A 72,089-nucleotide genomic window follows, 5' to 3' on the forward strand; every position below is an offset into this window, starting at 1 on the left:
CAGCAGCCTGGCCACTCCCACCCCATTCACTGAAACACAGCTCTCTATCTCTGTCTCTGTCTAAAAAAAATGGGAATTAGTACATTACAGGGACCTGAAACTGTAGAGCGAAATCTTACTTTCTTTCCACTCTGCTCATATCTACCTACTAGGGTTACGATTGTGGATAAGATCGTGGGATATATTTTCTGTTTAGTGACTTCCCTTCCCTTCTAGAACTGGGGAAGTAGAGGGCGCAATAAATTAGGCATTGCGTTTAACCAGAAGGTCTCTTTTCCTTGTCATCAGGTGCAAAAACAGGACATGATCTTATGACCTAAGTGCAAGACTCAGCCACCGCAACGACAGTTTCTCTTATTTCTTGCAGTTGTGACACCATTAAAAGTTTCCCATTAAAATTTAAATTTAAAATTTTTTTAAATTTAATAATGACACCATTAAATTTTCCTCATTAAAAGTCGCTTCCTCTGGGCTTCCCTGGTGGCGCATTGGTTGAGAGTCCGCCTGCCGATGCAGGGGACACGGGTTCGTGCCCCGGTCCGGGAAGATCCCACATGCCGCGCTGGGCCCATGAGCCATGGCCACTGCGCCTGCGCGTCCGGAGCCTGTGCTCCGCAACGGGAGGGGCCACAACAGTGAGAGGCCCGCGTACTGCAAAAAAAAAAAAAAGTCTCTTCCTCCTTAGTTTCAGGAACATTACACTTCTGCTTTACATGGCGCTCTTTGTCCTTCCTCCCTTTCAGTTTCTTTAAGGGAAGGATACAGTACCCACACATTAAATACCAGTGTCTCTCATTTCCATCCTTGACCCATTCCTCATGCTGCAAATTCAGTGGTGTGGGTGTTTCTATAACATCAATTACTGTGCATATTTCAAGTTCTCTCAACAGGTAGGGAGGAATATCTTAACTATCTACCTTAACTACCTACCCATTGTCTCTACTTTGATGTCCCACAGCCATCTCACACTCAACAACTCTAGCTAAACTCTACTCCTATTCTAATTCTCTTATGTCTATACGTATGCACTAGCATCTATCCAATTGTTCAAAATGGAGACATTCCCCATTCCCCCAAAGGGAACGGGAAATAATCCCCTTCCCTTTCTCTCCTCAAAATCTGTAGTCACCAAGCAGCACCTGTCCTTTTATTTTTTTCCCCATCCTTGGAATTCATCTCCTCCTTTCTCACTTCACTAAACACCATCTCACTATTTTTTTCAGGATAGTATCTTTGTCACTAAGATGATCTCCTTTCTTCTCCTACTCTACAAATCATTCTTCTTCCTGTCACAATTCAGTCTTTCTAAAACAAGAGCCTAATAGTGTCTTTTTCATACTTAAAATTATATCATACTTCAGTCCAGTCTCCAAGATCAAACCCAATCTCTTCCGCACAGTGTAGGACCTTTTACATATGCTTCCTGCCCAACCTTTCCAGAATTAATTAGTTTGGCTGATGATAGCTCCTATAACAAATTTTAATGGCTTTTATTAATACAACTTTCTTTTTCTTTCCCATAACTATCAAGGTGAGAGTTTCTAGTCTCTGGGCAGCTTTCGTTCACACAGTGTTTCAGGGCCACGAAAGCCTCTGTTTTGTAGTTCTGTCATCCCTTAGGGTCTCAGCATCTTCTGCAACAAGCCAATGGGAAGGAAACAGTATGGTGAAGGCTCACCTAGAGCTTAAGATTCTTAGTTTGGAAGTAATACCTTGGTTTCTTCTCACACTCTGTTGGCTGAAATTCAGTCATATGGCCAAATAGTAGCTGGCCACTTGTCAGCAGCAGTTCTATACCAAGGAAGAAGGAACACAAATTTTGGCGAACAGTTCATTTTCTCTGCATCAACATCAAAAGTCTCCTTCCGTTCCCTATCTTGCTCCCTGTTGCATGGCAGCCATACTTAACCCTCGTACTCCTGAAATACACTATGGCATCCCTTGGCATATGTTGCTGCCTTCTGCTCATGGCTATCTTCTATTCATCTTTAAAAATGCAGCTGAGAAATCTTTTTGTGTAGAAAGCCATTACAGAACTCTTATTTCTGGATTAATATCCTCCCTATGTGTTCTATATTTTTTTGTTGCAATAGGTGCTTGGAAAATCTTGATAGACTCAGTTATGTACATTTTAAGTTCAAAAATGTTCATCTCTCTTCTCAGTGGGACCTAAAAAATATGAGTGTTGAAAATGAAACCTGACTCATTTGGAGCGATTCTTATTACAAATTTATGAAAATATTTTTGGTAAAGTAAAAGGATTTATGATTTTATAAATAGCTGTTATCATACAACTGGTAATATACAATTTGTTAAACAGGAGCTTTTTGTGTGTTTTTAATCTTAAGTGAAAAACTGTAGAAGATGGTATAAAAATCTTTTGCTTAATAACACTCACTTCCTTATTTTTCTGAAGAGACACCAGACATCATCTCTCAGCTTCCTTTGCAGTTAGGTGTGGCCATACATTTGAGTTCTGACCAAGGAAATGTGGACAGAAATGATGTGTCTCAATTTCAGATCTGGCCCATAAAAACCTCTCATATGCAACCAACTTCTTTCCCCTGCAGACTTAGTGTCAAAGCCCAGAAAAATCTCGAAAGCCATATGTTAAAGATGTCAGTGTTTCCATGAGCCTGGGTCCTTGAGTGATGCTGTAAAGCAGAGCCCCCAGCCTACCAAAAGGGAACACTTCCATTTGGCTGTTATGTCGTGAATAAAAAAAACAAACAACTTTTATTATGTTATGTCATTGAAGTTTTGAGGTTGATAATGCCACCAGCATTATCCCAAATTATACAGCCCAGTGTTGATGACTAAAGAATTCATGTTTGGTGATCTCTGCAAAATTAAAAATCTTTGCTACCATTAATATTTCAAAATAGATAAATTTGCCTGACCAATGGTGAGCCTGAGGCACTCAGATGTCAGGACCTTCTGCTGCTTCCCTATTGTACCAATTTCACCGTGGGGCTGCGGGACTCTCTTGGAGCTATCGGCTACAGCAGTTGGCCTAAACAAGAAAACAAAAAGCAAAAAAGAGGATTTTGGAAAGAATATATTAAGATTCTCGGTGGTACAATGTTAAGATTATTTTAAAAATAACTTTAAACAGCTTAAACAAAAAGAATCATGATAGAGCTATAACCATGGTGTAAAATTATAAAGACATAAACCCCACTATGCAGAAAAGGACAGCAGTACAGAATCCTGTTTATTTTTAGTATGCAATCAGATGAAAAACAAAAATAAATACTCTTGGTGAGTCCATAACCACAGCCAGCTTACACATAACAAGTCATCTGGAACTATGTAAGTCAGGGTCAGTGCTGTGGCTCAAAGGGGTCATTATGCTCTTGAGATCGTTCCACAATTCCTATATGTATGTGTGTGTGCATGTGTGTGTATGTAAGTGTATATACATGTATGTGTGTAGGTATGTACATTTGTATGTGTGTATATACAGAAATATATATATACACATACATATATAAAATTAGGCAGGAATGCTTTTCTCAAAGTCCTCAAGAAGATTTTTCCTCAGCCAAATCTGAGAAATATGCCCACGTGTGCACCAATCACAGGCAAAGGAGACAGGCCGGTGTCAATACAATTGTCTACCAATGAAAATTCATACTTCGGGTTAGGACACTTGTTCCATGAACACATTGCTCCCCAATACGTAACCAAAATAGGATTCCCTTACCAAGTGGTTCTCAAAGTGAAGTCCATGGACCAACATTATCAGCACCACACATGAACTTATCAGAAAAGCACATTCTCAGGCTCCATCCCAAACCTACTGATTCAGAAAAACTGAAGATAGGGCTTCACAAATTGAGTTTTAACAAGAATTTCTGGTGCTTCTGATGCACATTAAAATTTGAGACCCACTACTCTACCATATAAAAGCAGATACTGAGTCTGGGGTAGGCAACTAATTGTTTATGCTATGCCTAGACATTTTCTAATTAAAGATATTTTCTAATTAAAAGTACTTTTCTTTAGAGATCATAACAAAATGAAAGCAAATACAGTTAAAACAAAACGAACAAAAAACCAAACATATAAAAAGCACAAGAAGAACAAGAAAATGTTAATGTACAGAGGGGAATAAAATCTTAACATGTTTGAGAAAATGGAAAGAGGCAGATGTGGTAACTATTTTATAACAGGAAGTTACAACGTGTGTATAGACAGATGTAAGAATAAAGAGATCCAACTTACTACCACAGAATCCCAGAGAGACTGAGGACTTAGTGACTTCAAGTAAAAGGGAGAATAAAGTTGAAAATTAAAGATCAAAATGAGAAATGCTTGAAAGTCTATATTCACAGGTCTATTCACCAACCCTCATTCACTCTCGCCACGGAGAGAATGTGGCAATGGTATATACCACCCTAAGCAAGGTGTAAGAGCTTTTTTCTGTTTAAAACATAACAGAAACTTCTAGAGATTCAAAAACAATATTCATGGAGGAGGAGAGGTTGAAAAAAAAACATTGAAAATGGAAGGTACTGGATCTCTACCGTTTTCCTATTCCTTCTGCAGCAGATATCAGCAGTCAGAAAGCTAAACGGCAAGGTACATATCACTTCTTTTCTCCATATCCAGCTTTGTTTGGAAGATCATGTGTTACTTTGGTAAATAAAAATTTTACTAGAAAAACAACAATGAATCCTTCAGGTCAACAAATATTTTCTTACTGCGCCAGTTTGCCAGTAGCGGCGCTGGAAATAGTGAACATTCTAAACACATCTGGTTGATTGGACTCTCCAAAGGAGTTAACATCATTTAGTGGAAAGAGAGAGACAGAGAGAGAGCGAGAGAAAAACAGAAAAGACACCATAAAGAAAAAACAAGTTTGACTCGCCCTCATTTGTACTCTGTACCGCTTCCTGCTTCCTGGCGAGGCCACCCCGGGGGCGGCCACTCCCCTGTTAATGACCAAGTTCCAGCTGGTTTCGACCTCCCAGTTCCTCGCGGCCCTGAACCTCAGAACCAACGTTTTTGGAGCCTCCCAGGGGTCAGAAAGGGAGCTGACAATCTCTCCACGCTGCACTGGGGCGGCGGTCCCGCCTCGGGGTCTCAAGCCTCTCGCAGCTACGCGGAAGCGCCAGTCCGGGGACGAGGGCGGGAAGCCCGTTTGGAACTCAGGATCTAGGTAAACGAAACCAGAAGCCACGGGTTTCGTCACCACGGTCTCTCGGAGGTCTCTTTCCTGGTAACTTCAGGGAAGGTTGTGTAAGGAGCACTCTTGACTGCCAAGGGTCGGAAGCCGAGCATCGGCTCCGCGCCCGGGTTCCCCGAGCTCGTCTCACCGCAGGCAGCGCCGGAGCTGCGGCGGCCACAGGTTGGTGGGCGGCGTGCTCGGTCTCCTCCCGCGGGTGTCGGGCGCGGGGCTGGCGCGGGTTCCCAGGCCGGGCGGGGGGCACTGGGGGCTGCTTGGGAGCGAGGGGCGCGAGGGCCGGCGGGTTGCATTTGCGCTGAGGTTGGGGGCGGGGGGCTCGGGCCCCAGCGGCCTCGGGAAGCGACCGCAGAAGCCGACCAGGGACTCAGCAGGGAGCCCGGCTGACCTAGTCCTATCCCGGCCCGTCCCAGGACCTTTCCAAGGCCAAGGTGTTTTCTGCCTGAAACCGCCTCGTAGGTTCGAATGCGCTTAGTCCATCTCTTAATAGCGCGGAAGTGCGCTGGATCATGGCCAGAACCTGGGCTCAGCGGTATCTGCGAGCATTTAGGGGTATTCAGAGGGACGATTAATAGATCCTGCTAGCTGTCGTTGAACAGTCAGTATTAATGAGGAGTGTGGCTGCAGCCAAAACTATACTAGGCACCCTGGGACACCAGACGAATTGGGAAGACAGGCGGTTTATCACATAGAGGCTAAAGCCAGTAGCTCAGGAGCCCACCTGCCTGACTTGAACCTGCCTCTACTACTTAATATCTGTGGACTCCCAGGCAGTTTCTTCCTACATGTTCCTTCCTTGGCTCATCTCTGAAACTGGGTAACGATCAAAAGTTACAAGAGTTAGAGTGTGACGTATAACTTTGGCACTGCAGAGTGTACTCAGTAAACATTAGATTTATTACTTTAAATATTTGAGCAAGTCCCTGATCCTCCAAGCTCACTGTCTGGTTCCCATGTGGTTTTATTTAGACAGCTATTCCAGCAAATCCTGGAATGGCCACTTCCCAGTTCCGGGAACAGGCAGTCCGTGTTTCTCCTAGTTGAGCAGTTTGAGATGCACGGTTAGTGCAAGTGTCACTTGCTTAGTGTGAAGTATCAGGAGATTCAGGGTCCCCTTGTTCTTCCTGGAGCTTTCTTCACAATGGCACTTTCTCTTAATACCACCCTGGCAAGTATGACAATTGTAGGGCTTTGAACACTGAACAAACACAAGGAAATGAAAAATAAATGAAAAGGGAAGTGAGTGGGTTTCTGCAGTTGGATAGAAGTGTCACATGAAACAGCTGAGTCACAGATTAGCCAGCCTTCACATCTGTAAGGTAACTGTCCTTTCTGACTGAAGGGAGTGAAATAATACTGTACACAACTATTGAATCAGCAAGCACCAATTAAGCGTCTTGTCCTGACAGGCCATGCTCTGGCCTTTGAGAGCTTAGATAGGAAACCTGTAAGAACTGTTCCCTGTTCACCTCTCCATCCTCTGGTCCAGTGATCTCTCTCCTTCTATGCTCTGTGACCCACAGATCTTTATTCCCTTGAATGAGCCAAGCTCCCTCCCTCCAGCCTCAGGACTGCTACCTATGCAGTTCCCCCTGCCTCTAATGCCTCACCCCATCCAAGTACACACCTCCATAGCCTAGTTGATTGTAAACTGCCTTTGGCTCTCAGATGTGACTTTCTGACAACCCCACTACACTATCTAAATTAGTGCCTCCATAACTCTTTCTATAGAACCATTATTTTTATTCATAGCGCTAGTATTTGTAATAATATATTGTTAATTGTCTGCCATTTTGTTCTAGTGATTGTTATAGTGCCTTACATGCTCTGTGCCTTCAAGCAATATTCCTTGGAAAGAGGCACAAACTTTATAGTGAGTGACTATTTACAGACATATTTATTTGTGTATATGTGCATTTATATATGTGTACGTGAGTGTGTATACTCTACTGCATTTTCTTTAATAGTGCTAAATTTTAAAAAACCAAAGCATTGTAGTTAAGCAGTGCTAACTATTGTGCTTTACATTTTTCAAATTTTTCAAATACTAAGTACTTACAAAAAACTCTTGCCTGGCCTAGTAAAAAAAACAAATAGGCAGCAGTAAATCCGAAATTCCTGCTCTCTGCCTTACATAAGAAAAACACCGTAAAGATAGTCTCTTAACAAACTTCACTGAAAATTGGCAATTTGGGATAATGTCTTTTTTTTTTTTTTCCAGTGAATCAAGGACATGACTGCAAAGGAAATGAATCGTGAATCATTCATATGAGCTAGTTACTGAGCTGTGTGACATTAAGTAACCATTAACCTCTCTGGCCTTAGTTTCCTCATTTTTAAGGAGGAAAGGAAACAACACAAATTTGTGAGGGAGCTCTCAGTTGTCAGGAAAGGCTCTTCAGGAGTAATAAAGCAACCAAACTAGGATAGCTGACATAAAGATTAGTTTATGTGTCTTTGGTCTCTTTGGTTTAGTTGCTAGTTTTGTACAACACTTGACCACCTCTCTCTCTGTTGGTCCCAGCTGATGAAATGTCTACGTTGTTCTTCAAGGTTTACTATGAACTGCTATCCCAATGTGGTTCTGAGCATATTTGTTTTGATTTCTTGAATCTAAAATACAGAAGTGGTATTTTATAGGCAGAGTCTCTCTTATCAGGTTCCTTGCACTGATGATGGCCTCAGCCACCCCACTTCGGTCCCCTGTCTTGGACATACGTGTACTGATATATTCAAATCCTCACCAACATCTTGGCCACCTGTTTGTGTGAACCCATCTGTTTTTGCTCTGCTTGTGTTTTACCAAAACCACAGTTCAACAGATGAAGTGCTTTTGACCTTAGGTGTTAACCTTTCTAAATGCATAAAATTTACCTACAAACATAAGCTGAACAACATGGAAATTGCTTGATTTGTGACTTACCTCAGCAAGGGTTGGGTTCTCCGCTAGCTCTGTCTAATTCCTCCTCTCCCCCTAGTCTAGTATCTCATTTTCATTTATTCATAGGAAGTTAGGGATATAGAATTCTGGGATTGTGTTTAGAACAGTAAAGTTTTGTTAAAATAATTAAGGACACATATCTCCATTTTGGGACTCTGAGAAAAATGTCAACTGGCTTGGTTTTTGGCAGTTAAGTAAAATTGGATAAGTAACCCAAATCTAGTTTATGCCTAGTTCATAGGCTTAGTAGTTTCAGGATCTTTCAGAATTAGGGATGTTTCCCCTTTGGGTTGCAGGTTATACTTTAATATTTTTGACGAAATAAGATAGAAATTTCAGAACCCCAAGAGATGGGTCAAAGGGTTTCCTGTAATATGAATTGTGGAGCCACAACTGGATATCACGTGCACTATTTCCCCTTCTCCCGGGTGGTAGAGGTTTATGATTATCTAGTATCCCATAGCACCAATAGAATATGTCTTAATGGTGTCTGATAGAATAAATTTAACAGATACATGCTTATATGTATAGTATATGATGCCTTAATTTCCTCAGAAGCTCTCATTTAACAAGTTAGGATAAGTGTGTAGTAATCAGATTATAATTTGGAATTCTGTATTGGTCCTGAAGTAATTATGATTCCAGTGGTACAATGTATAATATGACTTCATTAGAGTTCTTTTTCTTTTAGTACAGGATAAATATGATTTTCTTGCAAGTCTTGCTGTGATTTGTTTCTTACTAGGAGTAGTGGAAGACATTATTTAAAAGTTATAATATTAAATTAATTAACTAATAAATTAATTCATCCAGGACACACAGCCCGATCATTCCCAAAACTGAGTGATGTTATGTCTTGTAATAGAACCATTAAGTTTGAGAAAACCAGAACATCCTTAAAACAGCAAAGGAGAGCAGACAGGGATGAACATGGGGGATGTCTTTAGTCCACAAGTGCGTTATTCTGCCTGTGGCACACATACAGGTTCAACTGTCACTTCACATTTTGCACCAGAGCTTATGATGTAACATTTTTCATGCTTGAGATATTAGGAACTTGTGAAAATTCTAAAAACTACAGGAAAATGAAGACCCAGATTATACTGCAGTAGTTTTGCCAACAGGTACTCATCCTCACAAAACTATAGTTTAAGACTCAAGATATTGTGACCAAGTAGGAAGGAAAGAGTAAATATGAACAAATGAGCTCTGTTTGAGTCTGTTTCACTTCCTTTTCTTTGATTTCTGTGCAAGGAGAGAATTATCTCTGGCTTCATGAAAAGTAAATACTCATAGTCATAGTTGGTACTCATTCTGCAAGGACTTGGGTACTTATTGCTCCATTGCTTAAGAGCCTCCACCTGTTCCTAATGTGATGCATAGCACTCGTGTATGAATTCCCTCTCTTTCTAGCACATTATTTATTTCTGACTGGCACTGAATTTCCCAGGCTCAAACAACTAAATGCTAAGAAGAAATATATTTTAAATTAAAACTAATTTTTTTTTCCTCTCAGATGTATAGACTTGCCCTCCAGAAACTATGGAATTTTTTTGCCAATTCAGTGATTTGTTCACTGAATTGTGAACAATTTTGTTCACAATTGTGAACAAGTAATTTGTTCACACAAAAATAAATTGTTTAATTCTAAAAATTAGACCTCAGGTATTATTTAGGATTTTTCCTTGAACTGAGCGCCCTTCTGACATTTTAGGCAAGGCAGGAATGACTGAAACAGTAGTCCCTTAAAATTGCTAAGTTGATTGAAGGGCCATATAACATTTTTTAAAAAAACTAATCATATTATGAAGTGGTCCTATGAGAAACAGTAGTTAAGTAAAATCTTGAGCTGTTTAGTCCAGTTTGTTAACTAAGGGATACTACGCATTTCTACTCCAGAAATGGAGTAGTTTTTAAATGTTTTATGTATGTTAGGGTATTGAAGATAATGGGTATGAATTTTAATATACAGTCTTTGATCACAGAACTGCATGTTGACAAAAGTAATCATGGTCTATTTTATATAAGAATTTAGTCTCCTTTCTTAGTTGTCCTTCATATGATAGAACATAAAACACAATAATGGCCTTTGAAAACTTTTGGTATGCTTTTGTTACATGTGTTTATTAGCTTATTGTTCACCTTCTTGAATAACTGCAGAAAAACATAAATCTTAATCTTTTTGTTCTTTTGTCCTGAGGAGGTCCATAGCACTTGGTTTCTGACCAGTTAATGCTAACAGGGTAGTATTGTTCTAAGAAAATCCAGGAAGTCAAATCTGTAACAAAAAACGTATTTTTAAATTTATTCCAGGGCCAAGAAAACCCATTACTGAACTCCTTGAGTATATATAATTAAGAGGTGACTGTAATTGGAATATTCTTTAAAGTTTTACTATATTATTAAATTTTATGCTTATAACAGGCAATGATAAATCGATAACTTAGAAAAGGAGAAGAGAGATATAGTTTCTTCTTGGGAACATTGGATTTTAGTTAAGGATATGGAAAGATCAGTTGACTTTTATTTACCATTTAGGATAACACAGTAGAAGGAGCTAGTAAAGGGGCAGCAAAAACTGGAGAAGGCCTGGGAAGGGTAGAGCCAATTCATATTAGTGTGTGGGTCCCACATAAAACAACTGAGTAGCAAATTTTTGCCTAATGTGTTAATTGTAATTAACAGGCAGATAGGGGTTGGGATTTAAAGTGGAGAGATAGGAAAAGTAGTGACTGGATAATTGTGGGAAAGACTAGGATGGGATCAAGGCAGTAGAAGGCAGAAGTATTGAGTATAATGTTTTTTATCATTATTTTTCTGTAGAAATAAGCAAGACAAAGTTTCAGTTGGATTATCATGGTGTTACAGCTACTATAACCCCTGAGTATATGTTTTTAGGCTAAAATCATGTATTGATACACAAACAGGGGGTCAGGCCTTCTCAAATTTGTTGCTGAAGATGGGCAGAACATGTCCTCAGGACCTGGAATTTCCAGAGATATTTACAGCAGTGTGACCTGATAGCTAACCTTTTTCCTTCTCCTGCTGGACCACACCTGCAGCCCAGCCCTACAGCTGGATGCTGGATTGCATGCTCCCTGTAGATTGTGTATGTTGGAAGGCTCCAGTTTTTAACTGGAGGGCCTTGGGTTCACAGTGTTTCTGTCTTTCTGCCTCATTGAACCCTCTCTTCTCAAGATTTTTAGAAATTGTCCACCATCCTGGACTGACCTACAACTTGTAAAATCCTACTCAGAAACATAGCAGCAGGGAATACAGTCAAGACTGAAGGGTTTAAATGACCAGATTCTGGAAGACTAGATGAATAGAGGAATATCTCATGTGTATATAGTTTCAGAGCATCTTGTTTCAACTGTCATATTTGAATTATATATTTATATCAGGTCTTCTTTTTCAGAACTGTTTAAATCATGGAAAAACAAAGTAAGTAATTTAAGTGTTTACTTTTCACCTATAATGTTAAATCTCTTGTTAATGTGTTATTTGTCATAATGTTCTATTCAGTTTCTGAAAGGATATAATTTGCTTTGTGTTGTTTATGTTCCAGAATCCTAAGTCTGGGCCAGTGTTTTGGCTATAGAGAAGATGTACACAAATATCCATAACCACTAATTTTTCCTTTAAAAATAAAAAAGCCTTAGATAAACCTAAGAAATTTTAGGCTTACTGGGAAATATGTTGTATAATTTATATTACATTTCATCTGAATCAAGTTTCCCTTTTCTTTGTGCATTTTATATACAGAAAGACTGTTCCCATCATATTGTTTAACAAACAATGAATTTAATATGCCAGGACATTGTAAGAAAATGCTCAGATACATCCCCAATATATATCTCATAAAATACACATGTGAATAGGTTTAAATAAATACAACTTTATTTTATGGCTTTTTTTTTTCAAGAAAATTCTAAATAAGATGAGTATTAACCAAACATGTAAAAAAAGACTTTGTCTTTTAAAAAATTCAAGTTTCTGAAGAGAAAAAAAATCCTATGGGAAAAATAGGGAAAACAAAATCCTGTTTTCTGAAGGATCTCTATTCTCTATGTTTGTTTAGATAGCTAAAGAGATGTTTATCTCTACCACAATGCCAGCCTTGCTACATATACTAGATACTCTTTAGGACCAGAAACCTTGACTTTCCTTCACGAAGTTTCATGATTTTTCTTAATGCTTGCTATACTAATTTAATTGTATTAACAATACTTACTTTTTAAACGTAAATTTATATAGTATTAAGCTATTTTCTTTGCTACAAAAATAGGATGCTTCAAATCACTTAAAAAAAATCATTGGGTCATGGTGACAATTACCTTTTAACTCTTCAGCTTCCTATATACAAATGCATGTGTTTGTATGTATATGTGTGCATAAATTGAAATAGAATGTATGTATGTATATAAATATAGAGAGAAATAACAATAACTTGTTGACACTATGGAAGTCCTGTGATTTTTGTAAGTTATTCTAAGTTGCATTTCACAAATGCAGAAATCCATCCATAATTCATATGCTCTCTGATCTACTTGAGCACTCGCCCATGCATTTATTTTCTCTTTGTATAAATTCCCGTGGAATTCCTGAAACCAGGATCATTGCTCTAGTACCAAAACCCCAGGGATTATGAGCTCCTAATTTCTTGAATATGTCAACTCCTTGATATGTGTGTATATTTACTCTTGTTTAAACAGTGGTACCTGTTAAGAGGTGCCAAAATGTGACATATCATTTAAGGATGGGTCTTTAAGTCTTTCAAGACCCATGATACATACAGGAAATGTGTCAGATTGAAAGTTTGGTCAACTTTTTCTTCTGCACCGTTGCCATGTCCCCATTATTCAAAAATAAACTATTTTGAATTTACCGTTAATAAGCCATAGGGAAGAGACGAGAATATGGTGTAAGTGTAGTGTCCACTAGACCATAAATTCCATGAAGGGAGAGCCTAACTGAGGGTGACACAGGAGATGCTAGTACTAAATATTTATTTTCTGGCCAGGGTGCTTGCTAAAGGAATGATTAGGTAAACACAAATATGAAGAACTAGGAAACTGAACCATTTGTACATACATATTAAAGATTATTCAAACTACATTGATTAGCAGATAACAAGAGTTAATATGTTTATTTATTGTAACTAAGTCAGTTATGATTTTTGTAGTTCAAAATCAGTCAAATACTGGGAATTTCCTATAGTTCAAACGTAATGGGGTAGTTTCAGAGTAAGCATAAAAAGGATATTTAAATACTGAATTGCATGTATTATTTTAAATATTTAAAACATAATTCTTATAGCAACAATTATAGATATCTTTAAAATCACCTATTATCCTTCTATTACCAAACCCACATCCAACTAGTTTCATTTATCTCCTTCTTCACAGTCTATGTAGTTGGTTTTTTTTTTCAACATCTTTATTGGAGTATAATTGCTTTACAGTGGTGTGTTAGTTTCTGCTTTATAACAAATTGAATCAGTTATACATATACATATGTCCCCATATCTCTTCCCTCTTACGTCTCCCTCCCTCCCCCCCTCCCTATCCCTGAGAAAACCATAATTCAAAAAGAGTCTATGTAGTTTTGAAACAATCTATTTTTCCTAGTAACAACAAAATCAGTGTATGGGAGAGAACACTCATCAGGCATATTTGAAAACTAGAAATTCAGCCCCAGTAATTAGCTGCCTATTTTATCAGAAGGGAATTTGTTTGAAACAAGATTCTACTGCAGACTAACTCTGATAACAGGCATAGCTTTTGTTAAGTGAAGAATTCACTTTGTTTCAATACAACACAGGAGCATATAAATGAAATTATCTAAGAACAATGCATTTTTTTTCTGATATGTATTTTTTTAAGAAGATATATGTTTACCTCTCCTTGAATTGCAGATGTGCAAATGAATGATCCTTACCCAGGAACACAGTTGCCAGGCGGGTATCCCCCTGAACATCCTCCGGCAGCTTTCCCAGGTAAAACACAGGCTTAAAGAATAAAACAACAAAATTTATGAGTTATTGATATTCCCCAAAGGGTGTGTGTGTGTGTGTGTGTGTCTGTCTGTCTGTCTCTGTATTTTAGTAGTGTCTTTTACTAAAAGTTCAATAATGAAATTTGTAGCCTAGTTCTGGATTTTTTTCTTTGACTATACGTTATCATAAATATCATTAAAATATTTTTTATTTATAGTAAAAGAATAGTAAAAGTGTTGTGTTAATAAAAACAGTAATGAATTGACATTTAGCAAATAAGATATAAGGTTGCACATAAACCCCAAAATACACATATTAAGTAACAGATTTTATCGATTCTCCATTCGTTCTGAAAATTATGGTCATGCAGTCACATTTAGGAGATTTATCTCTGGGTGCTTTTGAGTCATTTATTATCTAGGGTTAATTATGTTAAGTGATTGTCATGCAAAAGAGATGACTGCTTAAGCCTGGAAGCTTCAAGCAATAGAAACATAGCTACCTGGGATAATTCTCATTTTTATTTTGTAACATACAAAAATGTGCAACCTTTGCTTTTATATACATGCCTTGCCTTTCTAAGAAAAGTAACTGAGTCATATCGCTACATACCAAGTAATATATTATTTCTTTTGAACCACTGCATAGAAGACTTCAGAGATTTTCATTTAGACAAATGCAGTTATCAACATTACCAGAACTTGGGCTTCCCTGGTGGCTCAGTGGTTAAGAATCCTCCTGCCAATGCAGGGGACATGGGTTCAGGCCCTGGTCCAGGAAGATCCCACATGCCGCGGAGCAACTAAGCCCGTCACACCCACTGAGCCTGCACTCTAGAGCCCGCGAGCCACAACTGCTGAGCCCGTGTGCCACAACTACTGAAGCCCATGCGCCTAGAGCCCGTGCTTCATAACAAGAGAAGCCACCACAGTGGGAAACCCGCACACCGCAACGGAGAGTAGCCCCCGCTCTCCGCAACTAGAGAAAAGCCCGCGCGCAGCAGCAAAGACCCAACACGGCCAGAAATAAAATAAAATAAAATAAAAAACGTTACCAGAACTTTACCAAATGGCAGAGTTCATGGTACACCTACATTTGCAAGTAGGCCGGCTACCCACATCTTGAGAGACCATCCTGAGGACTTAGGATCAGAAGGAGTCTTGTTTGGCCAGAAGGGTGTATGCATTTTTTATTCTACTCTGAGCAAACAAATCTGTTTAGGAGCTGAATGGCTTGTTTAGTTGTCTAGCCAGAAACCTCAGTGGAGCCTGGATCTCATCCAGATGTTTGCATTTAAACGAATGCGAGGTAGAAAGACTCCCAAGGCTCTAAGATGATAGTTCTCAAAGGTGCCTATACTTAAGTATTACTTGTAAACTACTGAAAACACTAGTACCAGGGCACTATCCCAGGAAAACTGAAACAGAAGCTCTGGTTGTGGGACCCCAGGATTGGTAATTTTTTAATTTCACAGGTGATTCTAATGTGCAGCCAGGGCTGAGAACTGCTGCTCTCAATTTTTAAATGGTTGGTGTTTGAAGAATTATTAGCAAGTCTATAGTATGCACCCAAGGCACTTGGAGGATATTTTAATCCACCCATGGCTAAATAATAGTAGGCGATACATAATTAAGTTATAATGAGACTTGAGAGTCTGTGAGAAAAATAGCTCAAATTTATTTCTCAAGTCGAAGGCCAGTATAGCACAGGTCTTTTATGACAGTGATGCTAACAATAGTAATAGATTAAAACTGAGAGTTTATTGTGCCTAATGTGAATTAACTCATTTAATTCTCAGACAATATTATGGGGTAAATACTATTAATTATCACCATTATGCAAGTGGGAAAACTGGCATAGAGAGGCTGGATCAGGCTTCAAGTTCTGGCTTCTGTACTTAATAGTTGTGTTGTGGTTTTAAGCAAGTTGCTGTACCTCCAAGCCTCAGTTCTTATCTATAAAATGGGCATAATATTTTGTAATTCAGGCGTTTTGGAGATTAAATGAGAGTATGTGTAAAGCAACTAGCACAATGCCTTACAATTAATAAATGACAAATATTTACTAACTATTATATTAATAATATATTAAATCAATTGGGCTTTAGGTAAATTAAATTTCAGGTAATTCTGTATGCTTAATCCATTGATTTGGGAAATAATTATCCTCTCTAAGAATCTCGTGAAGGTTTAATAATGCTAATAATGTAACCAATTAATTCACATCTCCTCCCCCTCACTGGCTTGCCTGTGGTTTCATCTTTGCACTGTAGTCAGTGATGTTTAAAAATAGTTATCTGTTAATATTACAGACAGTACCCAATGGGTACATCATTGGCTTCCTTTTGCTTTCAGGATAAAGAGCAAAATGCTTAGTTTGGTCCACCAAACCCAAGGGGCTCCCCTGCCTTCTCCTTATCTGTCTCTTAAGACTGTCTGTCCTGTTCAGGTAGACTGGCCTTTTTGCAGATTTTTAAATGCACTGTGTTTGTTACTATCCCAGGGCTTCTTTCTGAAATATTCATTCCCTGCTGCCCACCTACTCAACTCCTTTGTATTCCTCAGATCTCAGCTGAGGGTGGTCCTCAGGGAGGCTGTCCCAACTCCCTCCCTCTGTCTCTCCCCATCTAAATGCCTTCCTTTGGCACATAAAACCCTGGTCCCTCCCTTCAAAGCGCTTGTCTCTGATTTTAGTTAATCACTTACTGACACTGGTGTTGTAGATCCCTAGAGTAAGGGTGAGTGTAAAATTCTCTCTCCCATTAGGCAATGAGGGCAGGGGTTGCATTTGCATTTCCCATTTTAAATCCCAGTGCTTGGTACTCCTAAAAACTTTGCAAGATATCACACAGATCATGGAACTCAGTCTTCTGTTTAAAATCCCTAAAGCCTGTCAATCACACTTGGAATAAAATCCACACTCCTTATTAAGGGGCTCTCAAGATGAATTGATCCTATTTCTTTACTGACAGCTGTTTCTGTTCTTCCTCTCCCTTATAACGTCCCTCTCTTTCTCAAACATGTCAGATTTATTCCTAAAGTCAGAGATTTTGTATTTGGTATTCCTGCCTCCTGGAATATTTCTTACCATATCTTCACACACACTTTTTCCCTTCTCAACTTTTAGGTGTCAACCATAAATTTTATCTATCTAAAGTAATTGGTTGATACCTTGCCCTTTTCCCCATGTATTTTCTTCATCAGGTCAATCTGAAATCTTTTTTTAAAATTTATTTTCTGTCTCCTAGAAGTTGCCTCTAAGCTCCCTGAGAGCAGGTTGCCTTGTTGATAGCTGTATCCTCTGATTCTAGACCCAATCACATTATAGATCATCTGTAAATATTTATTCATTTAAGAGGGAATAAGTTATAAAACTATACTTAAAAGACATTGCTATGAGGTTTAGTCTGTCTTCTGAGTCTTACTTTTTATTGGTGTATGTATTTTGTCGTCAGTATTCCACTTAAAAGTATTTACAATTTTCCTGCTCTAAGTGTTAAATTTTGCATAGCCTTAATTGTTAAAATATTGTGGGACACAGTTCTTTGCAACTACATCCTCCATTCCTATGGAACAGCTACTCTGCAGACTATTCATTTAAGTTATAAAGTTATGAAGCTTCATATTTGTAATCACACATTCATGTGGAATAGAGTATATACTCATTTCTTCCTCTACTGTGCGTAATAAGTACTTGAGACAATTTTGCCTACTATAAGGTTTTACCTTCCTTGGTTCTCAAACTGTATTTTCCAGAGAGCTTAGGGTGCTAAACTGTGAAATTTACATTTGTAACCTAATATCATAACTTTTTTTTTTTTTCACATGGAGGGTTTTAGGAATGGGATACACCATGGGTTAAACCTTCAGGCAAATTGTTAACCCAGAGGAGTATCTGGGCAGTACTGGAAGGAATGACATACCCTTACCACTATACTAGGGTTTCTCAACAAAGATACTACAGTATTTCGGGATGGATAATTCTTTTTCTTTTTTCAAGGCACCATTCTGGTCCTTGTAGGATATTTAACAGCATCCCTGGCTTCTACCCACCAGATGCCAGTATCCCCTTCCCTTCAATTATGACAGCCAGAAGGGTCTCCAGACCTTGCCAAATATGCCATGAGGGGACAAAACCACTATCAGTTCTATAGAGATAAGAAATGTCACATGTTGGAATTCTAGAATTATCATTTTTTACAGGGTGGTTTGGTCCTAGAAATGCTGACTCAAAGCCTTTATTCTGGGCTTTCTACTCAATGCCATCCCTCTTTTCCTGGAAGCCATTCCAGAATTTTTATGTACCTGATTCTAGATCGTTGTTGACTTTCTTTCACTTTATTAGATTTCAAGCATATTTTCACCTGAGTTTTGAATGATAAGGGTAAGGCTGTGGGGCAACTCTAAACACAGCCTAAAACCCTCAGAATAGGAGTGGACCTGAAACCACAGGTATTTCATTGAAAAGTCACTGAGAGAGAAAAACACAAACCTTAAGCTTCATAGAAACAGGATTTCTAAGTAGAAATTGTAGTTTGTAGATAGCTGGGTGATCCTAAAAGAGTTGAAGTTTGCATTTTTCTCTGCAGTTACAAATAATTTCACATGTTCATATTTCAGGACCTCCAGGATATACTGGCTATCCTGGCACCCAGGCTGGCTATCCAGTCCCGCCAGCTGGCTATTCAGGTGCTGGCCCAGTCGGCTTTCCTGTCCCATACCAACCAGTGACTAGTCAGCCAGGCGCACCTGCAGGGGTACCATGGATGCCAGCACCATCACCTCCATTAAACTGTCCACCCGGATTGGAATATTTGACTCAGGTAATTCAATGCATAAAAGACTCATTAAAAACAAAACTGTGCTTCCAGTTTACTTAATGAGATTAACAACTGGCTAATTCACAAAAGTCTGAAATGGTAAAACAACATGTTTTGCTTACAGATTACTCTAATTCTTCTAGGTCAGGTTTACTTTTAAAGCAAAATGAAAATGTCTTAGGAAATTGTATTTTCTATGATCTTGAATATAATCTGCAATAATAGCTAATAGCAAACCTTTATTAAGCTTCCAGGCTTTGTTCCTAAGTATAATTCATGTACTTACTCATTTAAATTCTTTTTTAAAAATTCTGTGATATACAAGTGCTCTAATTATCACCATTTTACAGAAGAAGAAACTGAGGTCCAGAGAAGTTACATAATTTGCTTAACATCAAAATGCAGAGGAATTGGGAATGGCTTTTTACTTCTGGAACCTTAGTTCTGGATCCTGCCCTTTAATCCCAATACTGAATAATTTCCTAGGAGTTGGAAAGAACCATCAAACTCGATTTAGTGTTGATTTTCCGTAAGTGGTACCAAGAAAGGAGTTATTGATTTGTGTATAATATGACCTACCTTTCATTATACTTAAGAAAATTACATTTTTATGTTCCTTTTGTTCTTTGGAAGACCCAATTTTATTAATGCTACCAATAAGAAAAAAAAATTCCTGGATTTTAATGTACTACATGATAGCTTATCTCAGCAATGCGAGATTTAGTATTTGTCTGCCATTAGAAATCTGGTAGGTTAGTTTTCAGTAAATGAATTGTCTCTCTTGCACTGTCTGCACTAATTTAATTTACTACAATGCACTTGGGCAGCCTATAATATAAGAATTTTGCACTGTTGGTGGGAATGTAAATTGATACAGCCACTATGGAGAACAGTATGGAGGTTCCTTAAAAAACTACAAATAGAACTACCATATAACCCAGCAATCCCACTACTGGGCATATACCCTGAGAAAACCATAATTCGAAAAGAGTCATGTACCACAATGTTCATTGCAGCACTATTTACAATAGCCAGTATTTGAAAGCAACCTAAGTGTCCATCAACAGATGAATGGATAAAGAAGATGTGGCACATACATACAATGGAATATTACTCAGCCATGAAAAGAAACAAAATTGAGTTATTTGTAGTGAGGTGGATGGACCTATAGTCTGTCATACAGAGTGAAGTAAGTCAGAAAGAGAAAAACAAATACCGTATGCTAACACATATATATGGAATCTAAAAAAAAAAATATATAGTTCTGACGAACCTAGGGGCAGGACAGGATAAAGACGCAGACGTAGAGAATGGACTTGAGGACACGGGGAGTGGGAAGGTTAAGCTGGGACGAAGTGAGAGAGTGGCATTGACATATACACACTACCAAATGTAAAATAGCTAGCTAGTGGGAAGCAGCTGCATAGCACAGGGAAATCGTCTCGGTGCTTTGTGTCTACCTAGAGGGGTGGGATAGGGAGGATGGGAGGGAGACGCAAGAGGGAGCAGATATGGGGATATATGTATACATATGGCTGCTTCACTTTGTTATATAGCAGAAACTAACACACCATTGTAAAGCAATTATACTCCAATAAAGATGTTTAAAAAAAAAAAGAATTTTGGTAGCTCCTAAGTTCTCTAAGAAATACCCTAAGCAGATTTTTTTTTTAAATTAGGCCCTTACAAAATATTTGGGGACGTTGTCACCTACTACAAATGATGATATCAAAAGGAAGAAAAAATGTTTAGATTTGTAGAAAAAAGCTCTTTAAATGGATGAAAAGGTCTTAATATTTCTTAGGCCCTTCTGGAAAGAACATATTAACTTTAAATCTAGAAGTAATATAAACAATTATTAAATATTGATAAATGTTGATAATTGATTACATACATTCTTCTAAAATATAAGAACACTAATGTTAATTTGTTTGGCTTAATAACATATGGTTACAGCTTAATTTTTTTTATTATAATAGATAGATCAACTATTGATTCATCAGCAAATTGAACTTCTGGAAGGTATGTATTCATTGTATTTATCATATTTCTAGGAAGAGAGGACATTTATACAGATAAAGGCATATCACCAACCACAGATATAACACCTTCAGTGATGCTGGATATTAAAACTGGTTATTTACAAATGTCTCTCTTCGTGATAATGAATTGATAAGGATTATCAGCAGCTCATTTCTTGAGTTAGGAGCCAAGTGGTAAAATACTATTATGCTGGACATCTCTCCTCATGATACAGACCCTAACTTAGAAGGAAACCAGTCAAAACTTACTGTTGTTCCCCCTTCTCTCTAGAAATCATTTCAGTGATTCTATCACTTTGCCTAACCTCTGTCCCTTCAACTGTTTTTTCCCCAGTTTGTGATGTCCTTGCAGTTGTCACAGAGCCACATGCAATAGTTCAGTTCCCTTAGTAAATATATTTCCAGAGCAAGTGAACTCTGAATTTGGATGGATGGGAATGTTTTGGAAAATTGCATTACTGCCCACAGTTTCTCTTGGGAGTCCAGAGGAACCCTATAAAACCCTTTTTTCCACAGGCTGTGGATATCACCTTGGGCACAGGGACACTGCACTGGAGGGTGTTGACCAGCCGGCCAAGAGGCCTGACTTCCTAGAATGCCACTGGTGCTCCTTTGAACAGGGCCTGACTCCTACAGCTGTTTCCTTAGGTCCAGTGCTCGTCAGGTGCAAAGTAAACTTAAGAAGCCACTAGATGTTTCAGGACTGCTGCCGGGGGAAAGGGAATCTGGGTAGATTCATGCACTACAGTATCCTCCTTATAGGTATAAAGAGGTCAGTGAAAACGCTAATAGATTTTAGAATATATCTATTAACTCTTTCTTCACATCTTTGCAAAGTTCTTTTCCATTGATAGAAATTATGTGAACTGTGCTACTGTAGAAATACGGTTGATATTTGGTTAGAATATATAATTGTTGCTTATTACACTTAAATTACTTGTAATGTACACTTAGATATTTAGAATGTTCTCATTTTCATTAGTTTGTTTATATTACATTTTCTCTGGAAAGGAACTCTTCATATGATAATTTATATTCTTAACTTTTTTAGTGATTCATTTTAGGGAATTTATTCTTGATATTATAAAAAACAAAAAAACAGACACTATACATTATATAGCACTCCATTTATAGTTTTAAGATTTATAAGTTTTATGTATATATTTGGAAATATATATGTATTAATCATGAAATATAAATTTCAAATTTAGTAGTTATAAATTCTTCAGTTTTTTAAAGAAGGATGTCTAATTTTCTTTTCTTTTTGTCTCCAACTGAAAGTTTATATTTTAACATTATGAGCAGTATAAAGAAATAAAGATTACTCAGTTCATTTTTAGCACCTGAGACTATGACAGGCACTTATACATTTCCCAATTCAAAACTTAATAGACAATAAAGACATAACCATAGAATTCTCTTATTTTATTTGTTTTCATTTTTTAAGTAACTAGAAGGAAGCTTAGATTGTGTAAGCCCACTGATCTCATTACACAGATAAACAAGCTGAAGAATTTTCAGATTAAGCTACTTAATGAAACAGTTAGGTAATAGATCCCATTTCATGAATCAGTTTAATTTTTTCACATGAAATATTTGACTGGCCGATATTGAGGTAAAGGGTGGTTCTATTAAAGGCAGGGTCAGGGCCTGTCTGAATCAGAGCAGAGATACTTAAGGGAGGTCATGGTGATAAAATTTGTGAAGAACATCTCTATCTGACTAAAAGTCCATCCACACCAATATTAGAGAGTGATTTTTGTCTCTATGTTTCTTTTAATTGCTCATTATGTTGGTGGCTTCTAATACCCTATGACCCACGTTAATCAGGGCTATGGACAAGTGGCACCATGAATTGCTCCCTCCTGGCTTTAAGCAAGGAGAGGTTTCCAAAGTGTGGTTCAATGTGGGAAGCCCTTTGGTAAGATACCACGTGGGTGTCAGATGTCAGCCCATCTGTTTCCCCTGTGAAGAGATTAGCCCCTGCTAAGGTACAGAGTTCACTTAGGATGCCAGTGGCCTGGAATCCTCCGACTTGCAGCCTTGGTTGCCAAGGGCCTTTCCCCTTGTCTAACACCCATTTGCCACTTCTGAACAACCACTGCTGAGCTAAACAAGGGTGCCCTGGGCTGAGGGTGACGTTCTACCTCACCTTGCATTTTCACTCTCTCCCTCTTCACGTGTGCATTGAGAGAAAGCCCTCTCACACCTTCCTCACACAGTGCAGAAAGAGAAGCCATGACTGTGGTTTATAAAACTAAATCTCAAGCCAATTTACTTAATATAATACTATACGGTGCATAAACATAGCAATCTTCCTATATTCCCCTCCATAGCTGAATACATGAACAAGTAGACATTTTCTGCATTCACTTAAAAGGACTGTCGCCATCGGCAGCACTGCACCATCCCTCACAGCAAAGTCTCCCTTTCTGACATGGGTCTATGGAATTAGGAAGATACGAGTTGTTTTCTCTTTCATGTCTCATACAGGAATTCCTAATTTCTTTGTACTTTAATACCCTCTCATCCATTCCCTTTGCCTTTTTTTCTCTGTTTAGATCATCTCTAAACATCTTTCCTTTTCTTCCTCCTGTATTATATGAAGTATCATCTTAAAATGGTATAACTAGATATTGTAGTATCTTAGGATAGACTGATTATTCTTTTAACACAATAGTCATAGTGAATCCCTCTTTTATGTTTTTAGTCTTAACAGGTTTTGAAACTTGTAACAAGTATGAAATTAAGAACAGCCTTGGACAGAGAATTTACTTTGCAGCAGAGGATACTGATTGCTGTACCCGAAATTGCTGTGGGCCTTCTAGGCCTTTTACAATGAGGATTCTTGATAATATGGGCCGAGAAGTCATAACTCTGGACAGACCACTAAGGTGTACCAGCTGTTGTTTTCCCTGCTGCCTGCAGGAGGTCAGTGAGCAATTACCAGGGTAGTTTTTACAAATACTTTGCAAAGTAGTTCTGCAAGAATTTTCACCTTATTGGTGAATTTATATAATCAAATGAGATTTAAAGGAAAAGTGGTCCACCAGCTATTGGTTTATGCTTGAGGGTAAATGGTAGGAAGGAAGGCAGGTGGAGAAGAGTGAGCAGTTAGCCCCATGTCCCTGAGCAGTGTGCCCCCCAGGGGTGAGATCAGGGATCTCAGAGACCAGACTTCTTGATCTTCAGGGAGAGCTGAGAACGTAGGTCACCTTGGTCAAGTCCCTCACCTGAAATGACCATGAGGGCCTGGCCAAAGCCAGAGGAGGGCCCAATAGAGAATATCCTCGAATGCCATCCCAGAGGCAAGTGGACAGAAGAGTGAGGGAAAGAACACATATGTTCAGTTCATCTCATTATTTTAGCCAACCTACAAGGAGCAAACCTAGGAGAGGCCCCCTCTGAGAAATCTCAACTCCTGTATTTTTCAGTTCTCCATTTGAAAAAAACAAGTAATATATTTGAGTCCCTGTAATAGGGGTATGCGAATTGTGAACACCTTCAGCTCCATAAGGACCAGGTGTCTCTTTCATAGTACTTGACAGCCCTCTGATAAAGAACATGGATCTCAGGGGAGACGCCAGGGCACTGAGTGTTTATAGGAAGTTGGCCTTTGCCTGTATCTCCACTGGCCTGAGACCAGAGCTGCCTGGGTCACTCAGTCATCCTTACTGGTAGCTGTGAGAGCAGGGCACACAAAGATACAAGCACATAGAGATTTGATGTCTAATACTGCTCTTATTTTGAAAGGATAACTGAAGTTGTTCATACTGAATTATTTTGTTTTCCATGTCAGTTAGTTTAGATGTAATAATATTCATTGGAATAGCTGAGGGAAAACTGAGTGTGATGGAATATGCTCTATAATTTATAGAGCACCTTAGCATACATTATACAATTGGTCTTAATAAAGAGATCTAGAAAGTCCTCAGTTACAGATAAACATGTTGAGATGCTGTCAAGGTCACCCAGCTAATGTTCAGAGCCAAGATTCCAGGCCCCATTTTCTTTCCATGCTAGCACTATTGCCACTTATATTTGAAAACTGCCCCAGTGATCAGGGCTCTGTCCATACACTTAAGCCACTGTTTTTAAAGGAATTTGAGGAAATAGCTATTAATAATTTAGACATTTTTTATAAGTATGGAAATTTTAAAATATACAAGACCAGTAGAGCAGTGCTTCAGAATGGAGACAGTGCATGCAGCCTCCCCGAGTCTGTGTCTCATCTCTTCCACTTTGCAGCTGGGGAATCTGATACAAGTTAATTAACCTCTCTGTTCCTCAGTTACTTCCTGTATAAACAGGGATAATAGTACCAACGTGGTAAGGATGTGGAGTGAGTTAAGTGGTGCTTAGAACAGTGTCTGACACTTAGAAAGTATTCAGTAAATGAGAGTTCTTATTAGACATTGTTATGATTACAGTTTATATATTCTTTTGCTTTTGTAGATAGAAATCCAGGCTCCTCCTGGTGTACCAGTAGGTTATGTTACTCAGACCTGGCACCCATGCCTGCCAAAGTTTACACTTCAAAATGAGAGGAGAGAGGATGTGCTAAGACTTACTGGTCCATGTATTGTCTGCAGCTGTTGTGCAGATGTTGATTTTGAGGTAAGAGGTGTGATAACGTTTATGGGTTTTGCTTTCCTAGTATAAGAATAACATAAGCTGGGAGGATGTTACAAATATAGTAAATGAATATGTCCTGATATCTCAAGAGGGTCTCAGTGTCCTTCATATTTATCTTTGGTCAGAGAGATGGTTATTGCTCTGATTAAGCATCAGTGTTGATTGTGTTAAATGGAAAAAAGAGAAACAGAGATTTGTAGTCAAATAAATATAAACAAAGCATCTAACATTGGTGGTTTTTGTGTAGAGGTACTGTACGTTATCCATTTTAAGTGGAACATTAACCTTGTCATCAAAGTCTGATTGCCAAAGCATATGGTTCTTCCTTAGCATGAAACACAGGCTGCCAGTGCTCTAGGCCCTCTTCAAAATCTCCAACATCTTTGAGTTCCTACAAAAAGCCCAGTTATGCAAAGAGAATTTTAACAAATATATGATGTACTACCCAATCATGCTTCTCTATGATCTCTCCTTTATCTTTGTATTAAATTCATTCATTAGAAATCACAATATATCTGTGTATTTACTACCTGGAGGAATTGCATCACAGCAGTTTTTCAACAAATGGGGCCCAGACTTATGGCCCAAATTATTTAGTTGCAAATGCTTAAAAGTTGAGAGATTATAAAACTTAATCTTGATACCACGATTCTCTTGTATAAGCATAAAATCTGGTAAACTGGACAATTTCCACAGAAGGGACAAAAATCTAAAACTGAGCAGGACTGCCCCCTTATGATAAATAAGTGGGAACTCTGCCACTGCCCCTGACTTGACAAGGTTTTCCACTATCCAGCTTCATTCTTTTATATTATCTGCCTGTCTTTGCTAGTCATATGATTTTTAATTCCTCTGTTATATAAAGATGGATCACTCCTCTCATTGACTTCAGTGTCTAATGAGGCAGACAGGCAATTCTAAGAAAAGTACATATGATGTAATTAGAGACTTTATAAAGACTCTTACAAAGAATGCATAGTGTGTGGGGGGGATATAAACTATGTATGTTTAAAGATTTTATAGGTTTGTGTATAATAACAGTTCTCTATGTAGGGGTTATCATTCCCATAAAAGATTCAGAAGACTGAAAGGTAATTGTTGTTTCAGGGAATATTAATGGAAGTTTTGCTGACATATATTTTATCTATGTAAAATAAGTAAAAATACTGGTGAAGTAAGTCACACTGGAGTGTGAAGCTCTTATATTTAATGATAAGAAAGTTGGAAATCATTCAGCAACCCTTCTCAGTGGATACCTTAAAGCATCTATTATAGGCAATGAATTAACTTCTCTCCTGTGCATCTAGAATGGTGCTAACTAGATAACATCTTTGAGGGAATTGAGAAAATAGTACCTTGAATCACTTTCTATATACTAGATAATAGAAATTTTGAAAGCAGGAATTATCAGTATGAGGGACCACTATGGAACATGGAAAAGAGTCATTCTAAAGGAAAAAAATAATTCAGAGACATTTATAAGTGTACCCAGTGGTACTGATTCATAGATTTGATGTCAGTGGAGGAAGAAAGAAAATTTAGACATGATTCTAAAGTCTTATTGGTCTGATGTCTGATGTCTGATGTTTAAGAAGCTGAATGTTTAAGAAGCTAAATGATGATGCCATTGACCAGGGTAAGAATCCTGAAGGAGAAACAGTTAATTTGTGGGAAGCTAATGATTTGTTTTTGAGTCATGTTAGTTTTAGGTGTGTAAGGGAAAATTTTAGAGTTTTTGGCATACTGGCATGGCAACTGGCATGGCAGTTGAAGCCATGAGATTATCCCACGGGTGAGTAGAAGAAGGACAAGTAGACTTTGTAACCCTTAGAGATAATGAGGGAATCTGTCTTATTCCAGGGCTATTAGGAGTAGGAAAAAAATATGCCTACATGAAACTGATATCCCAATCTAGCCCCCTCTATGATTTTGAGGTCTGAATTTATAACACAAGTATGGGGCTTCCCTGGTGGTGCAGTGGTTGAGAGTCTGCCTGCCGATGCAGGGGACACAGGTTCGTGCCCCGGTCCGGGAGGATCCCGCGTGCCGCAGAGCGGCTGGGCCCGTAAGCCATGGCCGCTGGGCCTGCGCGTCCGGAGCCTGTGCTCCGCAGCAGGAGAGGCCACAGCAGTGAGAGGCCCACGTACCGCCAAAAAAAACCAAAAACCAAAACAAAACAAAACAAAAATTTATAACACCAGTATGATTCATGAATCTTAAGACATAGAAACTGATCTTGAGTGGTGATACACATGGGAGAATTGAATGCAAAAACATACTAGATGGAGATTGATCACCAAGGTCACCCTCTATCCCTACAGAACAAACCTATCTCCACATGAGCAGATTCAAAAATTAACATACTGTTCTAGGAACTAATCTACCAAAACCAAACCGCATATAATAGAACAGTCTGTTATCAGTCATACAAGAAATACCTAAATAGACATTAAAGAGCCTAACAAAGAAACAAAAAGGGTCATAAGGGGAGGATGAAACAAATAATAAAGGCCAGGAGGATATAAAAACAAGCCAAATAGAACCTCCAGAAATGAGGAACAGTCATTGATAAAACCTCATTTGAAAGGATGAGCTACAGATTAGACACAGGTGAAGAGAGAGTTAGTGAACTGGATCACCCATATTAGGAATATAAAGAGGAGGTTGGTGGGCAAAAGATATAAACTTGAAGGGACATGGAAGCTAGAATAAACTACTGCATATGCCAAAGATGAGTTACAAAAAAAGAGGAGACAGAAATGTTTTGATACAATATTCAAAGAGATACATAGCTAAGAATCTTGCAGACTTGATGCCATTGGTTCTCAGATTCAGAAATTGCAAGGAGTTCTGGTAAGAAAAAGAAATAACACCCAGATACAGCTTAGATAAACTGCAAACTGCAAACTAAAATAGGAAATCTAAAATCATCAAATGGGAGTGGGGAAGATTATTTCTAATACGTAATTCTCTGACCATTAGGGATTATGAACATTTCTCTAAGTTTACTAGCTACTTGTATTTGCTCTTTGAATTATCTTTTAATATTGGTTGCCTGTATTTTCTATTGGGTTGTTTATTTTTTTCTTGTCAATTCATAAATATAGTTTGTGTGTTGAAGACATTGACCCTGCATCTGTATTTCTGTCCTCTGATCTGCAAATATTTTCCACAAATCTACCCCTTTTGTACTTTGTTTTATAAATATATCTCAGTTGGCTGGACAACTGTGTCATCACAATTTATTAAGTAAACTATTCATTTCTTGCTGAGCTGAAATGACATACATTAAATTTCCACAAGCAATTTCTAGATTCATTCTTCTATTGCATTGTTACCACTTTTCTTACAGTAGTGCCTTATAATTCAATTATGGTAACAGTGATGTATCCTATATTTAGTCATAGCCACACAGTCACTAATCATTCTGTTTTATCATATTTTCTTGCTATTGTCAGATGTTTCCTTTCATGTGAACCTTAAGATCATTTCATTAAATTTTTCAGAAGTTAGAATCCAATTAGTATTGTATTGTCTATGATTTTTTTAAATTAATATATTTATGATGCTAAACGTGTTTCATCCCAAAAGTGTAATATATTTTAATTCATTTATATCTAATTTTGTACTCTTCATAAGACCATATAGAACTTCTATCTCTTTTTTTAAATTTTTGTAAGTAATTTATAGGCATTATCACTACTAATCAGGAATATTTCTATTTGTAGGTACTTATTGTTAATATTGAGAAAAGCTATTTATTTTTGTTTACCTCTTATTCAGCCTTGTGACTATATTCTAGTATTTAATTTGGAAGGCATTTTTGCTATACTTACTTGGTTTATCTAGGTATAAAATCATATAGCAAATGGAAGCTCTTCTAATTTGCCAATTAACTTATTTTCTTTTCCAGCCTACTTCTTACAGCAAAACTGAATAGTATTTGCCAATTTTGTGTATACCTACTAAGTTGATGATTTCAATTGAAATAGCAGCAAATGTTTCATAATTTAGAAAGATACTGGCTATTTTTCATAGTATTTTTCTATTCCTGTTTTACCTAGAGCAAGAATCAACATACTTTTTTTTTTTTTTGGTAAAGGAAGAGATAGAAAACATTTTAGAGTTTTGGGCCATATGGTCATTGTTACAACTACTCAGGTCTGCCATTTTAGCATGAAAGTAGTCATACACGATACACAAATATTGGGTGTAACTGTGTCCAAATAAAACTTACAAAAACAGGGTGCAGACTAAATTTGGTTCATTGACCTTTGCCTGCTGACCCTGACCTAGATTTTTATTAAGAATTGATACTTAACTTTCTAAACAGCAGAGCATCATAACAGTCATGAATATAGACTCTGGAGAAGAACACCTGGGTTTGAAATCCATTTCCATGACTTCTTATTTCTGTGAACTTGGACAAGTGACTCACCTCTCTTTGCTTTGGTTTATTCATATGAAAATTGTGTGTAATAATACTATATATCCTATAGAGAAATTATGAGGAAAAAATTACCTAAGACTTGTAAAGCATTTATATGCCTAGCATATACTAAATGTTATATAAATGCTTAATTAGTAAGTAAATAAAATACCTTTTCAGGACCTATGGATACACTCATATTTTTGAATTATATGATTTTTTTTTTTAGTATTTTGTACTTTATTATAGTATTTTTTATACTGGGCTCTATGTGCTAATGTACTATTTGGATTTTTGTATTTATATTTATGTTGTGAGATGAACCTATAGATTTCTTTTTAGAATACCTTTATCAATTATTTGTATTAAAATTATAGGTTTATAAATTTAATAGTAATATAATACCAGTTTATTACTTCCAGAAGTTGCAATCATTTTATTATGTAGATTTTCTGTTTTTAAAATATTTTCTAGAATTTAGCTAAAAATTATCTAGTCCTGTTGACTTTTCAGGTGTAGATCCTTATTCACTTTTCTGTTCCTTTCCTTTAAAACATTATATGTCTACCTCTTACATAAATTTTTGGTGAATTTTTAAATTTCTTGCTATAGTAATCAAAATGGGGAAGTGTTAATATCTGGTAAGTGTAGTAGTAGGATTATGATGGCTGATTATCTTTTGTATATTTTGTTAAAAATTATTTTTCAAAAATTAAAAATAATTGAATTAAAAAATAAAATGTAAGGTGTTATTACTAGCTTCAAATCCTTACATGACAGCTATGAGCAGACAAAACATGAAGGTGTGCAATAGGGAATTTGTATTAGTTTGTTTTGCCACAAGAGCGTAACAAATAATCCCTAAAGCTCAATGGCTTAAGAAAACATGCTTATGGGTCTGAAGGTCAAATGATATACCTAGGCTCAGACAGATGGCTCTGATTTAGGCTTCCAGTTGGTCTCAGGTCTGCTCCAGGTATGTTCATCCTGGAGCTTCAGCAACAGCAGCTGCCTGGATCATGCTTTCTAGTGGCTGATCACTGGAGAGCAAGACCAAGGCAGAACCACTCAGCCATGTTTAAGGTCTCTGCTGGTGTCACATCCACTAACACTCCACTGGTCAAACAAGGCACAAGGCCAAGCCTAATTTCAATGTGCAGGAAAGTATACTGGGCTTACAGAGGGAGGGGACTGAAATGACTATTTGATGAACAGTAATCCATGCTATCACAGTTTTTTTCATATTAGAGGTTTCAAGTTTTTAAAGAACTTAACCACCCACATCCAAATAAAATGAGTCAACTGTTTCTAATTTGCCCACATTTATGTAGCTGTCCCAACCTAAGCTAGGTCTTCAAAGGTTGTTGCCAGCACGTGTGGTAACACGTGCATATTGTGCATATTTGAAAAGGACACTTCTCTTACTGGTTTGACACAACTCTGCCTATATATACCCTGACAAATGTGGACTACATTCAGCCTCCACATGCCCACTTGGTGGGGTGCATTTCTCTGGCTATAAGCTGTTCAACTCTTTATCATGGCCCTGAGCTTTCCTCAGGCAGAACTGAAAAATTAGAACTTTACTTTGGAGCTTTTTTTGTTCCATACACATTTCCTCTTTTGTTGTTCATCCTCCTCCTGTTGTCGAGTCGTACCCCAACCTTTGACCTGAGGCATCTCATCAAGTTACTATTGGTTACTTAACCTTCACTCAAAACTGCCAGTCCTCTTTACCAGGCTCTTGGCATTTCATGTTTTCCTACTGACAGTGGGTGATAATGGGGCCTCCCATCACCTTTAAAACTCTGCCTATATCAACTCTCTGTGCTTGTGTTAAAGCAGAAGTCAGATAGGAGTTTCACTTACTACCTTCCTGATGGCTTCTAGAAATTTCATCAAAGAAATATTTCCTGCTTAAATTTTATTTTGGCTCAATTCAACTAACTTATTACTGTATGTCTTAATGGAGAATAGAAAATGTTAAATATTTCAGCTAAACTACTTTCATATTCTCTGTACCAAAGAAACAGTTTTTTTAAATGAATCTATAAATGGATATAGGAATCTACATGCATGTAATGAGTGATATAATGTTCATAGTTATGAATGGCATATAATTTTAATATAATATTTGTTTTATTTTACTCCTACTTGGAAAGCAGCTTTATTATTAGTTTTCTAGAATTCTTTGTCTTTTTTTAAAATTAGATTAAATCTCTTGACGATAAATATGTGGTTGGCAAGATTTCCAAGCAGTGGACTGGCCTTGTGAGAGAGTTATTTACAGATGTCGATAACTTTGGCATCCAGTTCCCTTTAGACCTTGATGTGAAAATGAAAGCTGTGATGCTCGGCGCATGTTTCCTCATTGTAAGTTTATTCTTGCTAATCTGGGATATAGATGGTTTCTCTAGGATCATTCTGAAATAATTTGGTAAATTTTACATTTTTAAATGACCTTAAATTTGTAGGTTTTATTGAAAGTGGTCCTATTTAATTTTAGCTCTGAAATTCCATTTTCTTCTGCTACTCTGGGTTCACAAATGACTAGCTTCTCTCTGGAGGGTCTATGCAGTTTCACATTGTAACAAGAGGATCTTATATATTAAGGAGAGGCTCTGGTTTTAGTAAAAAAAAGAAAAAAAATTGGTGATTTGGAAAAGAGTCTGAATCTTCCAGTGTGTTTAAATGGAATAAGTCTCAGTGAAACAAAGAGATTTCTGCCTGATTCATTATTAAATTAAACCATCTAATACAGAAATACAAATTGTAGTAAGAATCTACATTCAATCAAGCCTTAGACAGAACTACCAATTAAGAGGAAATATATGAGATACAGCAATGACTTTGAAATTGTCTTCACATTAAATTACCTAGGGAGCTTTTAGTAGTAGGCCATATTCCAGTTTAACTAAATCAGAAGCTCAGAATTAAAAGTTTGTGTAGCTCCTCAGATGATTCCATATACAGCCGATGTCAAGGGCTCCTGGGACAGAGCAGTGGTTTTCAACCTTAGCTGCACAGTAGAAACACCTGGGTAGCTTTCACACTCCCTGTGTCAAGACTATGTACCCAGATCTAGTAAACCAAATACTGAGGTGGATCCAAGCCTTCAAGCTGTTCGAGCTATCATATGATTCCAAAGCAAGCAAGGTTTGGAGTCACTAGATTAATACCTTAAATATTGGCATATGGATGCAATCAGAAAAAAAATAAAAAGTAAAAGAACATACAGAAAAAGGATCCAGTTACTTCAACAAATACATATCAGGAAAATAAAATAAAAATAAAATAAAAAGAGAGAAACATCAGCTTAATGTAGTTTGTAGACCATGTTTGGAAACTGATTTAAACAAACCAATATAAAAAGACATTTACAAGACACTCAGGGAAATGTGAACATTGGCAATTTGATGATATTAATGAATTATTAAGGTTTTTTAAAAAAATATGATGTTATTGTGGTTATACAAAAACAGTCCATTTTCTTCAAGGGCACATACTGAAGTATTTCGGTATAAAATGATATGGTATCACAGATTTGCTTTTAAATAATGGGGGTGAGGGAAAAGGGACACAGCGGATGGAGTAACTGGTGAACCAAGCTGGGTGAGTGGTCATTGGGACTTTATTTATACTATTCTATCTACTTTGGGACAGGCTTAGTATTTTCTATATAAACTTTTAAATATAACCTTTTAAATAAACTTTTAAATATAACCACAGTTCTATCTAAAAACTATGTTTTCAGTAAGTGTTTATTTCACATGAGAAGAAAATTTTAACCTTAACTTGGGGAACTGTTTAACCAAAGGTTTACACACCATAACCAAAGATACGGTGTGTACAGGGTGGAGAGAGTAGTCTGGGGTGTTTGGATAGGTGAGAAATGGGATAGGGGTGGTGGTGGTGCGGTTATTAGGAAGTGAATATGGGGTAGATTGGGCAGTCTTCCCAATCTTATAGACCTTGGGAAGATACTGAAAATTGTTTAGTTAACTGGTTAATTTTAAGCTATGCATAAATAAAAGAGTTATAAACCCAAATTTTAGAAAGATAAATCCTGGTGACTGTGTACCAAATGGATTGAAGAGAGGTAAAATTGTAATAGTGCAATTGCAAGTGAATGGTGATAAAGATTCAATTATTTCTTTGTAAAGAGAAAAAGGAAAATGATAGATGTGAGAGAGGTACAATCCACAGGACCTGACAGAAGTTGTAGGGGAGAGGGTCTGGTTAGAAATTGATGGAGTAAGACAAGCTGAGGAACACAGTGGACAACAAGTTTGGAAGAGAAATCATAAAACTGGGCCAAAAAATTCTAAGATGTTATTCTAACTCTAAGATGGCTGTCATTCTCCAGAAACAATCTAAAAATTGTACATGGAACTCCAGTCACAACACAAGTTATATTACTAGAGAAGGAGTACAAAAAGTTGAGGAACAAAGATTGAAAGAGGAACATTCTAAGAGGCGTGAAAAAAGTGGAATTTAGAGAAATTACCAGAGGATTAATTAAGTTCATACAGGTATCAATAAGTGAATAGAATTACAGGATTTAATTGCCATTAAAATGGAAAGCTGAAGCTATCAACCTTTCCCAGATCTACCTATTAGTTGATTTTTCTTGTTTAGCAGATACGTTATTGTGTTTCATCAGATCCCTTAGCATTTATGCATCTGAGAGCTGATCTCTGTTTTGTTGCTGAAAACCCATTTCCGTATTTTGTTTTTATCTAGGACTTCATGTTTTTTGAAATGACTAGAAATGAACAGAGAGCAGGAGTGTGGTAATGCATTCATTGACATCTCCTCAGAAAATCTGAAGTCCCTATATCGATTGGGACTATGTAAAAGAAGAACTGGTGGATTTTTCTCTTTATGTAAATGACTTATTATAGCATATGTGAATTACACTGTGATGCCTGAAGCTCCAGATATATGATTTTACTTTTCAAATTAAAGAGTTTATTTTTAATATCACTTACTTATAAATGTTTTTATACATTTCCTGTTTCATTGTGTATTTTGGAGAAAGGATATAGAAATTTTTACATTTAAACATAACTTCCTATGATTAATTACTTTGAACTACAGTCTCTGCTTTATTTTCAATTTGTATCGCAAAATTAATTAAAGACTTTTTAAAGTAATTTTAATATAAACTTACACATTATTTTATTAAATCTAGTTACAATTTATTTCATATGTAACAACTGTTATTTTGCAAATACCGTATATTCAAAAGAATTCAAAATGAACATAATTTCAGTGTTTTTTTAAAATTATATTCAAATTATACTCAATATTCTTATGTCAAGGGAAAGTAAAATCATTTTTTTGATCAGAAAATCACACTACATTTAACTTCTCCTGTAAGCTAATCTGCAACTATAAATAACATTTTCATTTTGACAAGACTATAAATTACCAATTTTTGATAACGATTTTTCGTGAAAAAAGAATGATTCTGTCCCCAAGAAAGACACATTTAAAGACTCACTCACTCTAAAACTGGGATATTGTTATAAGTTTTGAAGTAATTATTTATATATGGAATGGTTAGCTCCTGTTCTGTATTCTGTCATTCATGGAACATAATAGTTTTCAGATCACTCAGGTGTTAATTAAATAGAACATATATATTCTGAGTATAAATGTCTACAATGGTCTATTAGATTATTTTTACCAACAATCAAATAACTAAAATAAAAAATTGCTGATATATTTCTTTGCATATTTGATTTTTGTTTTTAAACAAACTGTGAACAGTCAACTCACATGATATTCTGAACTTTACACATTTACCTTCCCTTTCGAATCTCCTTTAAAAGAGCAAAAGCATAGGATAATCTTTAGCAAAATATATACCTGTGCTGGAAACTTAAGTTTTCTTCCTGTCAGAAAGTTAAAAGAATTTTTATACCCTGTTTTGTAGGGAAAACTGAATCAAGTGAGAGGAGATGTCCAACCCACAGTTTACCTCATGGAAAGGAAAAGTGTGTTTAGGAAATAAGAACTTAGGGGAGAGATTCCCTTTCATCCTCAGCAGAACTCCAACACCATCAGCTCCCAATGTTGAGAACACTGGGATGGCAGGAAGCTGCAGAAAAGGTGATGTCCAGACCGTCTTTCATTAGCCTAAATAATGCACCAGATGCCAGATTCCTATGATGACGTGTAACCGAGGCATTCACATTCAGTTTATAGTTGGTACAGACAGCATGCCAGGTAAGGCGAGGTACTTGCACAGCTGGACCTAGTGGCATTAGCTATGCCAGTTAGAAAAGGGAGGGTTTTCCAAGCCCGCTGTCAGGTACCACAACCAACCCAAAATGAGGCTAAGAGACTGACATTATCCCTGTGACAGCTACATCTTGCTTTCACTTCCCCCTCCTCCTCCCAATCTCCCCTACTCCTACTCCTTCTTTGCATAGGACTCAAGATCTCTGGTTAAGCAAAGTAAAACTGCAACTTATCTGAACAGCTCCTTCCTTCTTCAACTATGCAAAGGTCTGAGCAGAAACCCACACACTATCAGCAGAATCTATTTAAGTTCAAATACTAGAAAAATGTGCTCTCATTAAATATTTACAAAGAAAAGACTCATCATACATGGAAAATTAGAAATTTAAGTGAGAAAAATATCAGGACTTGAAACAAATGTCTTCATTTGTAATCTCAATGAGATTTGAGGAAATGTTGCATATTTATTTCTGGAACAGGCAGTAGAGAAAAAGGAACATTCTGGGCTTTCCTGGTGGCGCAGTGGCTGAGAGTCCGCCTGCCGATGCAGGGGACATGGGTTTGTGCCCCGGTCCGAGAAGATCCCACATGCCACGCAGCGGCTGGGCCCGTGAGCCATGGCCGCTGAGCCTGCACGTCCGGAGCCTGTGCTCCGCAACGGGAGAGGCCACAACGGTGAGAGGCCCGCGAAAAAAAAAAAAAAGGAACATTCTGATGATGCAAAATTTTAATAAAGTCGAAAAGTATGATAACCACACTTTAAAGTATGATGGTGGCACTGGTATAGTCGATTGATTTAGGTAGAAAAATAACACAATAAGATAAAAGAGATTTTTTAAAATTCTCCCAGAAGTCAGATAAACACAAAGTATAGAGAGGAAAAGGTGATTCCTGAGGAACAGATACATTCACTTCATGTTATGCACAACAGAAATTCCACAAGCAGAAATTAGATGAGGTCAAGAGAATATTTCCAAACAGGCTGTCATCGCTAGGTGAATGGATTTATCACATACCAGACAAAATTAATGAAAATGACCCATTTCTTTGTTACTTTTGAAGAATAATTTCACCATATACAGAATTCTGGGTGGTTGCATTTTTTCTCTCACTCTAAATATTTCACTCCACTCTCCTCTTGCTTGCGTGGTTTCCAAACAGAAGTCGGGTATTATCTTTGTTCTTCTATAGGTATGGTGCTTTTTCCTCTGTCTCCTTTCACAACTTTTTTTTATCTTTGATTTTATGTAGCTTGAAAATAATATGCTAGTGTAGGGTTTTTCACTTTTTTCCTGCCTCATGTTTGCTAAGCTTTCTGAACCTGTGGCTAGGTGCCTGACAATATGAGGAAATTCTCAGTCATTATTGTTTCAAACATTTCTTGTTTGTTCCTCTCTTTCTCTTCCTTCTGGTATTCACATTACATTTATGTTGCACGTTTGTATTTGTCCCATAGTCCCTGAATATTCTGTTCTGGTTTTTTTCAGTTTTTGTTCTATTTGCTTTTCAGTTTTGGAGGTTTCTATTGAGACATCCTCCTCAGAGATTCTTTCTTCAGTTGTGTCTAGCCTACTAATAAGCTCATCAAAGGCATTCTCCATTTCTGTCACAATGTTTTTTATCTATAGCATTTCCTTTTGGTTCCTTCTTAGGTTTTCCATCACTTTGTTACATTGCCCATCTATTTTTGCATGCTATTTTATCCCTTAGAGACCTTAGCATATTAATCACGGTTGTTTTAAATTCCCAGTCTGGTAATTCCAACACCCCTTCCATGTCTATTTCTGATGCTTGTCTCTTCAAATTGTGTGGGTTTGGGGGGGGGGTTGTTTTTTATTTATTTATTTTTTTTATTTTTTTTTTTTTTTGCGGTACGCGGGCCTCTCACTGCTGTGGCCTCTCCCGTTGCGGAGCACAGGCTCCGGACGCGCAGGCTCAGCGGCCATGGCTCACGGGCCTAGCCGCTCCGCCGTATGTGGGATTTCCCGGACCAGGGCACGAACCCATGTCCCCTGCATCGGCAGGCAGACTCTCAACCACTGCGCCACTAGGGAAGCCCTCAAATTGTGTTTTTTGACTTTTGGTATTCCCTGTAATTTTTTCCTGATAGCTGGGCATGATATATGGAATAAAAGGAATGCTGTAAATAGGGCTTTTCATAATGTAGTGGTGAGATGCAGGGGAGTGGGAAGTGTTCTGTACTCTGATGATTACATCTCAGTCTTTTACTGAGCTTTCCCTTCTGGACTGGGAACTACACAGGTGTTTTTTCAGTATTTTTTTCTCCCCTCTTTGATGGAACAGGATGGCTATAGTGGGCTGGAGTTGGGTATTTCCCTTCTATCACATGTAAGGCTAGAGCTGACCGGAGTTGGGTTATTTCCTTTCCACCAGGTCATTTAGGCTGTGGGTAAGTACTTTTTCCTGAGGGCAGACCTTGTTAAGAACAGAGTGCTCTGGTGTGTTTCAAAATGATACCTTTCCCCCTCCCACGCAGGAAGCACAAGGGGATTTTATCTTTTTAATTTACTGTGAGAACTTGATTGAGCTTCTGAGGGAGAATCTCACAAAATTGTGTCCCCCATCTCCCCACACCCACCAATGACAGGGTTCTTGTAGAGTTTCTAACTCACTGACTTGTGCACACTGAGTGTCAGTACATTAATACATTTTCCTTTTCTGGCACTGGTTCTGCAGTGGTTTCCGCTCCTGAGCCTTAGCTCCAGTAAGCCATGACTCCCTGTGTTCATCTGTCTCTCCAACCTTGGGGACAGCAGTTGGCCTTGTATCCTCACTTCTGTTGCAGATCCTAGAAGAGCTGTTAACTTTTCAGTCAGTTCAGCTTTTTACTTGTTAGGATGGAGAGCGACTTCCAAGCTCCTTACCTGTGGAACTAGAGTCAGAAGTGGCTCTTCATTTTTTTAATGTCAAAATTGTTGCTACATCAGAATTCTCTGATTTTCGTTCAGTCTGTATTTCTTCTATTCATGCCATAAATAAAATGGTAATTTTATTATGAATATGAGCACATTTTACCCTATATTATAGCTATGTATCTTCTGTTTATGATTTATTTTCTTTACTACAGTGTGTACTCCTTCTGGGCAGACTCTGCCTCAAAATCATTTTTGTACCTATCCCCAGTGATGCCAAAACATTGTGACTTGCATATAGTTAATTTCAATAAATATTTCTCTTCTTGTTGTGGAACAAATGAAAATTTTAAACAGATACATGTAACATCTCAGACTTGACTGAAAATCATGAAAAATTTTGAAATTGAGAGATATCAACATTTCATGTAAAAGGAGAACAGGAGTTTATTCAATGACAAACCCAAGAAACCTCCAAAAACACTACAGTTTTTAAGGATGAACTGACATAAATATAATGTGCACAACAAGATTGGTAGCTATGGCACTGGATGTGTCTATAATCCTCATCCTGGGTGTTATAAATACTATAATAAGACTATAATCAGAGTATCCAAACTCTTAGAACTCTGGCACCTGAGAAAATATGATTAAAAGGATGAAGAGTGTGGAAACCATGTTCTTTGAAGAATGACTAATGGTATACAGCCTCAAAAAGGGAAAATGTGGGTGCTGAACTATGGAAGTGGGATAAGTTTATTCTTAACTGCTCTGTAATGCCCCAGATTTCTCAGCTATAAAACTGATACAATAATTGTATAACCCTCATAGAGTTGTTGTGAGAGTTAAGTCACTACATGTTAAGCTCTTAAAATAGTTCCTGGCACACTGTAAACACTATAAAAATGTTAGCTGCTATTACCACTATTATTCCTCCAAAGCGTTGAACAAGGACCAATGATATACATAGACAGATTTTTCTTTGTATAAGAAAGTGCTTCATCATAATTAGAATTTTCCAACCTCTCAAAATAGTGAAACAGTTCAACTTTCAACTTAAATGCTTCTAGGTCAGAAACTTAGAGTATTTTAGTCTTAGGAAGAAGTCAGACTACACAACCTCCCAGACTCTGTGTAGGGACTACTGATGACCTGAATGCAGCTGTAACCATAAGTGACAAGTGCCTTGGAAAGTCACTAGTGAGCACTCTGCATGTGTTTGCAAGATGGTCTGGAGCATTCCATGTTCCCCTCCCGGCGCTGAGCTGCAATTACTTATGCTTTCAGTCAGCAATGTCTTCATACTGGTATGTTTTCATGGTGAGATTTTGACCATATGAACAGAACACTAAAATTAGGATTCTTTAGACATAACGAACAATGAGGGTATGGGTTTAAGAGAAAGCTAGAAGGAAAAAATAAGGCATTGACAAGGTGTCTACTTCATGACTCTAAAATACACTCTAAAGTACACCTTTTTTATAGAGGCTAAGCAAAGGCATCAGTTGGAGAATATGCCATTGAAAGCATAATGTCCCTAATCTGCCTGGAGTTCTCTGATCATCCAGGAGATAGCCAACTAGAGTACCTAACAGTGTTTTATTTCTACCTAGAAAATCCACAGTCATGTAGAGGAGAGGCTATGTGCTGGTGTGTGTGTGTGTGTGCACGCGTGTGCGTATTGGGGTTACTAGAAAGAACTATGAACAGAATATGTTCTTTTTCCATATTACTCATTCTGTTGTTAAAAAGGATAACACGAGAGACTCCAGGATTCAATTCAGCACTAAAAAAGTGAGCCCTAATTCTTCATAAAGGAAATAGTTCATGTCATAAGCTCAGTAATTACACTGAAGTCATTAATTCCACTTACGTTACCCTAAATTCTGCTGTCTCAAACCATTCAGTTATTTGCACATGGAAAGATGTCAAATAAGTTCTCTCCCATCCTACACTTGGCAAACACCATAATGAAAATAATAATCAAGTCATATTTAATATGGGCATTACACATATGATAAAAATGCCATCTTAAAGCAGTGGTAAGAAGTCAACTACTTTTAAGATGACATTAGGATAATCAGAAAATATTTGAAAAAAGAAAGAAAAAGTTAAAAGCCTTGTATGTGTCACATAGAAAAGTAAATATCAGATGAAAAACAAAATACAAAAAACAAAACTTTATAAAAAGAGTAGAAAAACCAAAAGAGTTTACTTTTTTATAATCACTCTTTTGATGAAGGTGTCCCAACAAAAAACTCAGGAAAATACTGAAAATTTTTAATTTTATATTTAGAATCTTATATTGTTGACACAAAATGCCCTAAATTAAAAGCAAAAAGTTTAAAGATAATATTGGTATCAATGAGCTATTTAAATTTCCCAGAAATCTATAAAAGTTAAATACAAGTCAAAATAAATAAACAGGAAATATATGATAACAATCATTAAGTATCCAGTGTATTTACAAATAAACATTCAATCTCACTAGCAATCAGAATCATAAAGACTGAATTTTGGTTCTTGAAAGAAAATCCTGTACATATTATTTCAAGCAGAAGTTGTAAAAGAAGTTGTCTTCTTTTCCATGTGTCAGCAATGGTTGTTTTTTATACTTTTAAAGTATCTTAACTGTCTGCTTTTCCAAAATTATAATGACTTTTGAAAACTTGAAATTTTCAAACAACATTAAAAGCCTTATTAAATTACAATACATTTACAACTTCAAACCTCTAAAGATGTAGCTATTTTAGAAGGCTAAACTTCTCATATTGAAAAAGAAACAAAAATACTAACTTGCACACATTTTTTAAATTACCGAGTTTAAAATGGTAATATACGTTACATATAGTCATTATAGACATACAACTTATGCGTCCCTGCCACTAGACTGCACTACTTTCAGTCAAGAACAGAGTCCCTTTCAATTTTTATTCTCTAGTGCAAAGCACGGTACCTGATATGATAGAAGAAGCCTGATAAATATCAGTATTTGCCAAATGAAAGTCAATCTGACTCAGAATGAAAGCCTCTGACTCAAAATATATGTGCCAAATTTCCATTATACTTATTCCCTATAAATATAAATGGAATAAATAGCACAGATAGATTTATTTGGATTATGTAATAGTGGATATATATATTTTGTAATCCTCATCTGATTGTGAATACCTATGGATAAATTCTGGTATTATGATAGAGCTACATCTATTAGTAGTTATATATGTATTATCTCAAGTTAAGTCTTCAGAACTCAATTTAATACAGAAAGGCAATCTGGAAAATTCCTAGACTGTTATCCCAGTTTAACTATAGTTAGTATGTTTGCTATCAACTGATTTCTAAAGCACAGTAACAACAAAATATAAATTAACAAGTAAATAAATATAAGAAATGTGTTCATGTTTGTTTTCTACAATGGCCAGTTTTAATGAACTCAATAAACAAATTAAGAAAACCCAGAGGGTACTAAACAGAAACAGATTACAATTAAAAAGCAAGCCGATTTCACACATAAATTTCCCAAATCTTTTAGATTTCTAACTGGTGGAAATGAAAAGCATCTCTCAATTGTAAATATGATATTTTCAACCATAAACAAAGATTGCAAATAGTATAATTTAAATTATAGATAAGGAATGTGGCTGCTTAGTGCATTGTGTTCATCTTTCCAAGGTGAAAATTCACCTCCTACTTTGTCTAGTCAGCTGTACTTCTTCTCACTAATATAAACTGTTCATTTAATTTGGCAAACTTTATTCTACAAACATGGCATTGAGAAATGAAAAAGGGTGAGAAAGAAAGAACCTATCAGCAATAAATCCAAGCACATTTTCTACCCCTGGTAGATAATAATGATGATAATACTTAACAGATACTGAGCATTTAGTATGTATTAGACGTGTACTAAGACTATATACTAACTTATTTGACTCTAATATTTTTATAATATTATCTCCACTTTAGAGATGAGACAGCAGATGAGGAAAGTGTGCAGAGTGGTGGAGGTACCACACAGCATCTTTGTAGACTTTACAATTGAGACAGCACTGAGTCAGTTAAGCTCACACCTCATACTACTTGTACATGAACAACCAGTGAACGTTAAGAAGTTTGATATGTCATGACCCACTGACCAAGTGGTTCAGTAAACGTAGCTTGCAGTACATACATCTATACATATTTGTGCATGAGTGTGTACTCATGTATGTATGGGATCTTCAACTCATGTATGTATGGGATCTTCAACTTTTTTTTTTGAGAATGAGGGTGGAGAAGCACTGATGATGCCATCTAGTTGCTGGGGCAATTACAGAGATTAAGGCATCCACTGAATAATCTGCTCTTATCCTTTCTTCTCCTTTCCTGTGTGACGTGCCCCATGTGACTAAAGAAAAGGCAAAGCAGCTGTGCTGAGATGGTAGACATTTATCTCATATTGAAATTATTTTCCCTGGCTGATTTTATGAAAGGGGGTTTCTTTTATATTTTGTTGCACATGAGCTTATCAAATAAACACATCCCAAAACCCAATTAAATCAAGAATTTTATATGTTGGAATCATGGCTACTTTCCTCAGTAAAACAAGGGAAAAGTTGAACTGGTAAGTCTCATAAATGGATATATTTGAGCCAAGAAGGAACATACAATGTTTAAGAATGTTGGCCCTGGAAGGTGTACTGCCTGGCTTCAATTCTATCAGCTGTGGTCTCTATAAACATCCATTACCTGTCAAATCGTGATAAAATTCAACTAAAACAGGGCTACCCTGGTGGTGCAGTGGTTAAGAATCTGCCTGCCAATGCAGGGGACACGGGTTTGATCCCTGGTCCGGGAAGATCCCACGTGCCGCAGAGCAACTAAGCCCGTGCACCACAACTACTGACCCTGTGCTCTAGAGCCCACAAGCCACAACTACTGAAGCCCACGTGCCTAGAGCCCGTGCTCCGCAACAAGAGAAGCCACCGCAATGAGAAGCCTGCACACCACAATGAAGAGTAGCCCCCGTTCACTGCAACTAGAGAAAGCCCGCGTGCAGCAACGAAGACCCAACACAGCCAAAAATAAATAAAATTAAATTTTAAAAAATTTAAAAAAACACTTAACTAAAACACAGTGAATTAAATTTTTATAATCAATATAGCATTCAAATCAAGTTCTGGCATGCAGTAAGTGCTTAACTGCTATTTTACTTACAAAAATATGCAAACTCTTTCCTTTACAGCATTTCTAATCTCTTAACCTTTGTAAGGGCTCTGACTGTTCACTAAGCTGGATCCAAGAACCTACTACGTCTGGGGACTTATAAGAGTGAGACATAGGTAGAAAACTATGAAGTTCGTATTATTTCTATTTGTGTCTGCTATTACCATTCCACAGTTATCCTGAAATAATTAAAGTCTAAACCCTGAAAGAGAATCTGTGAATTTACTTTGCTATCTAGTTGATACCTAAGATTCAATATCATATATTTACAACTCACTTTTTTAATAAAATAACTGCACTGCATTTTTTTCATTTTGGAGCCCATAGATGACATCTTTCATATATGGATTTAAATTAACATTTACATCAAAGAACTCTTTAGAAATACTGCCAATGAAATATGAGGTTTATTGGGAAACCAATTTTAAATACTTTTTCAACAGTCCACTAGTTTCCCTGTATCCTGTCTTTGTATGTAGTCTGCATACCAAAAAATGATTATCAAAGTACAACTGCCTACAAATTTCAAATATTTAACATATCTGTAATTGTAATTAATCCTGATTAAATACATCACATGATGCACAATACAAATATGAACATACATCCACAATATTCAGTATAATCAAAAAAGAATAGGAGAATTCAAATAAAAAAACCCAGCAGGAGCTTCAAGATGAGTAAGAAGAGTAAGACGTGGAAATCACCTTCCTCCCCACAGATACATCAGAAATACATCTACATGTGGAACTGCTCCTATACAACACCTACTGAACGCTGGCAGAAGACCTCAGACCTCCCAAAAGGCAAGAAACTCCCCACGTACCTGGATAGGGCAAAAGAAAAAGGAAAAAACAGAGACAAAGAATAGGGATGGGACCTGCACCAGTGGGAAGGAGGAAAAGTTTCCACACACTAGGAAGACCCTTCCCGGGCGGAGATGGGGGGTGGCGGAGGGGGGAAACTTCCGAGCCACGAAGGAGAGCGCAGCAACAGGGGTGTGGAGGGCAAAGTGGAGACATTCCTGCACAGAGGATTGGCACCGACCAGCACTCACCCGCCCGGGCGGGCGGGTCTGGGAGCAGAGGCTCCGGCTTCGGAGGTCGGATCGCAGGGAGAGGACTGGGGTTGGCTGCGTGAACACAGCCTGAAGGGGCTAGTGCGCCACGGCTAGCCGGGAGGGAGTCCGGGAAAAAGTCTGGAACTGCTGAAGAGGCAAGAGACTTTTTCTTCCCTCTTTGTGTCCTGGTGCACGAGGAGAGGGGATTAAGAGCGCTGCTTAAAGGAGCTCCAGAGACGGGCGCAGGCCGCGGCTAACAGCGCGGACCCCAGAGACGGGCATGAGACGCTAAGGCTGCTGCTGCCGCCACCAAGAAGCCTGTGTGCGAGCACAGGTCACTATCCACACCTCCCCTCCCGGGAGCCTGTGCAGCCCGCCACTGCCAGGGTCCCGTGATCCAGGGACAACTTCCCCGGGAGAACACACAGCGCACCTTAGGCTGGTGCAACGTCATGCTGGCCTCTGCCGCCACAGGCTCACCCTGCACTGCGTACCCCTCCCTCCCCCCGGCCTGAGTGAGCCAGAGCCCCCGAAATAACTGCAGCTCCTTTAACCCCGTCCTGTCTGACCGAAGAACAGATGCCCTCAGGCGACCTACACGCAGAGGCAGGGCCAAATCCAAAGCTGAATCCCAGGAGCTGTGCGAACAAAGAAGAGAAAGGGAAATCTCTCCCAGCAGCCTCAGGAGCAGCGGATTAAATCTCCACAGCCAACTGGATGTAGCCTGGATCTGTGGAACACCTGAATAGACAACGAATCATCCCAAACTGAGGAGGTGGACTTCGGGAGCAATGATACATATATGTATTTTTCCCTTTTTCTCTTTTTGTGCATGTGTATTTGTATGATTCTGTGTGTGATTTTGTCTGTATAGCTTTGCTTTTACTTTAGAGTTCTGTCTGTCCGTCTTTTTTTTCTTTTTTTTCTTAATATAGTTTTCAGCACTTGTTATCATTGGTGGATTTGTTTTTTGTTTTGGTTGTTCTCTTCTTTCTTTCATTCTTTTTTATTACTTTAAAAATATTTTAATTATTATTTTTTGTTTTTTATTTTAATAACGTTTTTATTTCATTTTATTTTATTTTACCTTTTTCCTTTCTTTCTTTTTTTCTCTCTTTTATTCTGAGCCGTGTGGAGGAAAGGCTCTTGGTGCTCCAGCCAGGCATAGGGCTGTGTCTCTGAGGTGGGAGAGCCAAGTTCAGGATATTGGTCCATCAGAGACCTCCCAGCTCCATGTAATACCAAATGCTGAAAACCTCCCAGAGATCTTCATCTCAACGCCAAGACCCAGCTCCACTCAACGACCAGCAAGCTACAGTGCTGGACACCCTATGCCAAACAACTAGCAAGACAGGAACACACCTGTTAGGAGAGCCGCTGCCTAAAATCATAATAAGGTCACAGACAACCCAAAACACACCACCAGATGTGTACCTGCCCACCAGAAAGACAATATCCAGCCTCATCCACCAAAAGACAGACAATAGTTGCCTCCACCAGGAAGCCTACACAACCCCCTGAACCAAACTTAGCCACTGGGGGCAGACACCAAAAACAATGGGAACTGCGAACCTGCAGCCTGAGAAAAGGAAACATCAAACACAGTAAGTTAAGCAAAATGAGAAGACAAAGAAAAACACAGCAGATGAAGGAAGAAGGTAAAAACGCACCAGACCTAACAAATGAAGAGGAAATAGGCAGTCTACCTGAAAAAGAATTCAGAATAATGATAATAAAAAGAATTCAGAATAATGATAATAAAGACAATCGAAAATCTTGGAAATAGAATGGAGAAAATACAAGAAACGTTTAACAAGGACCTAGAAGAACTAAAGAGCAAACAAACAATCATGAATAACATGATAAATGAATTCAAAAATTCTCTAGAAGGGATCAGTAGCAGAATAACTGAGGCAGAAGAACGGATAAGTGACCTGGAAAATAAAATACTGGAAATAACTACTGCAGAGTAGAATAAAGAAAAAAGAATAAAAAGAATTGAGGACAGTCTCAGAGACCTCTGTGACAATATTAAATGCACCAACATTTGAATTCTAGGGGTCCCAGAAGAAGGAGAGAAAAAGAAAGGAACTGAGAAAATATTTGAAGAAATTATAGTTGAAAACTTCCCTAATATGGGAAAGGAAATAGTTAATCAAGCCCAGGAAGCACAGAGAGTCCCATACAGGATAAATCCAAGGAGAAACACGCCAAGACACATATTAATCAAACTATTAAAAATTAAATATAAAGAAAAAATATTAAAAGCAGCAAGGGAAAAAGAACAAAAAACATACAAGAGAATCCCCATAAGGTTAACAGCTGATCTTTCAGCAGAAACTCTGCAAGCCAGAAGGGAGTGGCAGGACATATTTAAAGTGATGAAAGTGAAAAAGCTACAACAAGATTACTCTACCCAGCAAGGATCTCATTCAGCTTTGACGGAGAAATTAAAACTTTTACAGACAAGCGAAAGCTAAGAGAATTCAGCACAACAAAACCAGCTCTACAACAAATGATAAAGGAACTTCTCTAGGCAGGAAACACAAGAGAAGGAAAAGACCTACGATAACAAACCAAAAACAATTAAGAAAATGATAATAGGAACATACATATCGATAATTACCTTAAATGTAAATGGATTAAATGCTCCAACCAAAAGACATAGACTGGCTGAATGGATACAAAAACAAGACCTGTATATATGCTGTCTACAAGAGACCCACTTCAGACCTAGGGACACATACAGACTGAAAGTGAGGGGATGGAAAAAGATATTCCATGAAAATGGAAATCAAAAGAATGCTGGAGTAGCAATTCTCATATCTGACAAAATAGACTTTAAAACAAAGACTATTACAAGAGACAAAGAAGGACACTACATAATGATCAAGGGATCAATTCAAGAAGATATAACAATTGTAAATATTTATGCACCCAACATAGGAGCACCTCAATACATAAGGCAAATACTAACAGCCATAAAAGGGGAAATCGACAGTAACACATTCATAGTAGGGGACTTTAACACCCCACTTTCACCAATGGACAAATCATCCAAAATGAAAATAAATAAGGAAACACAAGCTTTAAATGATACATTAAACAACATGGACTTAATTGATATTTATAGGACATTCCATCCAAATACAACAGAATACACTTTCTTCTCAAGTGCTCATGGAACATTCTCCAGGATAGATCATATCTTGGGTCACAAATCAAGCTTTGGTAAATTTAAGAAAATCAAAATCATATCAACTATCTTTTCTGACCACAACACTATGAGACTAGATATCAATTACAGGAAAAAATATGTAAAAAATACAAACACATGGAGGCTAAACAATACACTACTAAATAACCAAGAGACCACTGAAGAAGTCAAAGAGGAAATCAAGAAATGCCTAGTAACAAATGACAATGAAAACACAATGACCCAAAACCTGTGGGGTGCAGGAAAAGCAGTTCTAAGAGAGAAGTTTATAGCAATACAATCCTACCTTAAGAAAAAAGAAACATCTCAAATAAACAACCTAACCTTACACCTAAAGCAACTTGAGAAAGAAGAACAAAAAAACCCCAAAGTTAGAAGAAGGAAAGAAATCATAAAGATCAGACCAGAAATAAATGAAAAAGAAATGAAGGAAACAATAGAAAAGATCAATAAAACTAAAAGCTGGTTCTTTGAGAAGATAAACAAAATTGATAAACCATTAGCCAGACTCATCAAGAAAAAAAGGGAGAAGACTCAAATCAACAGAATTAGAAATGATAAAGGAGAAGTAACAACTGACACTGCAGAAATACAAAGGATCAGGAGAGCCTACTATAAGCAACTCTATGCCAATAAAATGGACAACATGGAACAAATGGACAAATTCTTAGAGAAGCACAAACTTCCAAGACCGAACCAGGAAGAAACAGAAAGTATGAACAGACCAATCACAAGCACTGAAGTTGAAAGTGTGATTAAATATCTTCCAACAAACAAAAAAGCCCAGAACCAGATGGCTTCACAGGCGAGTTCTATCAAACATTTTGAGAAGAGCTAAAACCTATCCTTCTCAAACTCCTCCAAAATATAGCAGAGGGAGGAACACTCCCAAACTCATTCTATGAGGCCACCATCACCCTGATACCAAAACCAGACAAAGATGTCACAAAAAAAAGAAAACTACAGACCAATATCACTGATGAACATAGATGCAAAAATCCTCAACAAAATACTAGCAAACAGAATCCAACAGCACATTAAAAGGATCATACACCATGATCAATTGGGGCTTATTCCAGGAATGTAAGGATTCTTCAATATCAATCAATCAATGTGATACACCATATTAACAAATTGAAGGATAAAAACCATATGATCATCTCAATAGATGCAGAGAAAGTTTTTGACAAAATTCAACACCCATTTATGATAAAAACCCTCAAGAAAGTAAGCATGGAAGGAACTTACCTCAACATAAGAAAGGCCATATATGACAAACCCACAGCCAACATCGTCCTCAATGGTGAAAAACTGAAACCATTTCCACTAAGATCTGGAACAGGATAAGGTTGCCCACTCTCACCACTATTATTCAACATACTTTTGGAAGTTTTAGCCACAGCAATCAGAGAAGAAAAAGAAATAAAAGGAATCCAAATCGGAAAAGAAGAAGTAAAGCTGTCACTGTTTGCAGATGACATGATACTATACATAGAGAATCCTAAAGATGCTACCAGAAAACTACTAGAGCTAATCAATGAATCTGGTAAAGTAGCAGGATACAAATAATGCACAGAAATCTCTGGCATTCCTATATACTAATGATGAAAAATCTGAAAGTGAAATTAAGAAAAAACTTCCATTTACCATTGCAACAAAAAGAATAAAATACCTAGGTATAAACTTACCTAAGGAGAAAAAAGACCTGTATGCAGAAAAGTATAAGACACTGATGAAAGAAATAAATGATACAAACAAATGGAGAAATAGATATACGATGTTCTTGGATTGGAAGAATCAACATTGTGAAAATGACTCTACTGCCCAAAGCAATCTACAGATTCAATGCAATCCCTATCAAACTACCACTGGCATTTTCACAGAACTAGAACAAAAAATTTCACAATTTGTATGGAAACACAAAAGACCCCGAATAGCCAAAGCAATCTTGAGAACGAAAAATGGAGCTGGAGGAATCAGGCTCCCTGACTTCAGACTATACTACAAAGCTACAGTAATCAAGACAGTATGATGCTGGCACAGAAACAGAAATATTGAATCAATGGAACAGGATAGAAAGCCCAGAGATAAATCCACGCACATATGGTCACCTTATCTTTGATAAAGGAGGCAAGAATATACAGTGGAGAAAAGATAGCCTCTTCAATATGTGGTGCTGGGAAAACTGGACAGGTACATGTAAAAGAATGAAAGTAGAACACTCCCTAACACCATACACAAAAATAAACTCAAAATGGATTAAAGACCTAAATGTAAGGCCAGACACCATCAAACTCTTAGAGGAAAACATAGGCAGAACACTCTATGACATAAATCACAGCAAGATCTTTTTTGATCTACCTCCTAGAGAAATGGAAATAAAAACAAAAATAAACAAATGCGACCTAATGAAACTTAAAAGCTTTTGCATAGCAAAGGAAACCATGAACAAGACCAAAAGACAGCCTTCAGAATGGGAGAAAATATTTTCAAATGAAGCAACTGACAAAGGATTAATTTCCAAAATTTACAGGCAGCTCATGCAGCTCAATATCAAAAAAACAAACAACCCAATCCAAACATGGGCAGAAGACCTAAATAAAAATTTCTCTAAAGAAGATATACAGATTACCAACAAACACATGAAAGAATGCTCAACATCATTAATCATTAGAGAAATGCAAATCAAAACTACAATGAGATATCATCTCACACCAGTCAGAATGGCCATCATCAAAAAATCTACAAACAATAAATGCTGGAGAGGGTGTGGAGAAAAGGGAACCCTTTTGCACTGTTGGTGGGAATATAAATTGATATAGCCTCTATGGAGAACAGTATGGAGTTTCGTTAAAAAACTAAAAATAGAACTACCATACGACCCAGCAATCCCACTACTCGGCATATACCCTGGGAAAACCCTAATTCAAAAAGAGCCATGTACCACAATGTTCACTGCAGCACTATTTACAATAGCCAGGACATGGAAGCAAACTAAGTGTCCATCAACAGACGAATGGATAAAGAAGATGTGGCACATAAATACAATGGAATATTTCCAGCCATAAAAAGAAATGAAATTGAGTTATTTGTAGTCAGGTGGATGGACATAGATTCTGTCATACAGAGTGAAGTAAGTCAGAAAGAGAAACACAAATACCATATGCTAACACATATATGTGGAATCTAAAAAAAAAAAAAAAATGGTCATGAAGAACCCAGTGGCAAGACGGGAATAAAGACGCAGACCTACTAGAGAACAGAGTTGAGGACACGGGGAGGGGGAAGGGTAAGTTGGGACAAAGTGAGAGAGTGGTAGTGTATAAAGGGACGTATATACACTACCAAATGTAAAATAGATAGCTAGTGGGAAGCAGTCGCATAGCACAGGGAGATCAGCTCAGTGCTTTGTGACCAGCTAGAAGGGTGAGAGGGAGACGAAAGAGGGAGGAGATATGGGGATATATGTAAATGTGTAACTGATTCACTTTGTTATAAAACATAAACTAACACACTATTGTAAAGCAATTATACTCCAATAAAAATGTTAAAAAAAAAACAAAGATTCCAGATCCAAGTGAGATGGTGTAAGCACATGGTGTAAGCACACTTTCAGATTAAAGGAATCTGAAAATGTAATAGTAGAAGGCAGATTATGTTAAGACCTCCAAAAAGCTTTTGTTTATATGCATTGTATCTAGTGATATTTACGAGAATTAGAAATTTAAACTGAGATATTGTTAAAACACAGACTCACACTCCAATAGCTGTCAGAGCAGTGATGTCATCACCAAATATCACAAACCTCTGGAAACTCCCACTGTACACTCATAGAAGAGTGAAAAAAGCAAATAACATCTTAGTGATATAGTAAATAGTTCTGACCACATTTTGAGAACGCCTGCTCTATGTGCAATGAATGAAGAATATTGTTTTGAGGCACATATGAAATATTCACCAAAATCTACAACAAAGGATCTTTTGACAAATATTTTTAAAACTAATTTCACATTAAAAAAATAATGAAAAAGAACAAAGCAAAACAAAACCAAGAACACAAAACAGAATACATTAACAAAGAGCTATAAAAATGTTTGGAAAATAAAAGACGTTTCTAAGAAATAAGGACACATGTCTATTTTGTGTTTTCTTCTGCCTTGGTTCTTAGCACTTTACTTTCTTAAGTCTCTCCATTCACATAGGGGTAAAAGAATACCAGATTCATGCTTTGTCAATACCTTTTTACACATGTGCTTACATTGCTACTGAGGAAGACCTCACTGTAAAAATTTAGGTACTTATATTTAAGGAACTCTTTATATCAAGCTTACCCATTTTTTTTTAACAAATTCAACACTTACAAGGCCATATCTTGGGTAATGAAGGTGACCCACATAAGCACTCAAATGCCCTTGCACAGTCTCAGCATTCCAGAAAGAAAGCCTATTTGTTCAATTTCTTGTTATCCGAGGAAGACTCTGAAAAAGACAAATGGTTCAACAGTTACCAAGGTACATCTGTGAGAAGTTATCAGATATTACACCTATTAAAAATGATCAACTTATCATGATCCATCTAGAGTAATATTTTTGAAACCTGTAGGAAAAATATTATGTAGATTACCTTTGATTTTACATGGCAGCATTAATTTCTAATGTTTAAAAGACTTTTCAGCAAAAATAATTTTCCTTACCTGGCTTAAAATATGTCAGGGGTAGAGAAGTTTCAATACTCAAATGACATGTTATATATTTTCAAAGAAATTTTTAGTTCAATAGAAAATATATAAACTTTAGTTTTAGAACATATAAACAAGTATAACATATGGTAGAACACAAAATGGGTTTGAGCAATATTAAAATGTGATGTTAATTTTCAACTTTAAAATATCTTATGATATTTTAGGTCTGGCCATGATCTGAACCCAGGAGAAAGGACAGTCTCTTCAGTAAGTGATGTTAGGAAAACTGGATATCCATATGCAAAAGGATGAAACTGAACTCTATTATACCATACACAAAATTCAACTCAAAATGGATTAAAGACTTAAACACAAAATCTGAAACCATAAAACTCCTAAAGAAAATATAGGGGAAAATCTTCTTGAGGTTGTTCCTGGCAAAGACCTCTTGGCTGTGACACCAAAAGAACAGGCAACAAAAGCAAAAATACACAAGTGGGACTATGTCAAACTAAAAAGCTACTGCACAGCAAAGGAAACCATTAAAAACATGAAAAAACTTAGAGAATAGGGAAAAAATATTTGTAAGCTGTGTAGCTGAAAGGGTTGATATCCAAAATATACAAAGTACAGCTCAATAGCACCAAAAAAAAAAAAGAATGTGCAAATGGACTGAATAGACACCTTTCTAAAAAAGACATACAAATGGCCAAAAGACACATGAAAAGTTGCTCAACATCACTATTATCAGGGAGATACAAGTCAAAACCGCAATGAGCTATCATCTCACACAAGTTAGGATGTTCATAATCAAAAAAAAGCAAAAGATAACAAGTGTTGGTAAGGATGTGGAGAAAAGGGAACATCTGTACACTGTTCATGGAATGTAACCTGGTGCAGCCACTATAAACAACAGTATGGAGGTTCCTCAAAATACTAAAAATAGAACTACCATATGATACAGCAATTCCACTCCTGGCTGTATATCCATAGAAAACAAAATCAGGATCTTGAAAAGTATATGCACTCACATGTTTACTGTAACACTATTCACAATAGTCAAGACATGTAAGCACCTAAATGTCCATCAATTGACATATTGATAAAGAAAAACTTACTGAATTGTTACTTTTAAGTGGTATAAGTTGGAATATGAGTAGTCAGATGACAGACTATGTTCATCTAAACTACAGATATATAGATATTAATTATAATAAGTGAGATAACACGAGGAATCCAAATGTAAAAGCAAACTCACACAAACAAGAGATCTTATCCAGTATCAAGCTTTACTAGATTTTTTCAAGATATAAGTAGTCTGGACTTCCCTGGTGGCGCAGTGGTTGGGAGTCCACCTGCCAGTGCAGGGGACGCGGGTTCGTGCCCCAGTCCAGGAGGATCCCACGTGCCGCAGAGCGGCTGGGCCCGTGAGCAATGGCCGTTGAGCCTGCGCGTCCAGAGCCTGTGCTCCGCAACAGGAGAGGTCACAACGGTGAGAGGTCCGCGTACGGCAAAAAAAAAAAAAAAAAAAAGATATAAATAGTCTATTTGCCACACAGAGGTGAAGCTTCAGGAGGAGGCCCAGGAACACTGACAGAACTCCTTGGGTCCTATCTTTCCATTTCAGGACACACTCTGGCCAAAATTAATATAACAGATTGCTAAATAATTTATGTACCTACATTACTTAACAGAAGGGAGTTATTTTCGTCTGAAACATCTCCATTTTATACCTAGACAGTTAAACAGCTCATTTGACATTTTCCAGGGAGAAGTGCTCCCTAAATCCACAGATTCTAGATTTGCTCACAGTATAAACCCTAGACAAGACAGCTCCATCCTATCGTAAGCATAAACAGATAAAATCTTTCCTACTAGCAAATACTTTTAGTTCCTTAGCCAGGAGATCAGTCATTAGTATTTTTACATGAAGATTTGACCAGGTCACATTTTTTCTTGAGGGCCAAGATGGTAAAGTGAAAGACTAAATCACAGAATTGCTACTTACATTTTTCCATCCCAGACTTATTATGAAGCAGTCAAAGATAAATATTAGCACCTTTGATCTTGCTGAATTATAAAAAATTTTTAGACATACTCCCAAAATAGTGGTTTGGGGATTTTTTAAATTATTGACTTTTATTAAAACATTTTATTTTTTATTACTTTGTCATTAAGTTTATAAAGAACAAAGAGTGATCTATATTTTAATAAAACAATCCTCAAATAATTATTCAAGCACCCCAGCATTTATTTTGTAGAGACTGAAAAATCTTTTTATATGTTGGAGACCAACTGAAGAAGCTTTGCTCTTACTTACTGAAGTCTGATCTAAATAATATGTGAACCAAAGCACCTCACAAATTATCCATTTTTCAGTTTCTAATTTTTCAAAAAGGTTCATTTTAATTTCATTAGAGTTCTTCTCTAGATTAAGAATCCAAAATTTTTTTGTTACCATAGTGTAAGAAAAATGATAACATTTCTAATTTCATTGTATACAGTTAAGATAGGCCCTCTGAACTTCTACCGAACTGGGTTGTTAGTAGGAGAAGTCGTCATAATAATAATAGTAGTCAAAAGAACACATATACCCCAATGTTCACTGCAGCACTATCTACAATAGCCAGGACACGGAAACTACCTAAATGTCTAATGACAGATGAATGGATAAAGAAGATGTGGTACATACACACAATGGAATATTACTCAGCCATAAAGAGGAATGAAATTGGGTTATTTGTAGAGAAGTGGATGGACTCAGAGTCTGTCATACAGAGTGAAGTAAGCCAGAAAGAGAAAAACAAATATCGTGTATTAACACATATATGTGGAATCTAGAAAAATGTTACAGGGGAACCTACACCTACAGAAATAGAGACATGGACGTAGAGAACAGACATGTGGACACAGTGGGGGAATGGGAGTGTGGAACGAATTGGGAGATTAGGATTAACATATATACACTACCATGCGTAAAATAGATAGCTAGTGGGAACATGCTATAAAACACAGGAAGTTTGGGCTTCCCCGGTGGCGCAGTGGTTGGGAGTCCGCCTGCCGATGCAGGGGACACGGGTTCGTGCCCCGGTCCGGGAAGATCCCACATGCCTCGGAGCGGCTGGGCCCGTGAGCCATGGCCGCTTAGCCTGCGCGTCCGGAGCCCGTGCTCCGCAACGGGAGAGGCCACAACAGTGAGAGGCCCGCATACCGCAAAAAAAAAAAAAAAAAAAAAAAAACCACACAGGAATTTCAGCTCGGTGCCTAGATGAGTGGGATGGCAGGTGGGGTGGGAGGGAGGTCCAAGAGGGAGGGGATACAGGTATATATATGGCTGATTCACGTCATTGTACAGTAGAAACTAATACAACATTGTAAAACAATTACACTCCAATAAAAAAAAAATAGTAGTCATGGAAAATGTAGCCATAACAGAAGAAGTAATTTGTTGCCATTTCCAAATCTACAAATGTGGATTATTATCTCTCTTACTCTCCAGTTAGCTGTGTCAAACACTGGAGTCTGAGGTGAGCCTTTGAAAGTGGGTGAGAAGGGATAACTGAAGCGTGTCTCCTAAATCTGTGTGTTCTGTGTTACAGTTCATGAGAACACTTTTTTAAATGAAATGGTCCATCTCTTCTGTGAAGACTTGTAGACAATTTGTGAGAAAGCACTCACTATTATTTTGCAAAGAATGGATCAACTCATTATTATATTAGGACACAATGCTCTTATTTTGAGAGATTGTTCCATATCCCAATTCACTAAGCCAAATTCTATGGTTATCAAAGTTCTCAATTCTTCTCCGAAGAATGGATTCTAAATTTTCACAAACTCTAATTCAAAATAGGACTCTCCACAACACACCACACAGAAAACTTCTGGTATCATTTGGAGTTACAGCAGATTTGTATCTATTTATTATCTATGATGCCAAAGTTAAGCCCTGAAAAAAGCAGCAGCACTTTTTCAAATCTGAAAGCTTAAAGTAAATATTTCTTATAGGCACAACAAATGGTAAAGTTTAACTTGAATGACCCTGAGAGGCTGGCCTCCCAGGGAGGGAGTGAGCCTTGCAGAACTTCCAGTAGAGGACTGAGAGGGAATCAGGACTGGTCCACATGACAAAACAGGTGTAAATGCAACGATGCACCCCATCCAGTCATGCCAGGGCAATAACTGGTGCTACCTCAACCAGGAGTAGTGAATAGAGTAATGGGGTGGAGAATCAAGGATATGACACATTTCACTGCTTATCAGCATCAGATTATATTCAGGAATGACAATGAAAAGCACAACTGGTATGTCACGGGACCAAAGTGATCATAATAAATGCTGAGGTAGTTAGAATTCTAAAGAGTGAAATCCTACTTTCTTCACACTGATACCATCTACCTACCATGCTTCAGATTGTAGATAAGACTGTAAATAATGTCTTCTGACTGGTGATCTCCCTTCCCTTCTGGAACTGGGGAAGAGAAGGGCACAATGAATTAGACATTGTTGTTAACCAGAAGGTATGTGTGAGCACTGTTTCCTTGTCATTAGGTACAAACAAAAGGACATGACCCTGTGACCTGAGCAGCAGGACTAGACCACCACAGCCACAACTTCTTTTACTTCCTGTATCTTGTGCCTCGTTTGACCACCTCTCATTCAAAGTCGCTCCCATCTGAGTTTCAGAACCATCACACTTCTGTTTTACAAATTTCTTCTTGCCCTCCCTTTCAATCTTCTTTAGGCAATAGATGAAGAACCAGTGCTCTTTACCTACCAGTCGTCTCTACTTTGATGTCCCATAGGCATCTTAAATTCATTAATTTAACTGGACTTTATCCCGAATCTCATCCTGTGATCCCTCTCTTCATGTGTGCATTGCCACCCATGCAACTGCTCAGCTGGAAACCTTCTTAAAATAATCGTCTTCCCTTCCCCTCTCCCAAATCTGTTTACTCACCAAACACCATGTTTCTTCTACTCCAATTTCTTTCCCTCTTCCTCCTCCTCCTTCTTCATCTCTGAATGCCCCTCTCCCCTTCTAAATTTACTAAACAATACCTAGCTTTTTAGGATTACATTATTTTGCGTCTGGGATTGTCACTAAATGATTTCCCAGCTGCTGTTTTACAAATCATCCTGCACCCCGTCACTAATTTAGTTTTTCTAAAGCAAGAGTCTAATAGTGTCTTTCTCACACCAGGAAGTATATCATTCTTCAATCCATCCTCCAAAATAAAATCCAATCTCTCCAGCGTAGTGTATGGCCTTTTATAAATGTTGCCTGCCCAACTTTTCCAAGAGTGATTACGTCGGATAGTGGTAGCTACGATTAGAAAATTTCAATGGTTTTTCCCAATAGCATTGTATTTCTCTACTAAAAACTATCAAAGTGGGTTTCTGATCTGTAGGCAGCTTTTATCCACATGGTTTCAGGACCACAATAACCTGTTTTGTAGTTCTTTTCTTCTTCACATCTCACCTGCATCAAGCCAACTGCAATGGGGGGTGGGGGGAACAGCATGATGAAGGCTCATCTACTTCTGAGAACCTTGGCCTGGAGGTAACATATTTGATTCATCTCACGTCTGTTGCCAGAAATTCACTCACATGGTCTCATCTAGATACAAGGAACTGTAGTTCTAAGCTAGACCTCCAATTCTCAACAACAATTCTATACCATGGAAGAAGGAACACAGCTGATGTTAGTTACCATACAATTTAGATTTGACCAACAGAATATGAGAAGTGAAATAAGTGAAATAGTTAGAGTGAAAGTGAAATAAGTTAGAGAAGGCAAATACTGTATGATCTCACTTATCTGTGGAATCTGAAAGAAACTAAACTCAGAGAATAGATTGGTGGTTGCCATACGTATGGGGGTAGTGGGTTGGAGAAGGTGGTGAAAAGGTACAAACTTTCAGTTATAAGATAAACAAATATCCTAGGGACATAATGTACAGCATGGTGACCATAATTAACAGTACTATATAGTGTATTTGAAAGTTACTAAGAGAGTAGATCTTAAAATTTCTCACACAAGAAAAAAAATTTTGAATGTATGTATGGTAAGGATATTAACTAAACTTGTGGTATTCATTTCACATATACACAGATATCAAATCATAATGTTGTACACCTAAAATCAATACAATGGTCTATGCCAATTACATCTCAATAAAAATAATTCAAAGTATCATCTTAAAAATTACTTATATATACATTATTATTTATAAAATTATTGAGTTTGTTTAGTTTTTTGAATCTAAGTTTTCTCTGGAAAGGAGCTCTTTAATGTTTGATAGTTTGTATTCTGAATTTTTTTAACATTTTATTCTAAGGTATATTTCATTGAGATTATAAAACTCAAAAGACCAGATATGACACATTTTACAGAATTCTTAGATTAAAAAGTTTATATTGATGTGTGAAAACACATATCTTTGGCATGAAATGTAAAGTAACAAATTTACTAGTTGTTAAGTTTCAGTTTTTAAAATAGATGTCTTTAATTTTCTTTTTTTCTCAAATAGAAAGTCTATATCATATTTTAACATTGAGTAGTATAAAGTGATAAAGTTTACTCAGTTTATTTTTAGCATCTGAGACTAAGACAAGCACTTATTTATAGCTGTCCCCAGTTCAAAATTTAATACACCAGAAAGATATAACTATAGAATTCTTATATTTGTTTTCATTTTTTTCAGTAATTAGAAGGAAACTTAGAGATTGTGTAAAAACATTGATCTCATTTTAGAGATGAACAAACTAAAGACTTTTGAGATTAAGGTACTTAATGAAATCAGCTAGATAATAGATTCTATCTCATGAATCAGTTTAATTTTTTTCTCATTAGACATTTGACTGGGAGATAGAGAGGTCAAGGATGGTTCTTTTAAGGCAAAGCCCAGGGCCTGTCTGAGTAAAAAACATTTAAAGGAGGTCACGGTGATAGAACTTGTGAACGATATTCCTATTTGACTAAATCCATCGACACAGATATTTAAAAGTGATTTTTGTCTCCAAGTGTTTCTTTTTGCTCATTATTTTCATGGCTTCTGACATCCTATGACCCATGTTAATGAGGGCTGTGGACTCATGAATTGCTCCCTCCTGGCTTTAAGCAAGGAGAGGTTTCCAAAGTGTGGTTCAATATGGGAAGCCCTAAGATACCACGTGGGTGTCAGATGTCAGCACATCTCTGTTTCCCCCGTGAAGAGGTTAGCCCCTGCTAAGATACAGAGTTCACTTAGGATGCCAGTGGTCTAGATATCCTCTGACTTGCAGCCTTGGTTGCCAAGCGCCTTTCTCCTTGTCTAACACCCATTTCCCACTGCTGAACAACCACTGCTGAGCTAAACAAGGGTGCCCTGGGCCCAGGGTGACGTTCTACCTCACCTTGCATTTTCACTCTCTCCCTCTTCACGTGTGTGCATTGAGAAAAAGTCCTCTCACACCTTCCTCACACAGTGCAGAAAGAGAAGCCATGACTGTGATTTATAAAACTAAATCTCAAGCCAATTTACTTAATATAATACTATACGGTGCATAAACATAGCAATCATCCTATATTCCCCTCATAGTTGAATACATGAACAAGTAGACATTTTCTGCATTCACTTAAAAGGACTGTTGCCATCAGCAGCACTGCACCATCCTTCACAGCAAAGTCTCCCTTTCTGATACGGGTCTATGGAATTAGGAAGATACAAGTTGTTTTCTCTTCCAAGTCTTACATAGATGCTCTTAATTTCTCAGTACCGTAATACCATTTCTTCCTTTTTTTCTTTGCCTATTTTTCTCTGTCAAGACCATCTCTAAACACCTTTCCTTTTCTATCTATTCGGTAAATATAATCTAAAGTAATGTCCAAAAATATGTAAGTCTAAAATATTTAGATTCTAGATAGTTTTAACATACTGGTGATTATGGTTTCCTCTTCTATGTTTTTAGTCATAATAAGTTATGAAACCAATAACAAAGATGAAATTAAGAACAGCCTTGGACAGAGGATATACTATGCAGCAGAGGATACTGCTTTGTGCACCCGATTTTGCTATGGATCTTATAGGCCTTTTATCATGAGGATTCATGACCTTAAGGGCCAAGAAGTCATAACTCTGAAGAGACCACTAAGGTATACCAGCTGTTGTTTTCCCTGCTGCCTGCAGGAGGTCGGTGAGCAATTACCCGGGTACTTTGTAAAGTAGTTCAGTAAGAATTTTTACCCTATCATTGAATTTATAAAATCAAATGAGATTTAAAGGAAAAGTGATCCACCAGCTATTGGTTTATGCTTGAGGATAAATTGTAGGAAGAAAGGCAGGTGGAAAAGAGTGAGCAGTTAGCCCCATGTCCCTGAGCAGTGTGCCCTCTGGGGGTGAGATCTTAGATCCTTGAGCTCCATGAAGACCAGGTGTCTCTTTCATAGTACTTGACAGCCCTCTGATAGAGAACATGGATCTCAGGGGAGACGCCAGGGCACAAAGTGTTTATAGGAAGTCGGCATTTGCCTTTATCTCCATTGGCCTGAGACCAGTGCTGCCTAGGTCACTCAGTCATCCATACAGGTAGCTGTGAGAGCAGAGCACACAGACATACAAGCACATAGAGATTTGATGTCCAATACTGCACTTATTTTGAAAGGATAACTGACCTTATTCATACTAAATTTTGTTTTCCATGTCACTTGCTTTAGAGTAGGTGAGGAAAAACTGAGAGTTGGACGGAATATTCTCTACAACTTATAGAGCACATTAGCATACATTATACATTTGGTCTTAAAAAATAGGCCTAAGAAGTCCTTATTTACAGAGGAACATGCTGAGATGCTCTCCAGGTCATCCAGCTAAGGTGCAGAGCCAAGATTCCAGGCCCCATTTTCTTTTCATCCTAGCACAATTGCCATTCATATTTGAAAATTGCCCCAGTGATCAGAGCTCTGTCCATACATCTAAACCACTGTTTTTAAAGGAGTTTAAGAAAAGAGTTTTTAATAATTTAGATATTTTTCATAAGTATGAATAAAAGAGAAAATTTTTAAATATAGGAGGCCAGTAGAGCAGTACTTCAGAGTGGAGACTGTGTATGCAGTTTGTGTCTCTTCCCTTCCACTTTGCAGCTGTGGAATCTTAACACAAATTAATTTACCTCTCTGTTCCTCTATAAATAGTAATAATAGTACCAACCTGCTAAGAATGTATTATGAATTAAGTGGTGCATAGAACACTGTTTTGCACTTAGAAAATGAGCAAAGGATCCAAATAGACATTAAAGAAATGTCTTTTTCAAAGAAAACATACAAATGGCCAAGAGATATATATGAAAAGCTGCTCAAAATCACTAATGATCAGAAAAATGAAAATCAAAACCACAATGACATATCACATCACACCTGTTAGAATGTCTGTTATCACAAAGACAAGACATATGTTGGCAAGGATGTAGAAAAAAAGGGAACTTCTGTACACTTTTGGTGGGAATGTAAGTTGGTATAGCCATTATGGAAAAAAGTATCAAGTCTCCTCAGATAATTAACAATAGAACTACCATATGAGCCAGCAATCCAACATTTCAGTATATATCCTAAGGAAATAAAAACAGGTTTCAAAGAAGTTTCTGCACTCATGTGTTTATTGAATGCTTATTTAGTAGCCACAATATGGAAACATCCTTAGTGTCTATTGACTGATGATTGGATAAAGAAAATGTGAGATGTGTGTGGATATATATAAATAACTTTATATATGTGTGTGTATATATAAATGCATGTATATATATACACACATAAAATATTATTCAGCCAAAAAACAGAAGAAAATCTTGCCATTTGTGACAATATACATGCACCTGAAAGCATTATGCTAACTGAAATAAGCCAGATAAAAAAGACAAATACCATATGGTATCACGTATAAGTCGAATCTGAAAAAAAAATGTCTAACTCATAGATACAGAGAGTATAATGGTAATTGCCAGGGGCTGGGTGGTGGGAGAATTGGGGTATGCTAGTCAAACACTCCAAACTTTCAGTGATAAGATGAATAAGTTCTGAGGATCTCATGTGCAGCATGGGGACTACAGTTAATAATACTATACTGTATACTTGAAATTTGCTAAGAGATAGATCTCATGTGTTCGTACCAAAAAAAAAAAAAAAAAGTTACCTATATGACGTGATGGTTGTTTCATTTAACTTAAATGTGGTAATCTTTCTACAATGTGTATGTATAGCACATCATCACATTGTACACTTTAAACATACTACAATTTTGTATGTCAACTATACCTCAGTAAAGATGGAAGAAAAGAATATGACTAATTGAAAAACAAGTATTCAGTAAATGAGAGCTATTATCAGACATTGTTATGATGATGATGATGATTACGTATTACCTATACTCTTTTGTTTTTGTAGATAGAAATCTATGCTCCTCCTGGTATACCAATAGGTTATGTTACTCAGACCTGGCACCCATATCTGCCAAAGTTTACAATTCAAACTGAGAATAAAAAGGATGTTCTAAGAATTATAGGCCCATATTTTGTGTGCAGCACTTGTGGAAACGTTGAATTTAAGGTAAGAGATGTGATATATTTATAGGATGTGCTTTCCTAATATAAGGAGAATATAATTTTGTAGGATGTTATAAATATATTCAATAAATATTTTTAAACTGATATCTCAAGAGGAAGATAATGTGCTCATGTTTTTAACTTTGATTAGAGGTAGTTATTGCTCTGATTAAATGTCAGTGTTGATTATATTAAAAGGGAAAAAGAGAAGCAGAGCCTTATAGTCAAAAAAAACATAAGCAAAGCATCTAACATTTAAATATGGTGGGGTTTGTATGGACGCACTGGATATTATCACTTTAAAAAGAACATTAACCTTGTCACTAAATCTGAATGCCAAAGCACATGGTATTTCCTTAGTCTGAAACACAGACTGCCAGACAGACCCTCTTCAGAAGCTCTGACATCTTTGAATTCCTATGAAAAGCTCACTTACACAAAGAGAATTTTAAGAAAAATGGTGTAAGACATATGGTGCAATTATGCTTCTCTATGGCCCTGGTCTTTGCATTAATTGAGTCACTGTAAATCACAATATATCTGTGTATTTACTACATGAAGAAATTCTATCACAGCAGTTTTCCAGCAGGTGGTCTAGCCTTATAGCCTTCATATTATTTAGATGCAAACGTATAAAGTTTGGGTGCCTTATAACTTAATCTTAATATAATGATTCTATTAGAAAATCATAAAATCTGTTCAATTACATCCACATTTCCACAGAAGGGACAAAAATCTCCTAACACTGAGCAGGACTGTCCCCTTATGATAAGATGTGGGAACTCTGCCACTGTCCCCTAACTGCCTAAGATTTTCCACTATCCAGCATCTTTCTTTTACATTATCTGCCTAGCTTCCCTAGTAGTTTTCAATTCCTGTGTTAGACTCTGGTTATTTAAAGATGAATCACTTCACATGGACTTCCTAGTCTAATGAGAGAGATGGGCAAACCTACGAAAACAACAACTAATATTGTATAAAGAGACTTTATAAAGGCTCTTTTAAAGAGATACATATAATGTGTGTGTGATATATATGTAAATGGACTTTATAGAAGTATATATAATATCAGTTCTCCATGTAGAGGATGGTATGTCTATCAAAGATTCAGAGCAATGGAAAGATAATTATTCATTCAAGGAACAGTATTAACAGAAGTTTAGCTGGCAGATAGTTTATTTGGTGGAGATAAGTGAAAACACAGAATACATTTTGAAACTCTGATATTTAATGCTGAGAAATTTAGATTTCATCCAGCAACCCTTCCCAATGAATGCCTTAAAACATACATTATATGTAATGAATTAACTTCTCTCCTGTACTTCTAGAATGATGCTAACTAGGTATTCTTTCAGATAATTCAGAAATAGTCACTTGAATCAATTTCTGATGGAAAGCTTGACACCTTAAGGCTGGATTTATCAGTATGAGGGACCACTATGGAACAGAGACTCCATCATGGTATCAATGGTCTGTGAAAGTTGAAGTAGAAACGGATAAGAGCCTGAACATGAAGCAGCAGGTGTTATTCTAAAGGAGAAAATAATTCAGAGATATTTCATAAGGAACTGAGTGAAACTGATTCATAGATTTGATGTCATTTGAGGAAGAAAAAAATTTGGAGATGATTCTGATGTCTTATGTTTGAGAAGCTGAATGAATAATGATCCACTGACCAAGTTAAGAACATTGGAGGAGGGCTTCCCTGGTGGCACAGTGGTTAAGAATCTGCCTGCCAATGCAGAGGACACAGGTTCGAGCCCTGGTCCAGGAAGATCCCACATGCCACGGAGCAACTAAGCCCGTGAGCTAAAACTACTGAGCCTGCCCTCTAGAGCCCACGAGCCACAACTACTGACCCCGTGTGCCACAACTACTGAAGCCCACGTGGCTAGAGCCCATGCTCCACAAGGGAAGCCACTGCAATGAGAAGCCTGCGCACTGCAATAAAGAGTAGCCCCTGCTTGCTGCAAACAGAGAAAAGGCCATGCACAGCAATGAAGACCCAGTGCAGCCAAAAATAAAATAAATAAAATATTTTTTTAAAAAAAAAAGAACATTGGAGGAGAAACAGTTGATCTGTGGGAAGCTAATGATTTGTATTTGTGTCATGTTCGATTTTAGGTATGTAGAGGAAAATGTTGGGAAGTTTTCAGCATACAGATGGTAGTTAAACCCATGAGAAGATTATCCCAAGAATGAGTAGAAGAAAGCCAAGTAGACTTTCTGTCCCATGGAGATGATAGGCAAATCTGTCTTCTTCCAGGACTCTTGGTGGGGGAAAAAATATGCCTACATGAAACTGAAACCAATCCAGCACGCTCTGTGACTTTGAAGTCTGAATACATACCTCCATTTTAGTTCAGGAATCTCAAAACATAGAAATTGACCTGGAGTGGTGATACAGATGTCAGGATCGGATGCAAAGCACACTAAAAGATTTTCATCAACGGCACCTTCTATTTCTACAGAAAAAGCCTATCTTCACATGAGCAGATTCATAAATTATATACTGCTCTAGGAACTAATCCACCAGGAATAAATTTTATATAATAGAACAGTCAGCAATCAATCATATAAGAAATACCTAAATAAATATTAAAGAGACTAAAGAAGAAACAAGGAAGATCACAAGAGGAGAATGAAAAGAGTTTGAAAACAAGCCAGAAGAACCTTCAGAAATAAGGAACAGTCACTGATTAAAAAAACAACAACAGGGTTTCCCTGGTGGTGCAGTGGTTGAGAGTCCGCCTGCCGATGCAGGGGACACAGGTTCATGCCCCGGTCTGGGAAGATCCCACATGCCGTGGAGCAGCTGGGCCCATGAGCCATGGCCGCTGAGCCTACGCGTCTGGAGCCTGTGCTCTGCAACGGGAGAGGCCACAACAGTGAGAGGCCTGTGTACCGCCAAAAAAAAAAAAAAAAAAAAACATTAAAAAGGTTGAGCTGAAAATTAGATGCAAGTAAAGAGAGAATTAGTGAACTGGATGATCCATATGAAGAAAATAAAGAGGAGGTGGGAAAAAGACATCAATTTGAAGAGACAAAAATAAAATTGAGGGACATAGAAGCTAGAAAAAATTGCTTGTGCATATGCCACAGAGGAGATACAAAGAAAGACAAGACAGAGAATGTGCTTAAATAATATTTAAAGAGATAAATTGCTAAGATTCTTTCAGACCTTACGCTATGGATACTCCAATTCAGAGATTGCCAGGAGTTCTGGGTAAGAAAAAGAAAGGACACTCAGGTACAGCTTAAATAAACAGCAAACTTCAAACTAAAAATGGAAATCTAAAATCAGCAAGTGACAAGGGGGAAAGTTATCTCTACTTTAACATGTAATACCTACAATTAAGATTTTGAGCATTTTACTCTACCTTTACTAGCTGTTTGTATTTGCTCTTTTTGCGTTGTGTATTAATATCCATTTATCTATTGGGTTGTTTACATTTTATTGTCAATTTACAAAAATAATTTGTGCATTGGAGACATTGATCCTGCATCTCTTCTCTGATTTGCAAATTTTTCCACAAATCTACCCTTTGTTTTCATACTTTATTTTTATATATTTGCTGTACAGAAATTTTATTTTTTATTTTTATTTTTTAATTAATATTTATTGGAGTATAGTTGTTTTACAATGTTGTGTTAGTTTCTGCTGTACAGAAAAGTGAATCAACTATACATATACATATATCCCCTCTCATTTGGATTTCCTTCCCATTTAGGTCACCACAGAGCACTGAGTGGAGTTCCCTGTGCTATAAGTAGGTTCTCATTAGTTATCTATTTTATACATAGTAGTGTATATGTCAATCCCAATCTCCCAATCATCCCACTCCCCCTTATCCCCCTTGGTGTCCATACATTTATTCTCTACATCTGTGTCTCTATGTCTGCTTTGCTGATATGTTCATCTGTATCATTTTTCTAGATTCCATATACAAGCAATATTATATGATATTTGTTTTTCTCTTTCTGACTTACTTCACTCTGTATGACAGTCTCTAGGTCCATCCACACCTTTGCAAATGGCACAGTTTTGTCCCTTTTTATGGCTGAGTAATATTCCACTGTATATATGTACCACATCTCCTTTATCCATTCCTTTGTTGATGGACATTTTGGTTGCTTCCATGTCCTGGCTATTGTAAATATTGCTGCAATGAATACTGGGGTGCATGTATACTTTTGCATTATGGTTTTCTCTGGGTATATGCCCAGGAGTGGGATTGCTGCGTCATATGATCGTTCTATTTTTAGTTTTTTAAGGAACCTCCATACTGTTCTCCATAGTGACTGTATCAATTTACTTAATGTGGTTAAGTATGGCTATTTTCATCGCTTCTGGTTCTCTTGTCTTAATTATAAAGGTACATCTCAAACCTTATGTTTTATCTAACTTTTTTAATATTTTATATTTAAATCTTTAACTCACCAGCAATTTTATTAGAGATTCTATGCTCTGTTGCAGTGATCTATCTCTTTTCACAGCAATGCCTTATGATGCTTATGATGCCTTAATGATATGTCCTCTGTCTAGTCATAGCAAAATGATCACTCATTATCCTCCTCATATTTTCTTGAATTATCTGATATTTCCTTTTATATGAACAGTAAGACCTTTTCATTCAATTTTTCAGAGGTTAGAATCTAATCAGTATTGTGTAAAATCTGTTTATCATTTTTTAAAATTAGCATGTATGAGACGCTAAACCTGTCCCATCCCAGTAGTGTTATGTCTTTTAATTCATATATTATTTTGTATTCTTCATAAGGCCATATAGTTTTCTTCATACAGAACCTCTGCCTTTTCTGTTAACTTATTCCTAAGTAATGTATAGCCATTCTCATTATTAAGAAGAAATATTTACATTTTGAGGTGCTTATTTTAAATGATGAGAAAAGATATTTTTCTTTACCTTTATTCAGTCATATGACTGTATTCTAATATTAAATTTAGGTGTTTTTGCTTTATTTACTTAGTTTTTCTGGGTATAAAATCACAGTGCAAATGAGATGGTAGCTGCTCTAATGTTTATGTACCAGTTTGATCATTTTTTTCCAGCCTACCTACACATCAATAATAATAATGATGATGATAATAGTGGGAATACCTACCAATTTGATTATTTCAATTGAAATAGTAACAAATATTTAATAATTTAGAAAGATATTACTATTGTTTTCATACCATTTTTTTCTATTCCTATCTACCTAAATCAGGAATGAAAAAAAATTTTTGTGTAGAGGGCCAGATAGAAAACATTTAAGGTTATATGGGTCATGTATTCATTGTCACAACTACTCAATTCTACTGTTGTAGCATAAAAGTAGTCATAGGCAATATATAAATGAATGGTCATGTTTGTGTACCATTAAACTATATTTACAAAAACAGAAGGCAGGCAGTTGTGGCCCACTGCCCATTGTTTGCTACCTCCTGACTAAGATTTTCATTAGGAATTTTAAAAGTTAAGTATCAACTTTTTAAAAGGAAGAATGTTATAACGATCAAGAGCGCAGACCCTGGAGCCAGAATGCCTTGGTTTGAAACCCATGACTACAATTTCTTATCTGTGTAACATTAGACAAATTACTTAGCCTTTCTTTGCTTCTGTTTTTATATATGGAAAATGTATATAATAATAGTATGTAACATGCAAGGTTATTATGTACATTAAGTTACCTAACAATTGTAAAGCCTTTGTATGTCATCCATATACTAAATGTTATATAAATGCTTAATTATTAAATAATATCTTTTCAGCAACCATTCAGCGATCATTTGTTTTTAATTGTATCAATTTTCTAGCATTTCACACTTATGACAGTATATTCTTTTGATACTTACCTAGCTTTAGGTGCTAGTTTTCTATTGGGATTTTTGCATTTATATTTATATTATGTGAGTCTATAGTTTTCTTTTTAGAATATCTTAATAGTTATTGGTACTAAACTTATGGATTTGTGAATTCAATTCAAATGTAATATACATAATGCTTTTATTTTATTATTATTATTTTTTGTGGTACGTGGGCCTCTCACTGCTGTGGCCTTTCCCGTTGCGGAGCACAGGCTCCGGACGCGCAGGCTCAGCGGCCATGGCTCACGGGCCCAGCTGCTCCGCGGCATGCGGGATCCTCCCGGACCGGGGCACGAACCCGTGTCCCCTGCATCGTCAGGCAGACTCTCAACCACTGTGCCACCAGGGAAGCCCCATAATGTTATTTTTAACCCACAGTTCTGACACCAAATGTATGAATATTTTTCTCACACCAAACAATTCTCCAACTCTCTAGGCACCAACTGGTTGTCCTACAATTTGACACTAATTGGGGTTGATGCATACCCCACAGGTTAAGGACTCAGTCACACTAGACTGCCCCTACTTCAGACACTAATCACAAGTCCCAGAACTCCTGCACTTCTGACCAACTTTCTATAAAGCAGTGGTTCTCACAATTCCATTCTCAGAGGCAATAATTTGCTGGAATGGATCACAGAACTCAGAAACACATTTTACTCATGATAATGGGTTTTATAAAGGATATTATCAGGATACAGATGAACAGCAAGATGAAGTACAAGCATACCTCTTTTATTTGCATTTCACTTTATTGCACTTTGCAGATATTGCACTTTTTACAAATAGAAGGTTCATGGCAACCTTGAGTGAAGCAAGTCTACCAGCACCATTTTTCCAACAGCATTTGCTCACTTCATGTCTCTGTGTCACAAACTGGTAATTCTTACAATATTTCAAACCCTCCACCAGCAAAAAGATTATGACTTACTGATGGCTGGAATGTGGTTAGCATTTTTTAGCAATAAAGTATATTTAATTAAGGTATGTACATTTTTTAAGACATAATGCTATTGCACACTTAATAGGCTACAGTATAATTTACAAATAGTTTTTATATGTACTGGAAAACCAGAATTTCATGTACTCACTTTATTGTGATATGCACTTTATTGCAGTGGTCTTGAACCAAACCTGCAATATATCCAAGGTATGCATGTATATAGGGTGAGGTCCGAAAAGGTACTGAACAGAACAACATCTGTCTTCATGGTGCTGGGATGCACCAGCCTCTAAGAATATGGATGCATTCACCACCCTGGAAGATCTCCGAACCCCATCATTTAGTTTGGTTGACTAAATCATTGGCCATTGGTTATTAGGTCAATCTGTAGCCTCTCCCCGACTTCTCCCCCACAAGCCCCACTCCCCTTCCACTTGCCAAGTCTCTAATCCTTGGCTTGGGCTTTCTGGTGACCAGCCCCAATCCTGAAGCTCTCAGTGGCCCACAGCCAGTCATCTCATAAGCCCACTAAAGATTTATCACTCAGAAGTTTCCAAAGCTTTTAGCATATGTGTGCCAGGAACCTGGGACAAAGATCACATGTTATAATTTTAAAACTCTCCTACAATTCCTATCACTCAGAAAGTTATAAGAGTTTTAGAGCTCTATGCCAGGAATCAGACAGAAAAACTAAATATATATTCCTTCTTGCATCACAAATGCCAATTAATTTTTTCAAAGTTGAAATAACTTTATTATAGGGATTTTCTCTTTTTAAAAGGCTATCTGAAATTTAGGTAAGTATCACCTAGTTCTGATTACTTTTCAGTTGTAACTCATTGTTCATATTTGAAGCTTTCCATAAAGAATTATAATTTTTACTTTTTGAATGACTTTTGATGAAGTTTAAAATTTCTTGCTATAGGAATCAAAATGGGGAAATGTTACTATCTGCTATGTCCAGTGGTAGGATTATGGTTGTTGGTAAATTATCTTCTATATTTTTTATTTTAAAAAATATTTTTAAATTAAAAATAAATTTTAAAAATAAGATTTCTTTACTAGCTACAAATGCTTAAATGGCAGCTATTAGAAGATGCAACACTGAACTGTACAAGAGATTTGTGTCCGTTTTTGCCACAGTGACGATGCATAAGAACCCCTAAAGCTCCGTAGCTTAAAACAGGCAGGGAGACGAGGGGAAGATGGCGGAAGAGTAAGACGTGGAGATCACCTTCCTCCCTACAGATACACCAGAAATACATCTACACGTGGAACAACTCCTACAGAACACCTACTAAACGCTGGCAGAAGACCTCAGACCTCCCAAAAGGCAAGAAACTCCCCACGTACCTGGGTAGGGCAAAA

General features: G+C 37.1%; 1 protein-coding gene across 7 annotated transcripts; it reads left to right on the top strand.

Moving 5' to 3' along the window:
• The first annotated feature begins 4,798 nt into the window (after positions 1-4,798).
• Positions 4,799-35,038, top strand: LOC132520881 (phospholipid scramblase 2). 7 transcript variants are annotated; one of them, XM_060149665.1, is made up of 10 exons: positions 4,802-5,353; positions 10,443-10,490; positions 11,548-11,573; positions 14,047-14,127; positions 18,747-18,949; positions 20,926-20,968; positions 23,699-23,919; positions 25,444-25,605; positions 32,264-32,425; positions 34,796-35,038. In XM_060149665.1, the coding sequence occupies exons 3-10, from the start codon at positions 11,561-11,563 to the stop codon at positions 34,847-34,849; spliced, it is 939 nt and encodes a 312-aa protein (XP_060005648.1). In that variant the 5' UTR covers positions 4,802-5,353; positions 10,443-10,490; positions 11,548-11,560; the 3' UTR covers positions 34,850-35,038. The 7 variants fall into 7 exon arrangements, with proteins under 7 accessions (XP_060005650.1, XP_060005648.1, XP_060005646.1 ...); XM_060149663.1 differs by lacking the exon at positions 10,443-10,490 and having other exon boundaries at positions 11,534-11,573; XM_060149661.1 differs by lacking the exon at positions 10,443-10,490.
• Positions 35,039-72,089: the final 37,051 nt, after the last annotated feature.

This window comes from Lagenorhynchus albirostris, chromosome 5 (assembly GCF_949774975.1).
Source record: "Lagenorhynchus albirostris chromosome 5, mLagAlb1.1, whole genome shotgun sequence".
In the NCBI taxonomy this organism is placed as follows: Eukaryota; Metazoa; Chordata; class Mammalia; order Artiodactyla; family Delphinidae; genus Lagenorhynchus; species Lagenorhynchus albirostris.

Coding starts and splice junctions, on each gene's coding strand:
- LOC132520881 (XM_060149665.1), top strand. Junction 14,128..18,746: donor TCCTCCGGCAGCTTTCCCAG/GTAAAACACAGG, acceptor TTCATATTTCAG/GACCTCCAGGATATACTGGC. Junction 20,969..23,698: donor GCAAATTGAACTTCTGGAAG/GTATGTATTCAT, acceptor TTATGTTTTTAG/TCTTAACAGGTTTTGAAACT.